The sequence below is a fragment of the Canis aureus genome, chromosome 24, assembly GCF_053574225.1.
Source record: "Canis aureus isolate CA01 chromosome 24, VMU_Caureus_v.1.0, whole genome shotgun sequence".
NCBI lineage: Eukaryota > Metazoa > Chordata > Mammalia > Carnivora > Canidae > Canis > Canis aureus.
The window spans coordinates 41565417-41622448 of record NC_135634.1 but is presented as its reverse complement, the minus strand read 5'-3'; the positions used below and the strand labels follow the sequence as shown (position 1 = coordinate 41622448).

At 39.4% G+C, this 57032-nt stretch overlaps 1 protein-coding gene and 1 long non-coding RNA gene across 3 annotated transcripts; one reads left to right on the top strand and one right to left on the bottom strand.

Annotated features, from left to right (window-relative positions):
• Nucleotides 1-25487: 25487 nt before the first annotated feature.
• Nucleotides 25488-29349, top strand: LOC144296142 (uncharacterized). The gene is made up of 3 exons (XR_013363300.1): nt 25488-25632; nt 27431-27625; nt 28635-29349. It is a non-coding gene; the product is annotated as an uncharacterized LOC144296142 (long non-coding RNA).
• Nucleotides 28563-31863, bottom strand: CCL20 (C-C motif chemokine ligand 20). Of its 2 annotated transcripts, none has more exons than XM_077869092.1 (4): nt 31690-31863; nt 30468-30582; nt 29676-29753; nt 28563-29054 (listed from the first exon to the last, which is right to left on the bottom strand). In XM_077869092.1, the coding sequence occupies exons 1-4, from the start codon at nt 31769-31771 to the stop codon at nt 29033-29035; spliced, it is 297 nt and encodes a 98-aa protein (XP_077725218.1). In that variant the 5' UTR covers nt 31772-31863; the 3' UTR covers nt 28563-29032. The 2 variants fall into 2 exon arrangements, with proteins under 2 accessions (XP_077725218.1, XP_077725219.1); XM_077869093.1 differs by having other exon boundaries at nt 30468-30579; nt 31690-31858.
• Between the last annotated feature and the right edge of the window lie 25169 nt (nt 31864-57032).

The following is a 57032-nucleotide window of genomic DNA, read 5'->3' as shown; positions in this document are numbered from 1 at the left end:
CGATCTATTTCACTCTCTAACACTCAATGTTTCAGGCCCACATTGCTGCCTCCAACTGGACCTATGTAACAGCATCCTTTTCCCAAACCAGCTCCCCTTCAGATACTTCCTAGGCCTCTTCTTCCTCACATCAAATCAGCTGATAAGTCTATTTCCCAAACCCTTATGTGGCCACTTTGGCAGGCCCGGCAGGAAGGCTGACCCAGCTCTGTTTCATCCCCCTGGTGGGTGGCCTCATGCCTGCTGGAGGCTGCAAATAATCCCCGAGCTGGTTTCTACATGGGGCCTGACTTCCACCCAACAGGTGGCACCTGTGCCATCTGGAAGCGGAATCAATGTCCCCCAGCGGATCCCAGGCTGCAGCTGGCAATCTCGGTCACTCAGTGGTGGAAGCAGCATAGATTTTCCTGCAGCAGCCTTAGCAGTTTTCCACATCTGGTGTCTATTTCATGGATGTTGAAAAGCAGAGTGCAGGCCATCCAGAATGCTCACAGTACTGTGGCCCCAATGGCCACCCTCTGTCTGCTGGTGTCCTGTTCACCTGCTTTGTGACCTTGGCAAAGCTGACCACAGACTTTCTTAACCGGCTCTGTAGCGCTGTTTTGGTCAACCTAACTGAAGTCACTACTAAAAATTTGTTCTTCTAGCCCCCCAGTGACTTGGAAAACTTCTTAATTCCCTGTTTTAATGACTGTTCAAAATAAAGTCCTGCCTCATCATTAATTGGTAAGAAAAGTGAGTGGAGGTGACAGTCCCTCAAAGATAGGCTTCTGGGAGTAGCCATCAACCTCGCTGGGTCAGTAACCATTGCAGGATGAAATATTGAGAGCCCGTAGCATGTGGAGACTTTGGCCATCTCACCAGCCGACAAGATCTGCTGGTTCACCAGGTAATGACACCACGCTGATAATATGGGGTGAGCAAGAAGTAGCAGGATACCCTGCTCAGACCCCTTGATGCAACTGGTTCAAAGATAAATTCTGCTAAATGAAAGGATCTGCCACCTAACACATGTTTGTGGGAGACCAGTATTCTCGAGCTTGTTGGGATACAAGCTTCAAAGAGAAAAATAAGATGTTCAGACGCCTGAGTGGCTCAGCCATTGGGCATCTGCCTTCGGCTCAGGGCGCGATCCCAGGATCTGGGATCGAGTCCCACATCAGGCTCCCTGTGAGGAGCCTGCTTCTCCCTCTGCCTATGTCTCTGCCTCTTTCTTTCTGTGTCTCGCATGGATAAATAAATAAATCTTTAAAAGAAAAAGAATATGTTGCACCCTGTTCCCACCCAATTAAAAGGCAAAAAGCCTGGTAGGAACAATAGGACACTTTGAGTTGAAAATCTCAACTCATTTCCTGAGTAACTTCTAAGGTTCCTAACTGAGTAGGACTGAGCAAAGGAGGGTCCTTGATGCCCCCTGGCTGCGCTGGAAACAGCTCCACTTCTTGGTTCTTAAGGGTTAAAGCATGTTCAGGATGAGGTATAGAGTCTATGGAGAGCCTTGAAGGAAAAACCACTGGGCTTTAAAGGTAACCATGTCCTCTTCTTTAAGGAAATCTTCTTTAGAAAAATGGTGTTTGGCATGCTGTGGAGCCCTAGTAGAGACTAAACCCTTTACCAAAAAACCACTTGGCCTTGTGAATGGAGGTGCCCATCCTGAAACTGGATGTTGTCTGGCTCATCAGGCTATAAATTCAGATGTAACGAGCACTTTGATATCAACAAGAAGGAGCACATTTATGGGATCCAGTTGGAACAGATCCTAAAGGCATAAATCATTGACAAAGTTTGTAACACTAGGGTGTCTATACTGCTACCCTGACACCTTTTCTTCTGTCCACACTTCCAGCCATTTAAGAAGCCCACCAGTAAACTGAGGAAGACACAAATTTAAACATAATTTAAACGTGGCTTCCTAAGTTAGAAGTGGATGGCTGCAAAGTTACAGTCCCAGTTAGAAGTTACTCACAAGGACAGTGGAGAATGAAAAACCATGCTTGGGGTGGAACTTGAAACAACACATCTCAAAGTCCACTTTGCATGGAGTGGGAAAGAGGGCCCGGTGTGTGAGCCATTGCTGTAACTTGGGACAATGTTGAAGGAATTGGAAAGAAAAAGTTGGAAATTTGGAAGTCAAGAGAAGAGGAAGGTGGAGGGGCATCTCAGAATGGGGCCAGAATATGAGAATGTTTGTCATGCCCACGTGAATGCTTACCAAAGACATCACCCATCCCCAGAGTGAAAGTTCTCGATAATCAAGATTAAAAAAAAAAAAAAAAAAGTAAACCCACCCATAACTGTTGGCCAGTCTCCTTCCTACCAATTCCTCTTTTTGGCATGAGTGAAGTGGCTGTAGAGGCGAAGATGAAGGTAAGGCATGGCCCTCACAGCATTTCATCTCATCACTGGGCTGGCCTGCCTATCACCAAGGCTGAGTGTCCAAATCATCTGCAGCAGCAACCTACCCTGAATCCCATTCCTGTGCCATATCCCGAGGACCAGGCTGACACCATCGGAAGGTTGATTATCTTGAGACTTCTTGTCCTGGAAGGGACAGAAAATTGTCCTCAATGGAAAAGACATTTAGGCTGGATAAGCATTCTTCTCTGCCTCCCATGCTCCTGCCTGCAACATAATCTATCTTATGCATTGCTATAGACCGAATAGGTGCCTCTCCCTCCACCAAAGAATTTGCTGAAATCCTAATGCCCAATGTGTTGGTATTAGGACAGGAGGCTTCTGGGAAGTGATTAGGTCATAAGGGTGGAGACCTCATGAATGAGATTAATGCACTTACAGAAAGAGGCCCAAGAGAGAGCATCTTAACCCGTTCCCCCCATGTGAGGGCACCCCAAATGGTCCTCTGTGACCTGTCAGAGGACCCTCCTCTGATCATGCTGGCACTCTGATCTCAGACTTCCAGCCTCCAAAAGTAAATAAATAAGAGAAATAAATGAGAAATTTTTACCATGTATAAGCTGCCCAGTTGTGGTATTTTGTTACATATAGTAGCCTGAACAGGCTAAGATATGATCATGATATCTCACAGTATTGCTTCTGAGCAAAAAATCATGTCTATGCACAACAATTATAGCAGTAAAGCATTCCCTGCTCTTACCACAACCTCGGCATCTTGAAGTGGCTTGTGGGGGCCTCTGTTCCGGCGCTGGGTAGAAAGCAACACTTGGTTAGATTAAGGTATGTTGTTCCCGATGCGGTTATTTGTTCTGAACCAACAAACATATTGGGTACTGATTCTCTCATAGTCAGATGTATTATTCTGAGACCCAAAAGATGGAAATCCCATCTAGAAACTCACTCAAAGCTAGGTCTCCATGGCTATGAACTACCCTTTGCCCCTTTTGGGTTCCTTGTGTCCCTGGATAAACAAGTAAAAGAGAAAGAAGATCACTGTATAGACTGAGGGGATTAGATCGGTTATCAAGGGGAAATGGAGTTCCTGTTAACTTAGGCAAACAATGGGAGAATATTCCTCAAACCAAGAAATCGTGTGGAAAGGCTCTATATCATGACTTGTCAAGAGGTAAAAGCCAATGAATGACCATAAGAACCCATATAGCAAGGACCTCCTGAAGACTCATGCCCTCCAAGAATGAAATTTCAGTTATCCCCTGAATAGAGAACCCTAACCTGCTTAGAGACTGGCTGAAGGCAAAGGGAACACAGAAGTGGCAGTGGAGGTAGGGAGATAGAAATAACAATGAATAAAGCCGCATGATCGGTTGCAGAAATGAACACTGTGGCAGCTCATATGCTCCTGCTCTCCATTCTGTGTCATGTCTTCCTCTTCCCTCCCTCCTCCTACTATCTTACACAGGGCTTGGTTATAATTTTGCCAGTAAGTTATAGTAAAACAACCAAGGTCGAGATTGAACGGAAGGAGAAAAGACACTCAGAGATGATTGTTGACATTGGGTCTCCACTTTGGGGGGGGAATGTTGAACATGTTATTTGCATCAGGAATGGTTTCATGGCAAAAATGAGGGTATTTTTTTTGTTGCTGTTATTGTGGTTCTAAAGTTTACGTGCAGGGAAAAGGGTATTCATGGGTGTCGAGGAGCCAAAGATGTGGTCTGTGGCAAGAATTGGATATCAGCTCCCTCTAGTCCATTCCAAACCCCTTGTGTTGGATCAGACCTTACTCCAAGGTAGAGGCTGTTCTAGAAACCAAGACTCTGTCTCCCAGACATCCTTTTAGTGCTCATTTCCCATGTGACCTCGCCACTCTAGCTCTGTCTCGAAAAGAATGGGCGAAGAGGTATTTAAACCCTGATGTGGGTTACGTTCTCAGCCACACTACAAAGCTCAGGGGTGTTAGAGGAATAGGAGCTTGAATCCCTGCTTGACTGCCTAATCCTGACCTTCCCAGAGCTGAGCCTCAGCCTCCCCCGTGTGTATAATGATAACCCCTCCACGGAAGGATTATCATGAGAGAGAAGTGAGATTATGAGTGTAAACCACCTAGTACAGTACCTGGCACACATCACCCACTGTTGGTTCCTCATCCCTTAACAATGGACAGATCTGTCTGGCAGTTTGGCAGCTGGTCATATCTTTTCCAGAAATATAATGAGCAAAAAAATGTGCAACATGGTAGGGACGGTAAGAAAAGAATTCATGATATTATCTAACAGGGCATGGAGCCAGGGGAAATATCACAGCAATCTGATTTCTTTTTAGAGGTAGAAAGTTATCTCTGCAAAAGTCCCCTTTAGAATGCAGGGCTGATATCCCATTAAAATTTCTGAACTACATCACTGCTTCAACCAGATATGTTCATTAAGTAGTTTACAGATGGTGGAACTGTGTTCTTGTGTAGCCCCTGCCTCCTTTACCATCTTGATTTATTTCTCTCTTGGAGCCAAAAGTGTTATTTAATACATAGCAATTGCCTAGAGTGATCTTTTTTTAGTACTTTCCAAGTGAAAGTTCCTAAAATATGTTGTTACGTGCTCTCCACTTTGATGTTAAAGCAGAACTATTTGAAATGCTCGTTCTCAAAATTCACTCACAATGTTAACCTCCAGAGGTGAAAAGGATAAAAATTTAAACTTCATTTCTTCACAGAGGAAACCACCACTTTTGAAACAATAAAGTGAAGTTAGCTTTCAAGGCTGGCTGTCCTACTAATGGTATTGTTCTAGAAGTGTTGGTACCTGATAAACCAGAGCAGAACAAGAACGCTATTCATTGTTGAGTAACAAAACATACAATATGTGACATATTGGTGGTATAACCTGTTCAGTACTTCCCATACCCAAGGTGGAGAGAGGAAGTTTACCTTTGAGAATTAGCTTAGAAGAGAGAAGAAATCTACTTTCTCTTTTATTTTAGTACTTCATAAGCCCAGTAAAAGTTATGTGTTAAATATTAGCAGATCGTATTCATTAGATTCTTCTAATTTAACCAAAAATATAAAAACAAAGAGCAGATTTTTTGATGTATGCCTATATAAGTATAGTACTTAGATATTGTTTAATATAAGTACTATATCCACCCATTTATTAGTGTGTGATAGGAAGGAGATAATGGGAAGAACAGGGGATAAAAGAGAGAGAAAAGTACCAGAGTCAGATGGTTAATGACAAGGAAAAGGGAGGCATTAAAAGCAGACAAAGGAGGAGGGAAATATATAGGGCATACAAACAAAGAAGAGACAGAAAGGAAAAGAGAGAATGAGGTTGTGTAAAGTATAAAGAGAAACATCGTGCTAAATAATGTGCATCCAAATTCTAGGTCTGTGAGCAAGTGACCATGAGTGTAGGAAAGAAGCTATCCCATCTCTTTCCTCCCTACTTGCCAAGTCTGTGGGTTCCCCACCATGTCCCTCATGCCTTGCCCAAAGACAATAAACCCTTGTTTATTGGATGAGGATCAGGAATCATCACAGAAGGTCACTTGCAAAGACCTTGAAAGGTACCTCCAACTATAGGCACGGTTCAGCCTATTTTGGTTCTTTCCAAGAATAAAGAATTCACTTCTCGAGGGAGTTAGAGATAGCTTTGTTCTAGTGGGACAAATCCTCAGGCTGTATCCACCAGTGGTCCAGCCCTGGAGACCAGACTCAGTGGGTCTAGTCTATCTTCTACAAGACAGCCCACTGAAGCCAGGTCTATGTGGCCTTCGAGGTCACCTTGAACCCCTTCTGGCTCCTCGTATCCTCTTCTTGTCTCCTCTTCCAAGTATGGCTCATTCTCTACATGTGGTCTCAACAACACAAAGGAAAGGAGCTACTACCTCTGTCATTCTAGAGACCACAAGTCTAATGCTATACTTTCAATTCAAATGATTTTCTTTGGGAAGAGCTCACTGTGGAAGAGCAGTACACAGTTTGCATGCCTCACACTACAAAACTGTTTCCTTCCCCTTCTGTGGGTATGACGCTCAGGGAAATTATTCAAACAGGGTAAGGACATTTGTCTTTGTCTCAGCCTCAGCTGCCTTCATGCCCCAATTCTCCTTCCCACTAGGGATGCTCCCAAGCGTTCTTTTCCTTCTACCTCTGCCCTTTCCAAGGGTCCCCCTGGACTCCTGCTAATTGCCGAGATGTTACAAGCCTCTATAATAGCTGCCCTCTTTAATGATCTTCCCCCCAAGCCATTTCCCAGCCAAACTTCCTCCTCCTGCAGAGCATTCTGGTGAAGAGGGCAAGTGTGGAACCACACTGCATCATGACTCAACTGCATGAATCCAGGCAACAAAATTAACCTTCATACGCCCTCTTGTAAAACAAGGATAATAATAGTGCCAACCTCCTGGCATCCTTGTGAGATATAGCAATATATGTAAATCCCTAGAACAGGACTGGGCACTCAGGAAGTGCTCAGAAAGCATTGGCTTCTATTACAAGGCTTATTCTGGTTCTGCCTCCTAAAAAAAGCCCACATGATTTATAAAGCCACACTAAGGAGTAGCTGACTATTGGCTACAAGTGCCACATGTGCGATTCCTTAATATTGGGCTTGTGAGATGGTATGCAAAGTTAACTGGATACAAGCATTTTCCCCCTTGTTATTCTCAACTCTGGCAGCACATTCGAATCATCTGGAAAGCTTTTAAAAACTATTGGTGCCCAGGCTCCCTCCTGCATCAGATATTCTGATATAAGTAGTCTGGGGTAGGGTTCAGGCATTGATCCCTAAGTAAGTATACTTATGGGCATCAGTGAGAACCAATGATGCATAGTTAGGTCCTTAACTGGAATGAGCACCAGATCATTTTTTGGTTTAAAAAAAAATCCATATGTCAAACATACCCCTTCTAAAAACTTTGATCCCATAGGTCTGAAGTGGGACCAAGTGCCTGAACATTTCTAAAACTGTAGAGTTGATTCTGATATGCTCTGGAGAACCACTGGCCAGTAAATTTTCATCAGATTTCCCAAGTAATAAAGAAAGGTTGGCTCCCAGGGCAGCCCAAGTGGCTCAGTGGTTTCGTGCTGCCTTTGGCCCAGGGTGTGATCCTGGAGACCTGGGATCGAGTCCCACATCGGGCTCCCTACATGGAGCCTGCTTCTCCCTCTGCCTGTGTCTCTGCCTCTCTCTCTCTCTGTGTGTCTCTCATGAATAAATAAAAATTTAGAAAAAAGAAAAAAGAAAAGAAAAGAAAGGTTGGCTCCCAAACAGAAGTCTGAGATATGGTTTCTGTCGGGGATGAGGTTTTCCCCTGTCCAGACCACTATCAGGACCCAGATGCTTGCATTCAGCTCCCTGGCCACCAGCCCTGAGTGGCAGTGGTCACCAGGAAGGGAGGGAAGCCTGGAGCCTCTGGTTTTTTCTCTCCCACTTGGGAAAATCACCAAGCAGAGCTGATTTCATCACTGAGAATGAAAAAAATCAGGAGAAATGGCTGGAGCCATGAAGTCCTTTCTTTATCTTTATCCAGGATATTTTAGATGGAAAGAAATAGCCTGAAGAAAGTTGTTTCTATTTCTGTCAACATATGCATCTGAGAACAGATTTTCAGCAATAACTGATAAACATTAAATTCAGGAAGAAGTAGGATATTGTCACTTCATTTCACACCACTTCAAATATAGATGTGCAAATCGACAAGCTTGTAGAAAAGAAAAATACCCTCAAATAAAGTAAAATAAACTGTTGTGTTGTTCTTCATTTTTATGTATCTACATGCTTTTATGTATTCCCCCTTTTCAAAAAGACATTTAGGTATCATAGCTCCACTTCCAGGAGCTTTCTTAAAATGAGTTTCCATTACCCTGAAATTATCCTTCCCATATTTATGATGTGAAAATGCCCTTTTTAAATGAAATGATGGTGTTTTCACTTGTTTATTAGTCTTTAATGATTTTGCTTTGAAAAATAAAAAATTGGAAAAAAGAAGAAAAATAAAAAATTGGTAACTCTGCGTTAGTCAATACCCCCTTCACTGTGAATCCCCCACATCCTTTTAAAAATCAATTTGTGAAATCCCAGAGTCTGAGAAATGAGTGGTTTCTACAAAGTGCTCTTCAAGGCACTTAAATGCTATTCAAATATACAAAGTATATAGGATACAAATAGGTGTGGGGTGGGGCTCTTCACAAGTGTCCCAGATGTTTTTTGTATATGGAAATCTGGCAACCAACTAGAGATATTGCATTTCTATTTTATTTTTTTAAGCTTTATTCACTTATTTTAGAGAGTGAGAACGTGCACAAGAGGGAATGGAGGCAGAGAGAGAGAAGAGAGGGAAGAGAGGAAATCTCAAGCAGACTCCCAATGAGCACAGAGCCTGACATGGGGCTCCATCTCAGAACCCTGAGATCATGACCTGAGCTGAAATCAAGAGTCAGACATTTAACCAACTGAGCCACCCAGGCACCCCATGATACTGCATTTTTTTAAAGGAGATTTCTTTGCCCAAATAGATCTGTAACTAGTGACAGGGCATAATGAAAGATGGGACAAAATGATTAAATTTGGCAGGTGGAGGGGGAAACTGAGGACTAGTGAATTTGAAAAGTGCTCCTTTGGAATAATTAATGAACAAAACAGGGAAGACTGGGTTGGATAAATGAGGGATGCAGGGATGGATGATGGCTGGCTGGCTGGATGGGATTGGTGGATGAATGGATGCATAGATGCATGGATGGGATGGGTGGATGAATGATGGATGGATGGATGATGGAGAAAAAATGGGGGCTAGAAACAGGAAGACTAGAAAGATTTTGGAAGAGGGAGACAATGAGATGAAGAGGAGGATAAAGAGGACAAGAAATATAAGAGTGTGTAGATCCGTGGAGGAAAGAACACAGAATTACCCTACAAGTGAATTAAATGGTATTCACGTCCTCAGTTTCCTCACCTGAAGACAAGTGAATTAGTTTCAATTATTGCTAATATCCTCTCTGGTGTTGGCATTCTCTTTGTCGAAGGGTTAGACGAGGAAGACAGAGAAAGAAGAAAAACAGAGGAAAAGAAGTTCAGTAGTTCCAAAATGCTAGGCTATGTATTAATTTCTGTAACAAATCACCACAACCCTAGTGACTTAAAACATAAATTTACTTCCCTACTGTTCTGGAAACCAGTGTCCTAAAATCATGGCAGCCTTCCTGTGCAGTTCTCATGCCAGCTTTGATTCAGAGACATGGGATCCTTTCATGTTTCGGCTCTGCCTTCTTCTATTTGTGCTCCCAAGACTGCCTTGGGGATACAGTTGTCAGATTTAGCAAATAAAAATACAAAATACTTCATTCATTTTGAATATCAGATAAATAGCATATAATATTTTCCATGTAAGTTTGCTCCAAATATTGCATGGAACATAATAATGCTTAAAAAAAATATATGTTGCAATCAAAATTGACTGGTTGTCCTCTATTTTATCTGGCAACTTCCCTTGGGCGATGATATCGTTTTAACCAGGCAGACCGGGAAATGAGCAGGGATAATCATGCTCCCAGGGGAGTTTACGGTCCAGGCCAAGATGAAAGTTTGGTCATCAATGAGCAGTTTCCCATGCTGAACTTCCAACTCAGACCAATTTCTTTCCCATCATCCTGCCGGAGGCTCTGGTCCCTTCTAACCTGCTTCTAATGTGAACCTGAGCACATTACCACACTTTATAATCCTCACAATCTCCTTCGTGTTGCCTGGGAGTCCCTGCCCCCAACCTATTCTGCAGCCTCAGTTAGGATTTACTACTCAATTCCCTAACTCCCACCACACTGTCTTCCTTCAGCCACGCCTTCAGAAATCTTTGAGCCAAAATAGGGTTCATCTGCACATCCATGATCACTCAGAGAAGAGGCAATGTCATGACCGAAATGAACTGAATGTCTTCCAAGTTAACCCCCAGGACCAAGCCAAGAGTGGCTGCCAGTAAATCCTCTTACTATCTTGAGAATTTTCAGTTTCTTTCCAGTTCTCTATGGATTCAGAGTCCAGGGTCTTTGACTCGTTCAACTAGTTTTCATGAGCGTCTCCCAAAAATTAGGAAAGAACCTGCATAGGAAAAATAGTGCAAAATATGAATTTGCTTAAGGGAGGGTGGTTTTTTTCAGGCTTCCGTTTTTTTAAAAAAAAAATGGTCTGACCCAGTTTTCAACTAGGTCAAGATGTGGTAGACTGAGTTAAATCATGAAAGGTACAAATTACCCTAGAGCAGAGGAAGATTTTTGTGAGGTCACTTCCTAGCTGCTCCTTTAGCTTGAGTGGAACTTGCCTTTCCAGTTGAGGGAGTGTCATGCCCCCAGGAAAAGTGAACTCATGGTTTTCCCACTCTCCTCCCAACTGTGACAAGGATCCCCATTCCTTCCTGTTTTAATGACTTGGAGTGACCCCAAAACGTTGGCATTGGGGTGTTTTTTCATCTTTCCTCTTTTTGTAGCAAAGTGAGAAGACATCAGAAACTTAAAAACATCTAACCCTTTTCATCCTTATTTCCATCTATATTTTCTCTAGTATCATAACTCAGAAATAATTTTTGACCCGTTCGCCTGATGGTTTCCCTCGGGATCTACAAATGAGTAAATTAATCGGACTTTCATGACCATTCTTGTTCGGGTTTTGTTTTGTTTTGTTTTGTTTTGTTTACCAAAGGCTTTTCCATTACTTGGTTTTGTTGATCTTTGAAATGTGAGCCCTCCTGAGTTCCTGTAAATGTTTGTTCTTTTAAAACATAAGCCTCATTTTATTCTTGCTTGGTGAACTTTTAATTTTCTCATTCCCATTAGACATGTCTGATCAAATCCTCTTTTTTTCTGTTAAAACTTTCTTTCTCAATTCTCATTCATGTTGCTTTCCTCTTCCTTCAGCTGAGATGAAAATGATCTTATCAACCCTCCTTTCCTTCATGATAGACCTTCCATATACTTTTAGTTTTTATTCTTTTCATATATTTTCCCTCCGATTTCCTTCTGACCCATTCTCTACTGTCTTTTCACCTTCGTATCTATGCCTCAGTTTTCTCTTCTAAGCCTTCCTTAGTTTCCCCCGTTTTTTCTTTAGATCTTTGTGTTCTTGGTTCATAACAGAATGCCCTCACTTTGGGATGCCTGGGAGGCTCAGTGGTTGTGCCTCTGCCTTTGGCTCAGGCCATGATCCCTCCCTCTACTTATATCTCTGCCTTTCTCTCTCTCTCTCTCTCTCTCTCTCTCTCTGTCTTTCATGAATAAATAAATAAAAATCTTAAATTGAAAAAAAAAAAAAAGAATGCCTTCCCTTCAAAAAGTCCTCCGCTAAATCTCCTAAACAGATGAGGGACAGGTGGCCCCTGACCTGCCTTGCCAGCAGCCCCTTTCTTATGCTCTCACACACAAACTGGAGTCCTGGCCATCACTTACTCTCGGGGAGCAGCCTTACCTCTGCCCAGAATGTTTTCCTCTTTTCTCTAAGTATCTCCTGCTGCTCTTCCAAGACAATTTCCCTGACCTTCCTGGCCTGGGTAGTCAAATGTCATCTCTGCTGCTATCACCCCATGGGTTTAACCTCCTTATCAATAAAAATTCAAGGTGGAATTATAAACTGACCTGTTTTTAAAAGTGTCAGATATAGCAACATATGAAAAGAGTACATAAAACAAATAAACAGTATGTTGAAAAATTATTTTTATTTTGTTTTATTTAGAAATGTATTTATTTATTTATTTATTTATTTGAGAGAGAGAGAGAGAGAGAGAGAGAGCAAGCAGGGGGGAGCAGCAGAGGGAGAGGGAGAAGCAGACTGAGAAGGGAGCCTGATGCAGGGCTCGATCTCAGGACCCTGGGATCATGACCTGAGCAGATGCTTCACTGACTGAGCCACCGAGGTGCCCCTGAAAAAGTATTTTTAAAATAATAATAACAATAATAATAATAACAACTTATTTTTTAAAATTCAGGTCAGCACTCCTCAAAACTTTGTGTATCCTTTTTTGTCACACACACACAGCTTCCTCCCTCCTGAAAATAATTACTATTCTTGCCCTGAATGCTCATCACTTCCTCACTCCTCGTTAGAGTTTTATGGTATTTGTATGCTTCCTTCCACAACAGAAGTTAAGTTTCCCTGATTTTGAATTTTATAGAAATGGGACCTTCTCATGGAGAAAGTGTGCAGATCACTCTCTTTTGTCTTCTTTCTTGCACTCAGTGCTGTTTAAGATTCCAGGCTGTGGCATTTAGATGTAGCTTGCTTATTTTCCCTTCTCTCCAGATTTCCATTACACGAGACATTCCACAATTTATTCATTCTGAAGTTGATAAACCAGTTTGGAGCTACTGTATTCATTGCTGGTGAAAACATTCTCGTACAAGAATCCTGGCACAGGTGTGTATGCATTTCTCCAGGTCAGGAATGAGAAAGAATTGCTGAGTCACAGAGAATGCTTGTGTTCAGTTTTAGTAGGAAATGTCAAACTATCTTCCAAAGAGGTGGTACAATTTACATTCGGACTGACAATCAATGGAAATTTATTTTGATTCAGAGCCTCACCTTCTTTGCCCATCTGATGGGCAGGGATAAGCATTTTCATCTCTAAATGCCGAGAGCTACCCAAATGACTGGTTTATAGAATGTGTTCTCATTGTTCTCATTGTTTATTAATTCATAAAACTCCCTTATGTTTATGATTCATTATAGATGTATTCTGTGTCTGAGAAATTTCCAAGGATATACCTTAAGAGAACTTAGGTCAAGTGTGCATAGAAGACACCTACTCTGAAATTTTCTTTTTTAACATTTAACAAGGTTTTCTCCACCACACTGGGGGTATCATGGGACAAAGTTTGTATAAGCTTTTGTACTGAGCAGGGTGAAAGAGACTGTGGTACATTCCATGCCAGTGCCTTCAGCCTTAAGATAAAAGATGGACAGCATTCACTGAGTCTCCACATTCCTGAGCTCAGGAGGGGCCTTTCCATTCCAGCAGTTCTGAGATCAAGAGATCTGGGCTTTCCAGGGACTTTCTGTGGAGTTCTCCTACCTCTTGAGGCAGGATGCAACCAGAATAGCTCATTTCTACCTATCTCACGGGTCCTCCCTAAAACTCACCCCTGTCAATTAATAGATGCCCACCAGTAAATCTTCTATAATTACAAGTCTTTATGTATTGATTTTTATTTTAATTAAAAGATGCAAAAGGAGATACTTCAGGCCAGACCTAACACTGTCTTCATACTTCTCTGGAAATTATTTACTGGAGAGATATCAAAAGTGAGATGGAATGAAGTTTAAAAATGTAAAAGAACTGCCACTGTAAATACATGTTCAGGGATTTTTTTTTAATGCCAGTGAAGTATTGCTAATAAAATGTCCCCATTTAAAAAACAAACGTCTTCCTTAATTTGGATGTTAATTGAATGTATGAGTTAATGCTCTATAATTTTTTTAATGACTTTTGTTTAGGGCCTCTATGAGAAGCCAGTCTAAAACTCTCATTTCCAAATCTCTCTCACTTTTAGTATTTTCTCCATTGGACAAAGAACAGTTTGAAAACTTTCTTCAAGTTGAATGTTAAGTACGTGCCAATCAAAGAAGTTATTTAAGAACTTCCTCAAAAGTTGATAGGAAAAGGGAATGCTTGTCATTAGAAAATTTTTGTGAATTATTATAACGCTCTCAGAAAATGATGTCTGAGATATGTGAGGGGAAAAAAAAAAGACTCTTCTCTCCAGGCTTCTACTTTTCCCATTATCAACCCCTCCACCTTCATCAAATTCCTTCCTAATGGATGAATGAATTCTTCTTGGTGAATTATAGTTATGAGTCAATGTAACAAGAAAGAGATTAAAACTTCACTCAAAATGATCACATTTGCCCTCAGCCAGCCATACTGGTTTTTTGTTTTTGTTTTTTTTTTAAGTCAAGATTAAGCAACCTTTTACAAGAAGGGAATTCATCACTGAGGGGGAAAAGCACATGATCAAGTGGCAAGGGCTTCATAGAAAAGAAAGAGCACTGGAATGGAAATCTCATAGTACACATTCTAGAATCTTTTTGGTATGTACTTGGAGCCTCATCTTCTATACTTGTAAAAAGTGTTAAATTAAATACTATCTGAAATCAAATGTAGGCTTTAATTTCTGTAATGGATTGATACTGAGATCCCAGAACTAATAAAGAAAATGTTTCTGAAAATCAGAAAGATCATAATATTTTACACACTCAAAGGATAAAACCACACAACAATAACAAAATCTTCTCCACACTTTTTGGAATAACTTTAAAAAAATTTTATGACAACATTTAATACTGGCAAGGTTGTGGAACTCTCCTACATGGTTGGTGGGAGTTTAAGATGTTATAATCATTTCAGAATAAAAGATATGGCACTGCCTTTTAAAACTAAATATGCATTTAGCTTCTAATCCAGAATTCCACCCCTACTTAATTTATTCAAGAGAAATGAAAATATATGTCCACAAAAGGACTCTTTACAAGAATATTCATAGCAGCTTTCTTTATAAGTTTCCAAACTAGAAACAGCTTAGATGTCCATCAATAGGTGAATGAATAAATATACTGTGGTAGATCTATACAGTGGAATATTACTCAGTATTTAAAAAATAAAGTATTAACATATTCTTCAATATGGATGAATCCCAAAACCTTTCTGAGTAACATAAAAGAGACTACATCTTGATGACAGTTTAAATTCTTCAAAAGTTTGTATTTGTCAAAACCCACAGAATCGTACATATGGGATTTGTGCATTTTGTTTCATGTAAATTCCCTTAAAAAAGAAAAAAGCTAGAGCACTGGAAACAAATATCAAGCCATAGTTTCTGATATGCAGGTTGAAATGGTTAGGAGTGGAGTGTACTAATCTCTTCAAGTTATATTAAATGCATCAAAAATATGTCAGATTAATGGGTGGAGATGGAGAAATAGGGTTAAATGTTAATCATAGTACCTGATTAGTGGGTATTTGGGCCTTCACTGTATAATTGCTTCAACTTTTCTATGTTTGAAGAACTTTCCAATAAAATGCTAGAGAAATCAATCAAAAAGAAAAAGGAAAACCATGTACCTGATCATTTGTCAAATTGATAACACAGAGAAAAATATTTATTTCAAGTGATTTTGAACATAGTAGTTTATATAAATTTAGTGGAATATATTCCATGTAGGCCTAAAAAGGTTTTATACTAACAAATTGCTACTATTTTCAAACTATTTCATATACACTGTAAGATAAAGCAATTAAGTATACTGTTGTCACAAGCCAAGATGGACAGTGTGGAAAGGGAGACCATAACTAAAATCCAGGAAGTTAAGTAAAAACTCTGCGATATTAGTTGCAATGGCAAAATGCAATATTGAACTGAAAATATCAATATGAAATCATATATTTTTTAGAAATATATTCCTTATTTCTTTTTCCCTGGAAGATGTTAGAAGCAGTACACCTACTTACAATTAGTACCTTACAACAAAGATCATGGTTTCTTCTATATACCTCCCACCCTTTTCCCCCCAGACATAACTATGATTTCTGGATGAAATAGCAGATTCCAGTTCTGAGGCAGAGAAAGTACAAAATAAGCCTTGGACATCTTGTTGCTGAAAGCAAGAAATGCTCAAAGATCAGTGGGTACACGTCAAACACATATAGCAGTCAAATTTTAGGATACTACGGACTTCATAAATACTAAGTGATTGTGACACATTGAATAAATAAAAATCCATACTACTGGCAGTATCTGTGATACCAAATCGTTACTCTGAAAATTAAAGCCTTTTTGAGAAAATCATCGCCAAGTGCTAAGGAAAAGCTCTTCTTTACAGAAGAATTTTAGCCAATAATATAGAAGGAACAATAGAAGATTTACAGCCACCAAAAAAATAATTGATCCATGCAAGGATCATCCATGGATGTAAAACTACTATGCAAATTACACAGGGGTTTCAACATGACATAATGTCAAAGTATCACCCCTGATTATTTACTATTTACAAAGAGAAATACCTCCTTTACAATAGAGAGATGTCTGTCACCATGTGAGTCTAAACTAAAGAAACTAATTTGAAAAAAAATAGCAAAAAATATATATGTGCAGCACAATTGGGGGGAAGTATAGGATGGATTAGGCACTATTACAAAATGATCGTTAATTTTATTTTATTTTTTTATCGTTAATTTTATTAGGTGTGATAATTGACCTACCGATTATGGAAGAGAATTTCATTGTTTTAGGAAATGCCTGCTAAAGTCTTACAATATGACTGCACAGTATCTGCAACTCACTTTGAATAATTCAGCTAAATAATTCAGAGAAAGAGACAGATATTGAAACAGAACAAGAGAACAACGTGGCATGATATTTGTAAGAGTTGAAACTAGTTATTTGATACATGATGTTCATACTAGCCTTTCAACCTTTCTACATATCCCAAAATTCTTATTTTTGTCATTTAGTTATAACAAAATATAAGAATTTTGTTATTATAACAAAATATAAGAATTTTGTTATAACATTCTTAAAGATGTCAACAAAAGGAAGGACTCTTAATGAATAAAATAATCTTTTAAACTCATGTAGAGAGATACCTGAGTGGATCAGTGGTTGAGGATCTGCCTTTGGCTCAGGTCGTGATCCCGAGGTCTTGGGATGGAGTTCCACATCAGGCTCCCCGCAAGGAGTCTGTTTCTCCCTCTGCCTATGTCTCTACCTCTCTCTCTGTGTCTCTCATGAATAAATAAATAAAATCTTTAAAAAATAAAAAATGAAACTGATAGAGTATAATTGAAAATAAGATAGTATCAAATCAAATATATTTAAAATGATATTAATTGAATATACTGAACAAAACCCATGATTCCATCCACAAGAGCCTACCTGGCTTCTAGTCCTGCTCTCCTCTACCCTATCCTATTCCTTGTAGCCCAAAAGATCAAATCAGACCTTCAGTGGTTCAGAGTCAAATCCCAAATTCTCATACATGCCTCCAGACATTCTCCTGTTTATATTCTGCACAATGGTCAGACAAGTGACTTTGCTCTACATTATAGAAATCGCCTTCCTACAAGGCCATCTGTTCTCCCAGTGTGCTGGATGTCAGAGATGGACCAACTCAGCCTCGCCTCTGCCTTCCTTTTGTAATCAGAGAGGTTGGAAAGCTAAAGCCACATTTTTCAAACCTCTTTCAGCCAGGATGCTGAGTGTGACTGGATCTGCCTAATAGATGTAGGAGTTCAAGATTTGGAATGTAGCAATAAGGCCATTCTCTGGTTTTTTACTCTCTGGCAAAGCCATGAAATCATGAGGTTTGCTAGCCTTTTCTAGCATTTCACATCCATCTCTAGCTTGAAGGGTAACAAGTAATCTGTGCCTCTTGATGAGGCTTTCTATTCCTTGGGTTGGAGCTGTAAGAGTCTATTTTTCAGTTTCTAGATAGTCGAGAGGTGGCTAAAGGGGTGACAGCAGAGCTACTACCAGCAGTGATTGATTTCAATCAATATTCTCAATTCCCATGGTGCGTCAGTTCCTTCTGGTTCTCAAATTATTTCTGGAGACTCAACTTTGAATGCCTTCTGTCAAACTTTCCAATAATTTTCTAAGACTAATTCCTCTATTAAAACATTTTTTTATCAAAATCCCTGTAGTGGTGTCTATCGTCTGCACTCTGATAAAGTTTTGTGAATCTGAGAAACATACATCTTAAAATAGAAGATATTTTGAAATAACAGGAATTTACATTTGGCAGGGATTCCAAAATCTGGAACATCAAACCACCCTGGACACTTGAGAGAAAATAATAGCTTACCAGACTCCACCCAAAACCCATAGAACAATCTCTGCAGGTGGAGCCTAACATGTATTTTTAAAATCTCTCCAGGTAATTATGATGCAATCTGCCAAACATGAAAATCCATGACCAGGTATGTGGGATCTTAAGGTGTAAAGGCTTAGGGATGTCATGAGGTCAACATTCCATCTGATGCAAGAATCTCCATGCTGACATTTTGATATTTCCAAACTTTCCTCTCCTACGGATGACATTATTGTCCTCAGTAGTTTATCAACCTAGCAGGAACTCTCTGATAGGAACAGCCAGCTTTGCAGAAAGAATGAAATAGCTTCTTTCAAAACCATTCGGTAATCGAAATGCCCACGTTAAACTGCGACTTAAAAATCTATATTTTTACTTTACAGAATGTGTATTAAGCTAATAATTGCATGTGATACACTACCAGCTCTTTTTTTAAGATTTTGTCTTATGAGAGACAGAGAGAGAGAGAGAGAGAGAGAGGCAGAGACACAGGCAGAGGGAGAATCAGGATCCCTGTGGGGATCCTTATGCAGGATTCGATACCAGGACCCTGGAATCACGACCTGAGCCAAAGAGAGATGCTCAACCACTGAGCCACCCAGATGTCCCAATACACAACCAGCTCTTAAAAAAAAATATTTTTGTTAGCTTGAAGCACATTCCTGTTATTGTTAATATACCAAAACAAGATCTTAAAGTAATACATCACAGATTCACAGCATTACGAGGTAAAAGATCAGAAGCAATCTGAAGGATGATTATTTTAAAACAGGGACTTAGAGTGAAAGGCACAATCTAAAACTAATGACATTTTTTAAAAGTGACCTCAGAGGCCTTTACTTTGGTCTTTTACTCACTTGTTGCCTTAAGCAAAGAGCAATGTATTTAATTCATTCGGGTCTTTTTTCAAATAAATGACAATTTCCGTTCACCTCCCTACTTACTCATTTTTATTCTTGCCTGGATCCTCACCTTGATATGCTCACTAACCTTACTTTTTCAATGGATCCAACTCCAACCAAGTAGTTGGAGAGTTGATTAAAGATGGACAAGAAAATAGAGCAAAACAATATGACAGAAACTTAGCAGACATCTGTAATTTTGAAAAAGACAAGTGACCATGGGTATGTGTACAGTGAACTTAAATCAGAAAGCAAAGTGGAGAGGCAAGTTTCTTCTAATGTCACCTTTGAGAGCCTGAAAAATAATTGAGAATGGAAGCCCATCTGCTTCCAGTATTCCAACTCTGCTAGTGACATGGGGGTGTTGCTTTCTACAGATGACATAGGTAGAACACAACTGTGCCCAAATTCCTTTTAATTTCTTATCCCTTTTTTGGGTATCAACTGCATTGATTTCTCTGAAAACTAAAGACTTGATGTTAAAGAAAGCCACAGGTTTATGGTGTTGTAAGGGAGCAGGCAAATTCATGATTATTTATTAACTTGGCAGGTATTTCCTGGGTACCTAGCATGTGACAGGTATTCTGTTGAGCTCTGGAATAGAGGGGCAAAAGGATCCTGAATATGATACATGTGCCTGGAATGCTACCAACATTCCATACCTGGATGGTTTCTTTCTCCTCAGTAGCTCTAAAGGTGTGGATTTGGGGACCAAGCTGACCTTGGCTCCATTCCCAGCCTCATCTCCTGCTGACCATGCTCCCATTGTGTAGGGAGAGAAAGATCACTCATTTCCTTTAGATGAAGAAGACCATCTGCTGGGGAAGAAAACAAATTTTTTCTTCCTTTCACCAGCCTTTCTTTAATCAACCTCCCAGTTTAGAGACCCTTTTAAGACAGGACTCTTCTAGGGGCACCCAGGTGGTACAGTCAGTTGAGCAACTGACTCTTGGTTTCAGCTCAAGTTGGGATCTCAGGGTCATGAGATCAAGGCCTTTGTCATACTCTATACTCATCACAGAGTCTGCCTGGGATTCTCTCTCCCTCTCCCTCTGCTCCTTCTCCCTGCACTGTCTTGCTCCTAAATAAATAAATACATAAATAAATAAATAATAGATAGGACTCTTCTAGGCTGATCCTAATCTCCACAGGGGATAAATAGGTCTCTTCCCTTACTCATGAACTTTTTCCAGGAACCAAATTCACTTGACCATGAGAATCCACTGGGCCCTTATAGAAATAGATTCTTGGACCTCACTCTAGACCTAATAAATCAGAATCTCTAGAAGTTTCTATTCTTAACAGATAAGAGATAAAATCAGGTAGCTATTTCTGTTCTAAGTAAGTCCAGATATTTCATCAAAACTTTAGATAATATTTTTAAAGATTTTTTTCTGATTATGAAATTAATATATGTACATGGTAGAGAATTTTTCAAAAAAGAAAAATAAATGTTAAAAAAATTACCCATTATTTCAAAGCCTGGAATTAAGAAAAATAATCAGACTTGGGTTTCTCTTTTCATTTTCCTCTGTGACTATTCTTATAGGTATTCTTCTATCCTCTTATATCCTCTATATGTTTTTATATCTTAAGATATCCTTATATCTTACATACCTCTTCTAGGTATTCTTATAACACATGCCCAATTAGTGTTTTACAGAAATAATTTCATTTAACTATTATTTATTGAGAATCCTCCCAAAGTAGTCACTGTTCTAGGTGTTGGGGATATAGAAGTGAGCAAGTCGAAAGAAATCTGTGAAACAATGAACTTATATTAACATATCAGAAGATAGTCAAGAAACCAGCCAACTGTGAATAAGTGAATAAATATTTACAGTTAGTGCAAGTGGCAGAAATGATAATATTTGGGTGTCTACAAGCTGCTGAGAATGGTCCCTAAATTAAGTTAATCCTTTTAACAATCCTATAGGGCAAGTGCCACAATTACCCTCACTTTATAAATGTGAAAACAGAGACACCAACTCCTTGCCAGCGTATCTAAGTATTTACAGGATGCTATGAAGTTAGTAACTAGGAAGACCAGCTTAGATCAGGTCACCAGAAAGGGGGCAACACATCATGAGGTCTGGGTTGGCCAAGCAAAGAATTGAAGCCTGCTGATTTATTGAAAGAAAAGGTAGGAATCAGGAAATCAAACAGGTATGTGAGATTAAAGCAAAGCGGATATGAGAAAATAAGATTAGGTACCAAGAAGGGAGGCAGCCAGGCTCAGGGAGGAGACAGCCCAACACTCTGTGTTGTTGGGGGTTTCTAGTTTGGCTTTTGGGAGAAATATTTTTACCTGCTTCGTTGTAAAGCAGAAAACACTCCTTCACCGTAAGTGACATTTCCACCTGGGCTGACTCATCAGCAGGCAGGTTTCACACCTGGAGATTGTCAGGCCGATCTGTACAGTGAAGGAGGGCGTGGGGCAGGCCAGGGCAGGGCCCAGCAGGGTGGCGTGGTGGCGACAGGAAGACACAGGTGGTGAGGCCAAACCCTGCCCGGGGAGCCCTGGGGCTGGAGACGGCGGACACGGAATACCTTCAAGCTGTGAAACACAGCTCCCGAGAGCCAGAGGACTCTGCACCCCCGAATCCAGGGGGCCACAGGAATGATGACAAACCACCTTCTAATGAAAAAGAAAAAGGACAATGTTGTGGCATGCGTCTGGCACGGCCCACATCACAACAGGAGCTTATTTCTTGAAGAAACAAACTTTTTAAGTCATTTTGATACCCCCTCAAAACATCTAAAATGTTACATAATGTAACACTTTGATACTTTCTAAAATAGCAGAACACATAGAGGACTATGAAGATGGCAAGGAACCAGAAAAAGAACCAACATTGAGAAGCGTCAAACACATAGGGGACCCCGGGTGGCTCAGTCAGTTGAGCGCTGGACTCTTGATTTCTGCTCAGGTAGTGATCTCAGGGTCTTGAGTTGGAGCCCCGGGTTGGGGGCTCAAGCGAGGAGTCTGCTTGAGATTCTCTCTCACTCTCCCTCTGCCCCTCCCACTGCTTTCTCTCCAAAGTAAATAAATAGAAAGAAAGAAAGAAAGAAAGAAAGAAAGAAAGAAAGAAAAAAGGAAAGGAGAGGAGAGGAGAGGAGAGGAGAGGAGAGGAGAGGAGAGGAGAGGAGAGGAGAGGAGAGGAGAGGAGAGGAGAGGAGAGGAGAGGAGAGGAAAAAAGAAAGGAGGAAAGGAAGGAAGAGGCATCAAACACCACAGGTACTGATGTCTTCATTGACAAAGTAACACCTCTATGTTAATGCCTGGGCACAATTGGTGTCCAACTAATTCCATCATATCTTACAAGACTGTATTGCATTGGGTAAATTCCTGAATTCCTCTGATCCTCAATTTCACTGTCTGTGAGATGGACACAAAAATCATACCTACGTCATGTTTAAATGACGTAATACATCAGCACACTTAGCAGGTGATATTAGCACCAAGACTTAATAATCTAGATCTTATTGATGACACAACTGCTACCCAAACCCAAACCCTTGCATTCATCTGTCCTTTCTCAGACTTCTTATGCTCCCACTCCAGTAACCGTCATGTGCCTCCAACTCATCTTCATGATGTCCCGCTCTGGCCTCTCCTGGCAACTCTTTCCTGTCCTTCCATCTTTCCTGAGCTCCTTCTCTCAGTTGAAGCCTGAGTCTATGGCAAGACTATCACTTCCCATATGGGAGTTTCAAGACAAGCACAGGGCCAGGAACAGATTGAGACCAGTCCTGTGCTTCCATGATGGCACTTTTCCATTCCCACAACCCTGCCCCATCACTTCCTTTGAAGTACATGCATGTCATTAGCTCATCCACTCACCCCACCTCCCAGCTGTCAGGTGAAGATCTTGATGAATTCTTTACATTCTTTGAAGACCTTGGCACAGGGCCACAGTCTCTCCTATCATACCTGTTGCTGACATCAATTCAGGCAACTTTATGTTGATGTGTCCCAGTGTCACTTATAAAACGTCCCCCTCCTCAAATCAAGTTTCAACTCAGCCTCTATTTGTCACTAAGAGTTAGGGAACATGCTAAATGATGGCATATGAACACAAATCAACAAAACCCAGAAGGTGAGAAATTACAGAACACATGACCTGTGTTCTCCAAAACATAAATCACAAAGGTCAGGACAGTAAGAAACATAGATTAAAAGTAAAAAGAAACAAAGCAAACAAATGCAGTGTGTGGACCTTATCTGGATTTTCATTCAAACAAATTCAATTGCAAATATATATATAAGCAAATAAATACAACTTTTGGGGGGAAACAAATAGGGTTTTTTTTCATGCAGTGATATTTAACACTGACAGGTTTATTTGGTGATTTTAGGGAATCAGTGTTGATCTTTAAATCTATGGTAAGGAAATTGTTCTTGCATTTTCATTATATATTTATAGAGTGAGTAATTTGGTATCTGGGAATTGCCAGTATCTAGGAAAGAAACTCAGGGAGGATATAATTGGGAAGATATGAGTTTGGTGTTATAGGTCTAACAGGACGGCCATTGGTTGGTTGAAGCTGTGTGAGGGAGGGCTCCTTGTAAGATTCTCTACTTTTGTTTGTTGGGATTTTTTTAAAGACGTATTTATTTCTTTAGAGAGAGTGTGTGCACGCAAGTGCTCAAGCAGGTGGTGGGGGGGTGGGCTGTGCAGAGAGAGAGGTAGAGAAGCAGTCTCTACCCCGAACCTGATTCAGAGTTCGATCTCAACACCCTGAGATCATGACCGGAGCCCAAACCAAGAGTCAGACACTAAACTGACAGAGCCACACAGGCGCCCCTGATTCAATGCTTTTGTACTTTCCCTAATATACAGTGGTAAGAAACATCCACGTGGGTGGCCCATCCAACCTGATCGCCTTTCAGTTCCACATTCCACTTGAGCCACACACCACAGTCATAATCCTGGACCTTGGCTCCTGGAGCCATGCCAGCCCCTCCAACCACCCCCCCTCCTACTTTTTCACCATGTTGAGGCCTTTTATTTGAGGGTCTCTCCATTTTCTCCAGTCTCTCAGATACCTTCGGGCTCCATCTTCTTTCCTCTGGTCCAGAGCCCACGGTTGAGCACTTCAACCACTCTCTTTCCCCTCATCATTGACTTTTGCCCTCTTGTCCTTACACTGTTTCTAGAGGCAAAGCCTAAATCTGGACCAGTCTAATTAGGTCTCTGTTCTTACACCCAAGCTACAACAGGCTGCCTGGCACACGCCAGTTGGAAGCACAGCACATTGATTATCTCTGGCCTCGATAAACCCTAACATTGTGGAGCAATCATTTGGTGTGTCTCGTGTCCTTCACTGGCTCCAAGCTTCCTCTTCCATCTCACAGCTCTCACCCTGACTCTTCACTCATCACTCTCAAAAAACTATGAATATTTCACAAAAAAAAAAAGCAGGATCATGAGATGCAAACTCTGTGAACTTTCTCTAACCTCAAATATAAACTTTCCACCTACTCCCACTCTTTCCTCCATGTCTCTTGTTCCAGAGGAAGAGATACCTCCATTGGCCTGTGTTCTAGAAACCACTTCTCCCACCTCCTGAGGAAAGTTAACCACCATTTATCCCCCTCTTGGCGTCTTCAACTCTAACATCCTCAATATCTTCTCAATCTCCCTTTCTCTTTCTGTTTGTCTTTCTTCTGGCTTTTTCAATGCTTTTCCATCTGAAGAAGAAAAATGTAAAAATCTGTCTTCCTGGCTTCTATTTCCTCTTGGTTTCACTGCCAAACTATTTTTCACTATTCCCTCTTCAGCCCTCTATTTCTAGAATCACCAATGAACTACAGAGGTGATTGCCAGAGTCAAAAGACATTTGCCCATCCTTTACCTTATGTGACCTCTGATTGACATCTACACGCATAGGAAGCACTAGTAAGGTAGTAAAGAACTTGGAGACAACCCTGAGAACACAAACCAAATCCACAATTGCATTATCAGGCTACACAGAGACATTTGGAAAACATATGATGGAAAAACTAGAAAGCATTCAAGTGTCAGAGATTAATTCCAGGGAGAGAGGATTAAACTCTACAAATTAGTGGTGGAGATCTACGTTCTCCAGAAGACCGCACAGACAGAAAGAGCCACTCAGACCAAAATAGAGCAAAACCCATCCCCTGGTGCTACCTCTAAAGAGGCAGGGGGCTTGATGGAGGTTTAAGAAGGCCTTTGCTTCTTCTTGATCACTTGAATCAAAGAATGAGAATTAATTCATATTAAATATATAATTAAAAAGAAGTTAAAAAAAACAGAAGATGCTAGTGAAAGTAGCCAAAAACGTTCTGTTTGGTTCTATTTCTATGAAACCAAGCCAGTACATTCTGTGTAGTTCTATTTCTATGAAACCAAGTAAAGACAAACTGATCTATTACAAAGTAGGTCAGAACAGCTGCTATTCTGGGGCTGTACAGACACGAGGGGGCATGAGGGAGCCTGCCAGGTGCTGAAAACATTTAATATCTTGAATGTCCCAGAGTTATCACACAGGTATGTACCTATGAAAAAACTCATCAAGCTACACGTCTTAAGATCCATGACTTTTATTGTGTGTAAATTATACCCAAATTAGAAGTTAAATAGAAGGAGATTTATTTTCTAAAGTGAAAAATAAGGAAGAAAAAGAAGAGCTGTTCATTGGGAGTGACCTCCCTAATCCCAGAACGCAGTTAGGGCAGGGAGACTAAGGAATTCCGACAGTATGGCCGGGACTCGGTTCTGTGCTGAGATCCCATGTTGAGCAATGGGGCTTTGTGATTCCTATTTGAGCTTGTGGGGGGAGGGGGATGCACTGATCCACCCATGTGCTTATGGGCATGCACTTGACACTGGAATGTTTTCACTGTGATCAGTAAGTTGACATTCTGACCTGGATAGATCAGTCTCTGGAAACTCAGCTAATAGTTATTAGTACTCCTGGTCTCAGAGGAGCCAGCGGCCCTCAGAGCACTCATAAATGTGCTACTTCTCTGGCTCTGCGAGGCTCCTCTCTTGCCCAGACCACCCAGGAGTCAGCCTGGTGCCTGGCCCCCTGACAGTGGCCTGCTTTCTCCGTGCTGTTCCAAGAGAGGGTAACAGGTGCAGGTGGATGGGTAACAGAGAGGGTGCAAGAGAAGGTAACAGGTACAGGATGATTCTTAGAAATCCCAAACTCAGCTCTCTGCACCTGTCTTTCCCCCTGCCTTTCATGGAGTTCTCGCCATTTCTCACCTTACTTACTGCTACCCCACCCCCCTGCCACTACTACTCCTCTGTTCCTTCCCACCTCCCATGTCCCCCTGCTTGGACCTTTTCAAAGGTTCCCCAGTTCAAGTTCCCATGTTCAAGTTCAAACCACTAGACGTGGTTGAGGTAACAGTTTCACTGAGCCTGCAGCTACTCCACCCCACCCCTAATCCTGGCATACTTCCCGCTTCATCCAGTTTGCCACATTCGTGAGACGGTTGACATTTTTGATGGGGCAACATTGTGGAGGACTATCCTGTGCATTCCAATTGGTTTAGCATCCCTGTTCTCCTGCCCACTAAATACCCATAGTACCCCGCCTTCAGACATTGTGAGGACTATAATATGCCCCCAGATATTTCCAAACACCTCCTACCTTTCCAACTGGGTGGCTCCTACTGGTCCCTCATACCTCAGCTTAAACATGGAACTATATACAATTGCCATCCTCATGGTTCAAGAACATCGAGTATTGGCTACTTAATATGATTCAATCAAGTAGTTATTCCTTCTGGAAGCCCGCGTTACAGATGCCCTACAGTACTCTGTGACTCTCTTTATCCAAGTGCTCATACCATGTGTGTAATAGCTGATTTTCTTGTCCCCTCCTTCTCACCCCCCTGCTCAGCCCTAATTACCTGGGAGCAAAGACCAAGTCCTAACTTTATCTCTTGGTATCACAAGCTTCACTTGGCTCAGTACTTGGCACATAATAGGTACTCTCCCCATATTCAATAAATAAACAAACAGGATATTAAGCATACTTTCCCTGATGACTTAGTGTTATTTCTTCTGGGCATAGAGATGACTTTCAGGCTATTTGGGTCATTGACAGCTCTTGGCTCTATGCCAATGACCCACCAATGCCTTGTTTTTTGCGTTTGTGTCTGAGTTTTGTATCCTATCATCAGTATGCCTGCCTCCAGAGATCTTCCGTGGCCTTTGGAATCTAAGGCAGATTGTCCCAGGTGCTGTATCAAGGCATGGACTTTGCTATGTAAACACTGTGATAGTAACTCCTCTGGTTCAGGAAACTTTCATCTTATTTCTGGATTCTTGCTAGGTTTCACACACCTCAAGTCTCTCCTCTGCTTAGTGAGGCAAGCAGTTTCTAGAACCCTCTGCTTGGTCACTTTCCTTTTGGAAACTGCTTAAAGATGAGGAGAAGGACTTTTGAAATAGAGAAATGTTTCTATGCCGAGATGCTCATTCCTGGGTCCCCCGCTGGTGACAAAGAGGGACAAAGAGATTTCTCAAGGTATTTTCTAAGTGGTTATTGTCACTGTAGTCACAAAGTATATGGGTACACTTTATTTTGAAAAGCTTTTTTTTAATTTTTTTCATGTTTTTTTATAATAAATTTATTTTTTATTTGTGTTCAATTTGCCAACATACAGAATAACACCCAGTGCTCATCCCGTCAAGTGTCCCCCTCAGTGCCCATCACCCATTCACCCCCACCCCCCGCCCTCCTCCGCTTCCACCACCCCTAGTTCGTTTCCCAGAGTTAGGAGTCTTCATGTTCTGTCTCCTTTTCTGATATTTCCTACCCATTTCTTCTCCCTTCCCTTCTATTCCCTTTCACTATTATTTATATTCCCCAAATGAATGAGACCATATAATGTTTATCCTTCTCCTATTGACTTACTTCACTCAGCATAATACCCTCCAGTTCCATCCACATTGAAGCAAATGGTGGGTATTTGTCATTTCTAATGGCTGAGGAATATTCCATTGTATACATAGACCACATCTTCTTTATCCATTCATCTTTCGATGGACACCGAGGCTCCTTCCACAGTTTGGCTATTGTGGACATTGCTGCTAGAAACATCGGGGTGCAGGTGTCCTGGCATTTCATTGCATCTGTATCTTTGGGGTAAATCCCCAGCAGTGCAATTGCTGGGTTGTAGGGCAGATCTATTTTTATATAAATAAACACTGAGCTATGGATCTCTAATGGAGCTATGGATTTTCTAATTTTTGTTTTGTATGACTTTGACTTAAAAAAAAGAAACCCTTTCCATTATAATTCATATAGAATGAAATCCAGGACCCTAGGAAACAGAGATAAGGGAAACAGCCAGGCAGAGGTGAATGGGGAAATATGATTTCCCCTCCAAGTTTTATATTTACAATACCTTTAAATATTTTAAAAATCTTTTAAATATATATCTTAATAAGTGCTATATAACTTGATCAACAAGCAATTTTTATTTTATTTTATTTTCAATATTTACTTTTACCATCACTTTTCTCTTTTACAGGATAATTACAACAGTGTAGGAAACAAAGGATATAGAAGAAGAATGTTAAATTGTTTTGGACAAAGAGCTCGCTGCTTACAAAAAGTCCATATAACCTCATTCCTCTGAACACAATATTATACATCATACTAAACATGAATAGCTTATAGGAAATTAGTATTAAATAGAAGAAACAAAAAAACATATATATATATATATATAAATAACATAAAATAGAGTTTGACTCTAATGTGATGCTTAACAAAGCAAACTATGATGCAATATGTATCAACTTCATTAATTGGACAAGTCCCCTGAAGCACAAATCAAGTATGTGCTAAACTCTCAACCACCAACTCCAGCTAGATTCTTTTTGTTCATGGGTTCTGTCCAATTCCATTCCAGAGAGCATCAGCTTTTTACATCTTCTTGACTCTATGGCTGTAGAGAAAAAAAAAAAAAAAGGAAAAAATAAGCAAAAACAGGGCAACCAGCTGGGAGGAATGGCTTTTGTGCCTGAAGGTTGCCCCTCACCCCCTAATCTCATCTCAGGATGCCAGCAGCTCAGAGTCCAGAGGAGATAATCGAGGTTCAGAGAGGAAGGGCCTTGCCCAATGTAACTCAGCTAGCTGATGACAGAAACAGGACCAGACACTTATATCTTTAAGTTCAGTGCCTGCTGCACCTTTGTGTTAGGTGACTTCTGTTCATATTGATAACATGTTATTCTCTATTATCATTGATATGGTTTGACTCAAATTTCCCGCCTTAAAATTCTACAGTACTGGGGTGCCTAAATGGCTCAGTCAGTTAAATGTCTGACTCATGATTCCGGCTCAGGTCATGATCTCAGGGTTGTGAGATCGAGCCCCGCATCAGCCTCCACACTCAGCAGGGAGTCTGCTTGAGATTCTCTCTCTCAAATAAATAAATCAATCCTTAAAAACAATAAAATAAATACAATTCTATAGTGTTTAGGCATAAGGGTCCCAGTGAGCCTGTGATCCAGCATGGCCCTTGCCCCAGACATTTGAAGAGGAGCCAATGGCAAATGTCCCATACCTGAGGAGACGCACAGTCTGTTTCACCCATTTCTTCTTTGGATCTGCACACACAGCCTTTTTTTTCTTTGTGTAAAAGCTAAACAAACAAACAAACAAACAAACAAACTCAGAAAATGTGATTCGTGCTTAAAGAGTTTTGAATGGCTATTTCATAGAGCATGCAATGGAAATTTTGTATTCCAATGGACTGCTCTACCCACTAAGAATTTTATTTCAGAGGTGAAACATCACACACAAAAAAAATTGTTTCTGATAAAGCTTGCTGCAATAAATGAAAGGATTCTCTCTTACATTCTCTGTATAAATAGATGTGCAATGACTGGAAAATAAGTCTCAGAACTGTAATTTAATTTTGTTGCTGGTGGTTACACAAAATATGTGTATATCCAACCAATGACTGATATCATTTCAAAGTATAACATCCTATATGAATCAAGAATAGTACATTTGAAAGTATAATAACTCTGAGTTTTTACATACAGCCCCAACCATTCTCTGGTAGAAGATGCTCATTTCAAAATTTGTCTCTCGTATTTTCCCGAGATGGCATGTTAGTAGCTAATAAGTATATCTTAAAAAGTGATTTTGCCCTCAACTCTGTTTTTTTTTAAGAACTAAGCTTTTACCTTATTCTAGTCCTATCTAAACTTTGAAATACATATGTACTATCAAAACAAGCATATCTTTGCCACATCAATTATTTCTGAAACTCCAGAAAGGTAAAAATTTTTATACTTGAAATTCTCACATATTCCTAACACAATTGAATGACAGTCAATTAATAACTTACATAACGGCATTGATGTCACAAGCTTCATTGGCCAGCTGTTGTGTGAAGCCCATGATAGATCTGGGAGGAACCATATGTTCTGTATATCGAAGACAGCAATCAAAGTTGCTTGCTGCTGAAAAGAAATTAAAAGGATTGAGTCCACATGGATGAATGTATCCTGTAATAGCTATCATGGAACTACTTGAAGTTGTGATTGTATATGGTAAAGAAACTACTTAGAGAAACAGTTCCAATGTCTTTGAGGCCTGATTTAATGTAGTTTCCAGCTCTCTTAAAAAAAAAAAAAAAGGCTTATGTGATGGGCGATTTGGGTTCAATAATATAGTTTAGAAGCCTATGACTTCTAACAAAAGGAATATCTTTAGTGAGAAACACAAACTGATAGTCTTTTATTTAAGATCATTATAACCACTCAAGAATAGGAGTATCTTCCACTTGGAGAAATACCTATAATCTTCCAAATTCAGAAAATGAATAAATATGGAGATTTCAGCCTATTACTTGGCTACCAAGTATTGAGAGGAGGGGAATGATAAGAAGTTACAAAGGAAAATGCAATTCATAGGAGCTGCAAAAGCACTTTGCAACTGTATTGGTGGAAATATTTTATTTTGGCCATAAAAATTCAATACATGCATTTTCAGGAATGCACCTGTCGCTAAAAGGGATGTACTCGCATAGTCAAAAAGCAATATTCAGACACTACCCCAGGTTAAATTATAACCTCCTGTAAGGTAAGGGATAAATACTATCTCTAAGTTGGCAAAAAATAGCCCAAAACCATGTAAGGATGGAGAAGTCAGATTCTATAATCTGCCCCTAAAGGATGAGTTTTGAACTCTACTAAAACTATTTAGGTGGAAAGTGAAAATGTTGGAAAAGTGGGACTGCTACCTGCATTTCAGAATGACCTCATTCACTGGTAACATTACACAACTTACATCACTCCCAGAAATAGCACTTAGGCCTTGTTTTGGACCTTGAGGGTCTCTAAGAGTCCAGCCTGCACCAAATATCTGCTGGGATTGACAGCAGAGAAAAAGCCTAATCACCAGCAATAACCGTTCCCTCCTTACTCACCAATGAGCTGACAACTCCCATTACTTCCGAAGACTTTCTAGCACCCTCCCATTCCTTGGGGACACCCACGTGAGCTCAAGGCTTAGAGGAGAATGAAAACAGTTCTTCTACCTGTGTTAGCAGAAAGAGTGATACTTACCTTCTGACTTGCTGCAGAGGTGGAGTAGCAGCACTGACATCATCAAAGCAGCCAAGAGCAAATTCTTGCTACTGCACATCATTTTCAGCTCAAAGAATAGATCTGCTCAGTGCTGGGTACCCAGTGCCCTGAGAGTGCTGCTAGGTTCTGATAGCAGCCTGGGTCTGGGATGGCCCTACTTATAGCAAATATTGGGAATGTACACAGAAGGCGTGTTCTAACATGGGTTTTCCCCCATTGATCAACCTGCCCCATCATGTCGTCACAAAGAAAAACCACAGGGAAAACTTCCTGCCTTTCCCTAATGTTGGGAAGCTGTGAAGGTCAGGGTGAGGGGGTGGTGTTTGAGAAGGGGAAAAGCCTGCTAAATCCTTTGGGTTTTCAAAGAGGAAAGCGGGAAAAGCAGCACTGCCCTGTGGCTCTGAAATGTTTTTCATGTAGTTTTAATTTAATCTTTTGTTTCTGAAAAGAGAGGACAAGGATTAACAAGGATACAAAGGTCAGCCCTACACAGAAACATTACAGGACTCTATTGTTACATTCTATTTGCTTTCAGAGTCAACTGGGAGCAGGAGGATGAGGTGGAATGCCAGGCATACTTGGGGATGCATTTATAATTGCATAGTTGGTGCTCAGCTGTCACCAAGACCTGGAATTTCTAGGCTACCATTCAGATTAGATAATATGGCAATGCTATAGTAGTGTTCCTAATTTTGGTGGAAAATACCAGCCTCAAATAAGACTCAATCCTCAGCTTCATCATGTCAATTCTAAGAATCTTCTACATTTGCATGACTCTAATCAATATTGCAGCCCAGAAAATAATCCCCACATGCCCTTAACTCTGCATGCTGAGGTAGTTACATAACTTAATACAAAGCCTCAGAAGGGTTGAAGAAAAAGAGACAATCAACAAAATCAATGTCAAATAATAATAATAATGATCATAATGTACTATGACTCCATAACCTATGGTGGTGTAATGAGAACTCTCCACAAAGGAGAATGAATATTAGTGTATGCTAAGGATTAGGTTTGTAGGAAGAGTTTTTGGAGGTAAGAGATTTTTTTATCCCATCACAGGCATGGGTTACACATATATACATATACTTTAAAATTCCTAGAATTGTACATCAAGAGAAAAAAATGACTTGTATTTCATGATTATTTAAAAAACACTGAAATCATTAAACAAAAACTCTCCACTACACACAAATATATTGAAAGTAAATGGGTCAAAAAAGATATACCATATAAACAATAAACAAAAGAAAACTGGAGTTTCTATGTCTATATCTGGAAAAATAGATTTTTTAAAAATGTGTTACCATAGGTAAAGAAGGAGTTCCATAATAATAAAGGATCAATCCATTGGGAAGATACAAGAATTATGACTATACATACACCTAATAACAGCACCCAAAAATACATGAATCTAACCTGACAAACTCAAAAGGAGGAATAAAAGTTCAACAGTAAAAGTCAAATATTTCAATACTATTTTTCAATAATGAATAGGAAAACCAGACAGAAAATCCACAAACAACACTGTAGACCAACTAGACCCAACAGACATCTGTAGAACACCCTACAACATAGTAGATATCCTTCTCAAGTGCACATAGAACATTCTCCAAGATAAATCCTATGCTAGGTCATAGAGCAAGTCTTAATAAGTTTAAAAGGATTGAAATCATACAAAGCATGCTTTCAAATCACAATGGGATTAAATTAAAATCAATAACAGAAGGAACTTTGGGAAATTTATAATCAGATGTGGATGTTAAATGACACCTTCCTATATAGCCAATGTGTCAGAGAAGAAATAATAAAGAAAGTAAAAAATACTTTGAAATGAATGAAAACAAAAACACAGCATACCAAAATTCACGTGGAACAGTGAAAGTACTGCTCAGAGGGAAACTTACAGCAAGGATACATGAAATAAGAAATAGCAAAACAACAGAGGAAATCAGTGGAACTAAAAGTTGGTTCTTTGAAGAGGTCAACAATATTAACAAGCATGAACTAGACTAAACAAGACAAAGCAGGTGTGGGGGTGCAGGGAGTGAGAGAACTCAAATTGCTAAACTCGGGAATGAAAGAGAGGTCATCACTACCAATTGTAAGAAATAAAAAGGACTATGAACAATTGTATTGCAACAAGTTAGATAGTAGAGATGAAAGGGACAAATTAGTAGAAAGATACAAATTCCTGAAACTAACTCACATCAGCATTAGAGTTTAAAAAGCTCCATAACAAATAAAGATATCACATCCGTAACTAAAAATATTTCCATAAAGAAAAAGCCCAGACCCATACAACTTCACTAGTAAATTCTACCAAACATTCAAAGAAAAATTAAAACCAATTCCTTCACAGGCTTTACCAGTAAGTAAAGGAAGAAGGAACAATGTCTAGCTCATTCTACAAGGACCAAAGTAAGATAACAACATCACAAGAAAGTAAAACTACCAGCCAGTATTCCTTGTCATTATAGACACACACAAAAATACTCAGCAAAACATTAGTAAACTGTATCCAGAAACATATAAAAAGGATCACACAAGCAAGAGGGATTTATCCTAAGAAATGTAATACATAATATTAACTGAATTTTTTAAAAGTATGAAATGTATTTGACAAAACCCAACACTCTATTATAATAAAAACACTCAACAAACTAGGAAGAGCATAGAACTTCCTCAACCTGATAAAGGTTATCTATGAACAATTCCACAGCTAATCTTATACTTACTGTTGAATGACTGAATGATTTCCTCCTGAGATCAAGCCCAAGACAAGGATGTCCATTCTCACCAGTTCTATTCAAAATTGTACTGGAGATTCCAGCCAGGACAACTAGACAAGAGAAGGAGAAGGCACCCAGACTGGAAAGGAAGTTTTAGCGATTTTATTTGCAGATGACATGATCTTATATATAGAAAATCCTGAAGAAACCACTAAAAAACAACTACTGGAACTAGTAGGTTCATCAAGGTTGCAAGATCTGAAATCAATATACAAAAATCAATTGTATTTCTAGACACTCTCAATGTTCATTGATAATAATGTTCACCTGAAAATAAAATTTAAAAACAGTCACTTTTGTAATTAAAAAAGAATTTAAAAAGAATAAATTAATTCTTTTTTAATTTGAATTAAAAAATAATAAAATATCTAGGCATAAATTTAACAAAAGATGTGGAAAATATAACTAAAACTACAAAATATTATTAAAGAAGACTTTTTTAGATCTTTAAAAATTTATTCATTAAGAGACATACGGAGAGAGGCAGAGACATAGGCAGAGGGAGAAGCAAGTTCCCTGAGGGGAGCCCAATGTGGGACTTGATCCCAGGACACCAGGATCACGACTTGAGCCGAAGGTAGATCCTCTCAACCCCTGAGCCACCCAGGTGTACCAAGACTTCTAAATAAATGAAAAGGCTTCCCAGGTTATAAACTGGAAAGATGACATTGTTAACATGGCACTACCCACCCCCTGCCCCCAATCTGCAGATTCAACACAATTCGTATCAAAATTCCAGCTGGCTTATCTGCAGAAATAGAAAAGCCAATACCCAAATTCATACGGAATTACTAGAGATCCCAAATGCCCAGAACAAACCCAACACAGAAAAGGAAGAATAAAGTCAGAGGACTTACAGTTCTTGATTCCAAAACTTACTGTAAAATTACAGTAATTAAGACATGTGGTACTGGCATAAGTGTACACATGTAGATCAATGGAAAAGAATTAAGAGTCCAGATATAAACACCCTTGTTTAGTCAACTTATTTTTCTTTAGTGGTGCCAAGATCCTTAAATGGAAGAAAAAAGGTCTTTTAACAATCATCACATGGTTTCCTTCATACGGGGAATATTATAAAAAATAGTGAAAGGGATCATAGGGGAAAAGAGAGAAAATGAGTGGGAAAAATCAGAGAGGGTGACAAAACATAAGGGACTCCTAACTCTGGGAAATGAACAAGATGCAGTGGGAAGAGAGGTGGGCAGGGGGATGGGGTGACTGGGTCATGGGCACTGAGGTGGGCACTTGATGGGATGAACACTGGGTCTTACACTATGTGTTGGCAAATCGAACTCCAATAAGAAATACAAAAGAAATCTATAAAGAACTTATCAAAATCAACCCAAGAAATAAACAATCCAGTCATGAAATGGGCAGAAGACATGAACAGACATTTCTCCAAAGGAGACCTATGCATGGCCAACAAGCCTATGAGAAAATGCTACGCATCACTTGTCATCAGGGAAATATAAGTCAAAACCACAATGAGATACCATCTCACACCAGTGAGAATGGCTAAAATTAACAAGACAGGAAACAACAAGTATTGACAAGGATGTGGAGAAAGGGGAACCCTCTTGCAATGTTTGTGGGAATGTAAGCTGGTGCAGCTACTCTAAAAACAGTGTAGAGGTTCCTCAAGAAGTTAAAAATAGAGCTACCCTATCACCAGTTATAGTACTATTGGGTATTTACCCTAAAGATAGAGATGTAGTGAAATGATGGGACAACTGCACCCCAATATTCATAGCAGCAATATCCGCAGTGGCCAAACTGTGGAAGGAGCCGCGATGTCCTTTGAGAGATGAATGTATAAAGAAGATATGACCTATATACACAATGGAATAGTACTCAGCCACCAGAAAGGATGAATACCCACCATTTACATCTATGTGAATGGAACTGGAGGGTATTATTCTGAGAGAAAGAAGTCAGTTGGGGAAAGACAATCATCATATTGTTTTACACACATGTGGAATATAAGAAATAGTGAAAGGGGCTATAAGGGAAAAGAGAGGGACTGAGTGGGGAAAAATTAGAGAGGAAGACAAACCATGAGAGACTCCTAACTGGGAAACGAACACAGGGTTGCAGAAGGGAGGTCGTTGGGGGGATGGGGTAAGCTCGGTGATGGGCACTAAGGAGGGCACTTGATGGGATGAACACTGGGTGTTATATACTATATGTTGGCAAACTGAATTTAAATAAAATATTTTTAAAAAACAACAACAAATGGTGCTGGGACAACTGGATATCCACATGTTGAAGAATGATGTTCACCCCTTACCTCACAACATGCACAAAAATTAACACAAAATGGATCATAGACCTAAATATAGGTGCTAAAATTATGAAATTTCTTCATAGCAGCAATATCCGCAGTGGGAGAAGAAAACTCAGGAGTAAATCCTCATGATTTACTCCAAACTTTGAAAAATAGTTTAACAGTGCCTCAAACAGTTAATCATAGAATTACCATATGATTCTGCAATTTTACTCCTAGGTATACATCCAAGATCAGTGATAACACATGCCCACACAAAAACTTGTACATGAGTGTTCATGGCAGCGTTATTCATAATGACCAAAAAAGTGGAAACAAACCAAATGTCATCAACTGATGAAAAGGTAAATAAAATATGGTAAATGTGTACCATGGAATACTATTTAGCAATAAAAATGAAGTACTGATGGATACAATAAGACGAATAAGTCTTAAAAACACTGTACTAAGTGAAAAAAAACTGAGCATAAAAGGCCTTGTATTATATGATTTCATTTGTATGAAATGTTCAAAAGTGGTAAGTCTATAGAGTCAGGAAGTAGAATAGTGATTGTCTGGGGTAGGGTGGAGTGTCAGGGGAAAGGGAGGGGATGGAGACAGATTGCTAAGGGGTATGTGGTTTCTTTTATAATCTAAAAATAGGTGGTAGTGAGGGTTGCATAACACTATGAGCATACTGAGACACAAATTGTGCACTTGGAAAGAGTGAATTTTATGGTATATGGTTAAGATATAATCCTAACAAGGCTCATAACAACAATAAAAAATTCTCCACCTACCTAGGTCTAACACCCGCACCAGTCCACAGATCCTCACTCCTTCTTTATGACTGCCTGCAGTCTGTCTACATTTTTACTTCTTCCTCCATTCCTGTTGTCTCTCCTTTTCTCTTCCCTCTCTCTCACCTCTGAATTACACTGGCTTTTTGAACAGGTTATTTGGGTACTTTTTTTACATTGATTGAAATTGCATTTCCCAATGCTTACTTTGATAGATGGGTCACTTAAAATTTTTTTTTTAATGTGACCTTCAACTGAGTTTTTTTTTTTTTTTTTGGTCATTGAACATGTTAATGAGAAATTTAACCTAAAATTATTTCAAACCTAATTTATTAGAAAGCTATTTATCACACTGGAATGTACTTTCTGGCTATTCTTTCCAAATATCTCAGACATATTCCTAAGTCCTAATTCCTATATGTAGTAGACTCTTGGTGTCTTTCTCTTCTTCCTTACCCACTGCCAAAATTGACAAGAGTCTTACGTGGCAAGTACTAAGTGGTATATACAGATGGCTAGAACATGACTAGCTTACAATAACAGAATTAAACACAACACAAGTAACTATAAAATGAGGCAATATGGTGTAAGTGTCATGTTCATATTACATAAAACATTCTCATAGAAATTGTTCACAAAATGTGATCACTTAAAAGTTACTTAAATGCCCCTCCATTTTTATGACAGATGAACATAAGACATGTCATCCTGATTAATGCGGTGCCCATCAAAAACTGGTTCCTTTATAATAGGATTCCATGAAAACTTTTTTAGAAGATAGTAGGAGTTCTTTTTAAAACAGCATTTATTGAGCACCTACCAGGTGCCAGATATTTTTAGTAGAGAATGTGCTGTGCAAGCAAAGAAGCATGAGGTTTGCTTCCAACAAGGAGGGGTGCACAAAAGACCACCATCCCTGAGCTCTCTGGTTTCCATACAGTGGGGCCTGTCACACAGCTGAGCTCCAGTGACAAAAATGAATCTTACCATGGTGTTTGAATTGTACAAATTATAGAACTTCTAAGCTGGAGAAGCACAGAGACCTTCTAGTTCAACATCTAATTTTAAAGATGAGGACACCAAAGCCAGAGAGACATTTGACTTCATCAGTGTGGAACCAGAAGAACCAGAGCTGGATCCAGAAATTACACCTTCTCTCTAAGTCAGTGAATTGTTCCTCATTTCCCCTTCAAAGATTTATTATCTGATTATCAGATGGATGGTATTACATATTATTATCTTTCACTTTCATTTCTTTCAGATAGTAATACAAGTTGTAGTTTCCATACAGGCTTAATCATACAGACCAAATACTAAGGTACTATAGAGATCACTAAAAATAAGAATAATAAACCACAACTTCCACGGAGGATAGCAACAATAAGAATTCCCACAATGGGTACTTAAAATGAACCAAATATCTTGTTTCTTGGCATCTTAGTTTGGATTCCCTGAAAACAAAACCTCAGGTGCAGATCATTTATTTGAGTGATAAGTCCAAGAAACAAGAGTGAAGCAGGAAGGTGGAGGGAGGAAAAAGCTTTCAGGGTCATTCTCTGGGCACTGGAGAATTGTTTCCACTAGAACCCCTGAAAAACAAACAGATGCCTTGGAATTATCCCCCTGAAAGATGGCAGACAGAGGATCTGTCAGCTGGCTCACATCCCTTGTTAGTTGAGGGCTGTCCCCAGGAGTATTAATCCCCCTATATATTTAAGCTTTCCTTGATAGGGGAAAGATGGGTCTAGCATTCTCCCTCAGCCCTGAGAACTTCCTAGAGCAGAAAGACAAGTAGAATTTAAGGTAAGTTATTGTCAGTGTGATGTGATCTCACCTCATTCCACCACAGCTGAGGCTGAAATCAACAGTGGCTGAAAAGATGTGATATAGGGTCCAGAGGTACCTGCTACCATTGGTTTAGTAAAGCTTTTTTAGAAACAGAAATTTTGGGTAGGTAATTGTGAAGAACTATCATCCGTGCTAAAGTCAGATGATTCCTCCATAGTCTCCAGGAACACAGCCTCGTTTTGTAAAAGTCTTCTCCTAAACATACTGCATATCCATAGCTCTGCTTTCTTTCATCCTGAGATAAATTCATTATAAATTTGGCTTATAAATTCATTATAAATTCATTACGCTGCAAAGATGTGTAGTCATTCTAGAAATACTTATTTACTGGATTCAGGAAAACCAAGGCCTAATGGTTCTGAGAGTCACAAAAAGGCCTCAGAAGATCACCATTACCACCAAAGGGATAGTCAAGAAAAGTGTAGCCAAGGAATGTCACTTTGACCTGTAGAGATAGCCAGAGACAAAGTGCTTGGGGTCAGTGCAAACATCACGAGGCAAAACATAAAGCTAAAGAAGGGCTTCTACTCTCAGCTTCAGTCCCAACATTAAATAGGATACACTCATCAAATATAATATTTTATCAAATTCTTACAGGGGATAGATTAGATACCGGTTTTCTAAAAATATATGATGTTATTCTATAATAGCCACCGAGAGACTCATGCATAAATTGCTTCTTTTCAAGAGCCAAAAGTGATACCACTGAGAGATCGTTAAAGCATTGGTTGCAGGTCAGTTAGACCAGGAAGCCAGTTCTTTTCTGAATTCCTGCAGGATTGTTTAAACCCAAGTAAAGAACCTCTGTAAATAGTCATATGATAAGTGGCACTATTATTTCAAGAGGGCAGCCTTGAGGGTCACCATGTAAATTTTTGAGGGAACATTTGGACACCCCCTTGAGTCAATGACCAAAGAAAGTGGTGTATGTTATGTGGTGCAAACAGTATACTCCTTTTTTAGCCTACTGAGAGTCCATCCAGTTGAGATTTAGTTTCTCTGTAGAAAGAGGAATTAACATAAACATCAGCTCATCCCTCTCTGTATTGTTTATCCTGACTGAGAAGCTCTTCAATTGCCTCCAGCTTCCTACATATTCAGTTTCTGTGTAGTCACAACAGAGGAGCCCCCAGTAATCACATGTGGGAAGAAATCAACAGGGTTGTTCTAGGACTCATACATGTAACCAGCAGATGCAAACCAAGACAAAGGTTCCCATGCAGGGCCATAGAACATCACCTTTCCCAAAGCCAGCCAATCAAATAGTACAAAGATGGAGTAATGAGGCTGGTCAAAGGAGAAGATGACATTCCTTCCCTGCCTTGACATCTTCTCCAGGAGAAAAAAAGCTGCATTTGATGGTCTGGCATCCAAGCCAGTGGTGGGCTCATCCAGAAACAGAGACAGTTGGATCTGTAATCACTTCCATTCCAATACTGGTCTTCTTTCTGTCTCCTCCAGACATACCCCAAATAAGCTGGTTTTCCATCTTGGGGTCCACCACTTTGAGTGCAGCTCTTGAATGATTTTGTTAAATGTGTTCCTTTTTTTGTCTGACTGCTGACATTTAACGAAAACATTGCTGAAAATCCCATTTTCTCTTACCACCAAAGTCCCCATTGTGTTATCATCTTAGACTACAGAACCTGTGGTATTTTTGAAGTTGGCATGTTGTGGGGTTCCATTTAGCAGAATATTTCCAGAGACACAACAGGGCTCCTTCTTTGCAGCAATGATGCCTCATAATGAAGATTTGCCCCCCAATAGAGGGTCTCAGGGTAACGTTATGATGAGGTTTCATCACTCCATGGACATTCTTCAATAAATTCTTCTCAACAGACTAGGAAGTCACACTTCCCTTTCACTCAATAGCAGATATTAGGAGAACATAACACAGACCAAACATCCCAAAGTCTTTGGAGGGCCCAGAAGGAGACCATTGGTGCTTGTTACTGACACCGGGAAATGGAAATGTTCTTTGCAGACATCCAAAAAATTAGTTTCTCCACTGTGCTTCCATGGGATGAAATGAATCTTTCCCATAGAATTCTCATAGAACTCTGTCTTATGGGAGTGCTGTCGTCATTTCTTTCCTGCTGTGGAAAATCATCTCTACTTAGTCTTGAATTAAAAAAAAAATATATATATATATATATATATATATATATATATACACACACACACACACACGCAAATACACACATACAGATACACACACACACAGATGCATGCACACACATATACAAAGGGCAAAATAAGAGGGAAGGGACAGAGAATGTGATCTATTATATCACTCAAAGGAAAGATCCAGAAAGGATGCCTCATTTACAAGGACCCTCTTGTGCACTGAAGAGGAAGTAGAGAAATCCATTCATTCATTCAACAAAGATTTATTGAGCATATCTAAGGAGAGTGGTTAGTGTATTTACCTACCTTGCTCCACCAAGAGCTGTGCCTTGGAATCCAGGTTGAAGAAGGATTAAAAGCAAAACATCATGAGATTAAAATTCCCATAAGAAACAAGATAAATGCCATATGACCCACCCAAATTTCCAGTATTGATGCTGGGTGTGTGTTTATATGTGTGTAACAATGAGAAGACATTTAAATTTTCTAGGTGTACACTTAAAATATGGGCACCAATGACAAGTTGTGCTACAAGAAATATTCTTGATTTTCTATATTTGCAACACGTATGTTAACTTAAATTTCATCAGGTTAATGTGAAGTTTTACTTCTTAAACATTCCAAAGCATTGATTATATTTTCCTTGAAGGACTTTTCCCTGTTGAAATGCTGTGCTTGGCTTAGTAGAGTTTTCTTATAACCGTATTCAATGGAAAATGCGATAAATACTACTCAACAGGTTTTATGATTGATTTTAGTATGATAGTTCCTATGTGACAAACAGAAGTTAGCCCTTTATAAGATGCATGAGAAGGATTCTGAGGCTGAGTGCAGGACACTGAGGTATCATGATGTAGTAGAAATAGCTGCTGTGAGCCTCAGGGATGTGGCATAAGGACCGTATTCTTGTGGTGCCCGGAGTCATAGTGGCTCCTGATTTGTTTGAGTGGTTTTAATAAGATGAACATTTAGTCTTTTCCTTGCAAAAAGATTTTATCATGAAGACCAAGTGTATATGCCAAGCTGAATACATAAATCTTCAAGTGCCTTTTCTTGAAAGTTGAAAAAATATCTATAAAGCATAATATAAAAAGAGCAGAGCTTTAAAAATTTTCTGGCACTTTTTAAAAAATAGCACCACTGGGGCCCCTGGGTGGCTCAGTCAGTTAAGTATCTGCCTTCTAGTTGGGCCCTGATCCCAGGGTACTGGGATCGAGCCCCGAGGTGGGCTCCCTGCTCAGCAGGGAGTCTGCTTCTCCTTCTGCCTCTGCCCCTCCCCACACCCTGCTTGCATTCTCTCTCTCTCTCTCTCTCTCTAAAATAAATAAATAAAATCATTTTTTAAAATTAAAAATTAAAAAATATTACCATAATGCATACTCTATTGAAAGAAAAAAGATATTAAAGAAGTCAAAAAAGAAACACAAAGATTAATTAGAAACTCACTATCCTAGAGATTTAAGTGTTAAAAAAAATTTTGTATAACCTTCTAGACTTATGTCTATTCATATATTTAACCTAAGTTGGAGCATAGCATACATGTGTTTAAAAGCCTATTCTTTTAGGCTTTTAATATTCTTTTAATTGGCTCTTTTAATAAAGATAGTCAAATATTCATATCAAAAAATGTACTCTATGTACCATCATCTTAAATAGTAGTATGGTATATAGATAACTCATTTCATGGTTATCTGTAATTTAATCCCCTAGGTTGTTTCTAACTTTTTGGTTGTTGTAAACAGTACTATGAAGAATGTTCTATGGATGAATCTTTGTACATATTCTTAATCACTTTCTTAGAATAAGCTCAAGAAATGGAATTTTAGGGTCAAGAAACATGTGTATACTTAACGGTTTTGAGATTGCAAAGCAACCTACAAGAAATCTAAGTGGATGGACCCATCCATTCTAAATTGTGGAAACAACTAGATCTAATTCTCCATTAAATATACATCTAAATGTGGCAAATGCCTGAATGCTATCAGCTACAGTAATATGTCCCAGCTTCTGCCTCATTAACTGTGGGGATTTTTTTTTTCTGGCACAAAAAGAATATGCTGTGAAATGTATATGCCATGCCCTGAAACCTTAAAGTAAATATTTTGCCAGGACATCGAAGAACCAGAAGAGAGCCAATGAAAAGGAAGAGGGCAGTCCCTATCAATCCCGTACTTTCCAAAGGAACCTCTGGGTACTGAGTGTATTTACTTAACTGATTAGAGGTTTTAAATATCTAACTGAGTTATTGCTCTGATGATGAAATCTTGGTTGCTCCCTATTGTAAACTTGAAAATTCCCCTGCATGCTTTCTCAAAGCTGACATGAAGGAGCCAGCTATAATAATCTGAGTAGGCAGAGAATAATTTGCTAAGGAATGCTGCTTAGTCAGGACATGGATGGGGACCGGGGCCACATGTTCCTTCAGAGGACACATTTTCCTTTTGTTTTTTATTTATTTATTTATTCATTTTATTATATATATATTTTTTATTAGAGTTCAATTTGCAAACATATAGCATAACACCCAGTTCTCATCCCGCCAAGTGCCCCCCTCAGTGCCCGTCACCCAGTCACCCCAACCCCTCACTCACCTCCCCTTTCACTACCCCTTGTTCATTTCCCAGAGTTAGGAGTCTCTCATGTTTTGTCACCCTCTCTAATTTTTCCCCATTCATTTTCCCTTCTTTCTCCTATAATCTCTTTCACTATTTCTTATATTCCCCATATGAGTGAAACCATATAATGATTGTCCTTCTCTGATTGACTTACTTCACTCAACATTATACCCTCCAGTTCCAACCACATCGAAGCAAATGGTGGGTATTTGTCGCTTCTAATGGCTGAGTAATATTCCATTGTGTATATACACCACATCTTCTTTATCCATTCTTCTTTCCGTGAACACCAAGGCTCCTTCCACAGTTTGGCTATTGTGGACATTGCTGCTATAAACATTGGGGTGCAGGTGTCTCGGCCTTTCACTGTGTCTGTATCTTTGGGGTAAACACCCAGTAGTGCAATTGCTGGGTCGTAGGGTAGCTCTAGTTTTAACTCTTAGAAGAACCTCCACACAGTTTTCCAGAGTGGCTGCACCAGTTCACATTCCCACCAACAATGCAAGAGGGTTCCCCTTTCTCCACATCCTGTCCAACATTTGTTGTTTCCTGTCTTGTTAATTTTCCCCATTCTCACTGGTGTGAGGTGGGATCTCATTGTGGTTTAGATTTGTATTTCCCTGATGGCAAGTGATGCGGAGCATTCTCTCACGTGCTTGTTGGCCATGTCTATGTCTTCTTTGGTGAAATTTCTGTTCATGTCATTTGCCGATTTCATGATTGGATTGTTTGCTTCTCGGATGTTGAGTTTAATAAGTTCTTTGTAGATCTTGGATACTAGCCCTTTATCTGATATGTCATTTGCAAATATCTTCCCCCATTCTGTAGGTTGTCTTTTGGTTTTGTTGACTGTTTCTTTTGCTGTGCAGAAGCTTTTTATCTTGATGAAGTCCTGATAGTTCATTTTTGCTTTTGTTTACCTTGCCTTCATAGATGTATCTTGCAAGAAGTTACTGTGGCTGAGTTCAAAAAGGGTGTTGCCTGTGTTCTCCTCTAGGATTTTGATTGGTTTTTGTCTCACATTTAGATCTTTCATCCATTTTGGGTTTATTTTTGTGTATGGTGCAAGAGAGTGGTCTAGTTTCATTCTTCTGCATGGGGATGTCCAATTTTTCCAGCACCATTTATTGAAGAGACTGTCCTTTTTCCAGTGGATATTCTTTCCTGCTTTGTCAAATATTAGTAGTCCATGAATATAGACCAATATCCCTGATGAACATGGATGCAAAAATTCTCATCAAGATACTAGCCAATAGGATCTAACAATACATTAAGAAGATTATTCACCATGACCAAGTGGGATTTATCCCCAGGATGCAAGGTTGGTTCAACAGTCATAAAACAATCAACATGATAGATCACATCAATAAGAGAAAAAACAAGAACCATATGATCCTCTCAGTAGATTCAGAGAAAGCATTTGACAAAATACAGCATCCATTCCTGATCAAAACTCTTCAAAGTGTAGGGATAGAGGGAACATTCTTCAGCATCTTAAAAGCCATCTATGAAAAGCCCACAGCAAATATCATTCTCAATGGGGAAAAACTGAGAGCCTTTTCCCTAAGATCAGGAACACGACAGGGATGTCCACTCTCATCACTGCTATTCAACATAGTTCTAGAAGTCTTAGCCTCAGCAATCAGACAACAAAAAGAAATAAAAGGCATTCAGATTGGCAAAGAAGTCAAACTCTCCCTCTTCGCAGATGACATGATACTGTACATAGAAAACCCAAAAGACTCCACCCCAAGATTGCTAGAACTCATACAGCAATTTGGCAGTGTGGCAGGATACAAAATCAATGCCCAGAAATCAGTGGCATTTCTATACACTAACAATGAGACTGAAGAAAGAGAAATTAAGGAGTCGATCCCATTTTCAATTGCACCCAAAAGCATAAGACCCTAGGAATAAACCTAACCAAAGAGGTAAAAGGTCTATACCCTAAAAACTACAGAACATTTATGAAAGAAATTGAGGGAGACACAAAGAGATGGAAAAATATTCCATGCTCATGAATTGGAAGAATTAATATTGTGAAAATGTCTATGCTACGCAGGGCAATTTACACATTGAATGCAAGTCCTATCAAAATATCATGGACTTTCTTCAGAGAGTTGGAACAAAAAAATCTTAAGATTTGTGTGGAATCAGAAAAGACCTGGAATAGCCAGGGAAATATTGAAAAATAAAACCAAAGCTAGGGGCATTACACTGCTGGATTTCAAGTTGTACTATAAAGCTGTGATCATCAAGACAATGTGGTACTGGCACAAAAACAGACCCATAGATCAAATGGAACATTTTCCTATTAGAGCCAGAAGTTCTCACTTGGTCCTTATAAATGACATCAGCTGGGATCCCTGGGTGGCTCAGCAGTTTAGTGCCTGCCTTCAGCCCAGGACGTGATCCTGGAGTCCCGGGATCGAGTCCCACGTCAGGCTCCCTGCATGGAGCCTGCTTCTCCCCCTGCCTGTGTCTCTGCCTCTCTCTCTCTCTCTCTCTCTCTCTCTCTCTCGGTCTATCATGAATAAATAAATAAAATCTTTAAAAAAATAAATGACATCAGCTAAATGACCAGCATGTCAACATGTTTCGAGTTCTATAATGTTTAGATACTTTAGTATTATGTAAGTTCAGACCCTCCTGCAGAGAAAGATTCAGTGTCCATTTGTTAGACATTTCTGGAGTTATTCTAGGAAAGACTGAACCTTGATCATTAATTTAAGACAATCTGTATATACGAAGAATACGATCATGAATGTTTGCAAAAATGACATGCAGAACTGTTGGTTGCAGCACTGTGTAGGACAGGAAAGAAAATGAAAATACCCAAATTGCTAATAATAAAGCAGTGATTAAATTAATTATAGGATTTCCATAGGATTGAAGAGCATGTTGCCATTTAAATAATTTTGAAATATTTTTTGCACTGGTGGGGGGTGGGAATACTAACAGAATAAAAATTAAAAGAGTAGTAGGAAACAAAACTGTAAATAGCATGCTAATCCATTATAGGAAATTGTGTAACTTATACTTATGAATTTAAAAAAAGAAAAAAGACTGGAAGGAAATTCACCAAATGAAAACATAAATTACCTCTACTAGTGGGAGGCTCTCTCCACTTATTTTTTTCTGTATTTATCAATTTTTATAGTGAACACATATTGTTTTTATAATCAAAGTTTATTCTTTGATTTTATATAAAAAATTCCTCATTTCCTAGTATAATTAACTTAGAAATATGATCATAAAGAGCTATTTTATTCATAGTTTTAATATTATTAGTAAAAATTGCCACTGGAAGAGAATGAATGGCCTTATTTTTTTAAATACCTTGTATTAGCCTTTTGTGACAATAGTACAATAAGTCTTGCAAAATTTTCACTGCCCTCTTAACTTCATGGATGGCCTTAGAAGAGACATAACTATTCCAGGAGTTCATTGATAATATATTTTATGTTGTAATTTGCAGGATAAAATAGGTGAAAGATAACTAGAAATAGTTTACATGAGCTGGTAGCTGTTTCAAAATTTAGTTGTGAAGTTACTTTCTTAGGTTAGGAAAATATGTCCATAAAACAGTTTCAGAAACAAAGATTACTTTGTTGATGGGGGCTAAAGAATAACTAACCATACCAAAAACTTGCTGTGTGATTGGGCAAGTCAGTGTACTTTCTGGGTCTTAGCATCTCTATCAGAAAATAAACAATGTGCAAATATCTGCTCTCTCAATTCTCTTTTGTAAGTGATGAACTATTCAATGTCATAAAATAATTATTGTATAGATCTTATTAATTAGCAAATTTATTTCCAGTAAATAAGAGATATCTATGAAGTCTTATAGTATTATAGCCTTATGATTTTTTTGTGGTAAGAATATTTAAGATTTAGTCTCTTGGCAACTTTGAAGTATATAATATAGTATCATTGACTATAGTCACAATCTGGGATTCATCTTCTAACCGCAACTTTGTACCCTTTGACCATCATCTCCCCCAGTTCCCCTGGCCCCTAGGCCCTGGTAACCACCACTTTCTCCCTCACCACCACCCTGTTTATACAAGTTCTGAATAACCTTATAAATTTAACTAGTTTATAGTAAGCCAGTTTAACCAGTAGGCTTATAAACACTTCTACATTTCCTTGAATTTCACCACGATTTGACCCTAAGCAAGCATCCATTTTGAATCTTGTTATATTTCTTGACTGTGTTACTTTCCTCCATCTTAATGATCCATCCTTTCATAGTAGAAGTTAGACAAATCCCAAGATATCTTGTCACCTTCAACTACATACATACCATTTATGGCACATTTCCTCAGAGCTCACAGGTGCCCATTGGGAGTGAACCCAAAGATAGAATCAAATAAGCAACTGGAATGTTCCATCATGCCCTCCAGCTCAAGCTATGAGCTACTGATTTGCCTGGAGTCTATATGTCAGTTCAGGAAGATTACATGAATCATTATCTTGATTCAAAGATGTTTCGATTACTACTAGAACTAGGTGGGGTGATATAGTAGTTGGCCAGGGAGTGAAACCAGGAAGGCCAAAGCTTTGGACTCATTACTGAACGTGCTCACTGATTTGCTTCTGTCCTAAGACTTTAATCCAAGCCCACCATATGTAAGAGGGCTCAGGCGATTGATGGTAGATGGGCAAGAACAAAATATAGTCTATTCTGAAATAACAATCAGTTCAGTATCTCCAAAATAAACCCCAAAACAATTATGAAGGTCAACTAAAAGGATATACCCTAATCAATATCATAATCATTGAGCTTTAGCACCCTCTGAAACGTTTCTACCATTTTTCAGGACTGCTGTGTTCCCTAGGTAGTGACTCACAAATGAAAACCATCAGGCTTTTTAAACATCCATGTTATAAAGTTTTGTAGTAAAGAACTTTCTCCCACAGATGAGTCAAGTGCCACAGATGATTTTCACCCAAGCTGAAAGATGAGCAGGACCGTGGGGAGAATAAAAAGTTGAGAACCACTATAATATGATTTTAAGAAATTGTGAATCACACTGTAAAAGTCACTGGAGACTTTCCCCCCAAAAAACACTATTTGTTATGAATTAATAAAGATACACATTCATTTTCAGAAAGATGATTATAAAAATAGGAATGGGGAACTCAAGTCAAAGCACCATTAACCCTGGAGGGTTATGAAGGCCTTCATACAGATTGCTGGTACACATTCCTCTTACTCTCTATTTATCTTATTTTAATATCACACCTGGTTTCTTTAGGGATTTGAGCTTATTTTCTCTCTCCTTTTCCCTCTTTCTTTTCTGTCTCCTTGTCTTCTTTCCTCATCCTTTCCATTCTCATTCCTTTTAAAATATAAAATAAAAGACGTACTTTTGCCCTCTCTATCTGCTTCTCTTTTCCTTTCTCACTTTCTGTGCCCAATAATGGTATCCAGGAGTATACTTTGCTCAACCAACTCTAGGAAACATGTTGAGTCTTTTACTCATTGACAAGTGTATATATGTATTTACTCCCACCTTTGTCCCCAGTAGAAAAATATATTATCTGATGCTACCACAGACTTTGAGGAGCTTAGAGTAAATTGGTAGCATGCACACCTTCATTTTGGCCATTACAAATGAAAAAGCTTTTGTTTTAGAGTGAAGGCAACTAAGAAAAGAATTCAGGCTTGATGTTCTTCTTCCTTCCAACTCCAAGGAATTTGAACCCTGTTGAATGTCCCAGTAAATGGGAGAATAATCACAGGGATATAAATAATTAGTTTAAATGCCTGGAAAACTAAGTTTAATGAGAGATTTCATTGAAGGAAGAGTTGAAGGGAGAAAGAGACTGAATGTCCTGCTCTATACAATTGTTAGCAATAAAACACATTAGAAAGATGGGAAAACCTCATCTTTTAGGAATTTCAATCATGCCAAAACACATAAATAAGAAATCAGCACCAAATGCCAGAAGTAGCCAAATTGTAGAACGTGAAAGAAGAAACATTTTAGAGACACATATAAACACACACAAGTAGGGGCGCCTGGGTGGCTCAGCTGGTTAAGCATCTGACTCTTGGCTTCAGCTGGGGTCATGATCTCTGGTCATGGGATCGAGGTGCCTGTCGAGCTCCATCCTCAGCACAGGGTCAGCTTGGGATTCTCTTTCTTCCCTCTCCCTCTGCCCCTCCCCCTGTTCTCTCTCTAAAATGAATAAGTAAATCTTTAAAACACACTCACACACACAAGTATTGGTTGAACACATGTGGTCAGGTTGTCTGGAGGAAGCAGCACTGGGCCAGAGTGAGAAGGACTAAGTTTTCATGTCACCTGGGTCACACCCTGCCATGTGGCCCTGACCAATCCACTGAGTTTTAACCTCAGTTCTGCCTCCACAAAGTGGGATAAATGGGATAAGTATCACTGAGGGGGCTGGTGAAGCAATGCAAGTGAAAGCACTTTGTACCCTGTACTCGGTCCTGGAACCAAGTCTCCTATGAGGCTCCCTGCTCCATGGGGAGCCTGCAAGCCTGCTTCTCTCTCTCTCTCTCTCTCTCTCTCTCTCTCATAAATAAATAACTTAAAAAAAGAAAAGATGCAAAAGAGAGAGTCCTGGCAGTTGAGAAGCTTATACTTCAGTTAGACAAAACATGAATCAGTACATTTACATAGAAACTTACTGGCAGGCATTTTCATAAATATTCTATGTGTATTTATTTGCTTAATCATTGCAATAAGCTCCTAAGGTAAATACTACTATTATAGATTTGTATTATATATAATAACAACCAATATCATTTCCATTTAACATCTAAGGAAACTACAACCAAGAAACACGAAGTAACTTTCCTAGAGTCACCAGTGATGATTGGTGACTAGTCAGTGATGGAAATGAGATTTGAATCCAGGAGTAGAGAAGACAGAAGGAGAGGGAGAGGAAAAGGAGAAGAAAGATAAATAGAAAGAGGAAAATGAGGTTCTCAGTTCAGTGTTTCAGATTCTATGCTACTAAAGGAGATTGATTATTTAGGCCCTATAACTCTGAGGAGCACTTTCAGGGAAGCAAAGATATCCAAGAACTCCTGTCCTTCGAGAACATGGCAAACTGTGAAGACATGAATAAGAAGGTGGTGAGATGGAAATCTAATGTGTGACCTTCCACAGAAAAGGAGAAATGAAGTTGCTCACTTTCTCCCTCACTATTATCTCAAAAGTTGTCTGAACCATTAGCCAATGCTAGCATTGCCTCAGCTAAGAGAGAAAATGGAAATGGGGAAGGGTGAGAGGGTAATGCTAAAAATTAAAAAAATAAAACATTCTCACTCAGTGTTGGTGTGAAAGACTTTTTAGAGTTCCTCGATGTGAAGAAATTGCCTCCTGGCATCCGTAAAAATTTCTCATGTGCAGCTTCTCAGAAAATAAAAAAGAAAAGCAAGCCTCAGCTCCACTCCTATCCCATCATTCCAAGAGCATTTGCAATCCACCCACAGTGTGCGTGACACCCTCTGACAGAATTTTCCCCAGCACGTGTGCCATTCTGCCAGAAGCTTTGGCAAAGACTCCACCAGCTTCCTCCTGGCTTCAACTCTCGCAGTGTAAAAGACTGCTGATCTTTTCACTTTTAGCCTTTCTTGTGACCTATTTACTATTTCCTGTATGCCAGGAAGAGACTTGATTTTGGAGCACAATTTCATTTGTCAGCAGCAAGTCACAGTAAATGCTTTAGAACTTGAACCGAACCCAGTTTCCCAGGAGTGAGTAAGGGCAGCTTAGCATGACCACACAGAAACTACCTGATTCCCCTTCTCCAGGCCGTGAGAATGATCCTCACAAACTTAAAAGAGAGATTAGAAATGAGCTTCTCAGGATCACGATGCAAGAGGGGAAGTTGGTATGGTTCCAAATGAGAATTTGGACATGAAAAGGGAGGGAAGACACTGCTTCAGAAAGTAAATGCAAAACCTCTTATCAGCCTCAGGCACAGACAGAGCCAAGAGTTGGGAGAACAGGACTGATGGTGCTTCTGGAATTGTCCCACCCTTCCTGGAGCCAGGCCTTTGGGGCTCCTGGCTAGGAAGATGGTGGCCACTAGACTGGACAATATTCATCATAAGATCTACAGTCTGGGAAAGACTCTCAGAAGGTGGGAGGGTCCTTACTTTCTGGAGCTCTGCCCACACCCCAAATGTACAACAAAGTCCCAAGAAGTCTTTAAGAAACATAAAAATCCTTCTGGTCTTGTCTCTCACCCAATAAATTGGCATATCGATTCAAGGGCCTTTCCCTGATATCTTCCCATTCCTGGAGTAATCCCTTTTCCTCCTTATCCCCCCACTGGCCCATCACTGTTGGTAGATGATCATATCCTATTTGTCTTTCACAACCTAATTCAAAGGCTACTTTTTAAGGACAGTTGTCATAATTGGATGAAATAATTCTTTACTTTGAACTCCCATGGGACTTTGCTTTCCACACTGGTAGAGTTTCAAGAATGTGTGCCAGATGAATGAACCAACTGAATTGTCTCCACTCTCATTTCCTGTTTCTATTAATTACTAATCATTTTACACACTTGGCTTCCAACCCATTTTCTTCTCTCACGGCAGTTGCCCTGACCTGTCATCTCAGAAATCCATGTCTGAATTAATACCATAGTTTCCTAAAGCAGTCTCCTCACCCATCACAGAATTAGAGTATTGTAGTAATGGCATGGAGACACTGGTTCTCCATTGTTCCAGTTCTTGCTCCCCAGGGAGAGAAAAAGGATGGTGGACCAGCCTACCTTTCCTATAGGACTGTTTTTAAAAGTAAGCAAACAAACAAAAACAAAAAAGATCATTTTATATGAGCTAGATCTTAAGAGAAGACATAAGTGAGAAAGAAGTATAATCATGGAGAGAAAATATAAAGAAAGTGAGATGAGATTTTTTTTAGCAACAACTATGAGTGTGAAATTTTAGAGAAAGAGGAAAATCAAAATAGGTCTTTAATATTTATAATTTGGAATTATATGGGGATCCCTGGGTGGCTCAGTGGCTTAGCGCCTGCCTTCAGCCCAGGACGTAATCCTGGAGTCCCGGGATCAAGTCCCACATCGTGCTCCCGGAATGGAGCCTGCTTCTCCCTCTGCCTGTGTCTCTGCCTCTCTCTCTCTTTCTGTGTCTCTAATGAATATATAAATAAAATCTTTAAAAAATAATAATGATTTGGAATCATGTCCTTCATAGATCTGCCACTTCTTCTCAAGCTGGGATTTGAACCCAGATCAGTCCAGATCTACAGTCCATGCTGCTTCTCCATCACTTGTCTCTTTCACATTGGCCAGAGAAAGAGAAAAATGGGGATTATCACTGCATACCTTACTGTCAAGCATCATGCTAAGCCACATTTGCCCAATTTCACATACCTGGACCACAGTAGATTTGAAATTTCAACTCTGATCAACTTTATTCCAAAACCCACACTTCTCCAGCTATTCTGCTTTGATTTCCATCATAGTGACCTTGCTCTTCTCTGTTGCCCTATATCCTTTCCCAATCTCCCATGGCATCACTAGAGGTAATTCTTTTTTCATGAAGCCTTTCCTCCTATCCTCCTTTCATAATTATTTGTTACTTACTGAAGTTTGTTACAGTACTTCTAAACCTAAGGGTTATTAACCTCAATTTTGTGGATTCCTGAGACCCATGGATGGTCTTTAAGATATTTAGCACACCCCAGAAATGGTATGTAAAATATTAGATCTAGCCAACTCAATGTTGAAGGAGAAGAACAAAGTTGGATGAATGACAGCATCAGATGCTAAGACTTACTCTAAAACTACAGTAATCAAGAGAGTATGGCTGTGGTGAAAGAATAGACAAACAGATCAATAGAACAAAATAGAGAGTCCAGAAATAGATTCACATAAATATAGTGAACTGATCTTTGACAAAGAGGAAAAGGCAATCCAATGGAACAAAGATAATCTTTTCAACAAATGGTGTTCAAACAACTAGATATCTATATGAAAAAAAAAAAAAAAAAGAATCCAGGAAGACACCTTACACTCTTCATAAAAATTAACTCAAAACGTATCATAGACCTAAATGCAAGACTACAAAACTTCTAGAAGGTGACATAGGAGAAAATTTAGATGACTTTAGGTGTGTCAATGACTTTTAGAGACAGCATCAGACAAAATCCATGAAAGAAATAATTGATGAGCTGCACTTCATTAAAATTAAAAACATCTGCTCTGTGAAAGACAAGGTCAAAAAAGTGAAAAGACAAGCCATAGACTGGAAGAAATTATTTGCAAAAAATATATCTGATAAAAAATCCAAAACATACATAGATCTCTTAAAACTCAACAATGAGAACACAAACAATCCAACCAAAAAATGGGTCAAAGACTAATAGATACCTCACCAAAGAGGATATGCATACGGCAAATCGGCATATGAAAAGATATGTCATCAGGAAAATGCAAAGTAAAACAATATTAAAATACCGCTCCACACCTACTAGAATGGCCAAAATCCAGAACTCTGACAACCCAAATGTCAGAAAGGATGTGAAGCAACAAAGACTCTCATTCACTGCTGGTAGGAATCCAGAATGGTAAAGCCAGTTTGGAAGACATTTAGGGTGGTTTCTTATGAAACTAAACATACTCTTACTACATAATCCGGCAATCATACTCCTTTAACATCTATCCAAATGAGTTGAAAACTTCCACCAAACAAAAACTTGCACACAGATATGTATAGCAGCTTGATTCATAATTGCCTAAACTTGGAAGCAACCAAGATGTCTTTCAACGAACTGTGGGCTACACTCAGACAATGGACTATTATTCAGTGCTAAAAAGAAATGAGCTAACAACTCATACAGACACACAGAAGAATCTTAAATACATAGTACTAAGAGAAAGAAACCAATGGGAAAAGACTATATACTGTATGATTCCAACTATATGACTTTCTAGAAAAGATGAAACTATGGAAACAGTAAAAAAATCAGTAGTTACCAGCGGCTGGAGGTGGTGACAAGAGCTAAATAGGTAAAGTACAGAGGATTTTCAGAGCAGTGAAATTACTCTATATGATATTATGGTAGATACATGTCATTATATGTTTATTCAAGCCCATAGAAAGAACAATACCAAGAATGAGTCCTATTGTAAACTATGGCCTTTGGATGGTAAAAAGTATCAATGCAGGCTCACCAGTAATAACAGACATCACTGTAGTGCCAATGTTGATGGTGGGGGAGGCTGTGGTTGTGTGAAGACAGGGAGTATGTGGAAAATTTCTGTACCTTCCTCTCAATTCTGTTATGAGTCTAAGACTGCTCTAAAAAAATTGTCTAAAAAAAAAAAAAAGTTGGGTCTATATGTGTAGGTGCGTATTTCTGCGGAGGCAGACCACAGTTTCCACCAGTCTTCAAGGAATTTAAAATTTGAAAAAGTTAAAGAATCACTGCCTTGGAGCATTTCTGCAAATGTTTGGATTTGCTCCAAAGAAACTTGCATGTTTATTCCCTTTTTCATTCATTTCCCTGAGCCTTGTACGTGAAGGACTTTCAACCAGCCTGAGTCTTTTCTTGAACACAAAATAGGCTCCAGATCGCTTGTTCTTATTTCCTATGGGCAGAATTCCAGGATTCCTCTTATTGGAGATGGTACTTTCCCGGCCTTGGCATTGCTCTCTTTCTTTCCTTTATCCTCTTCAGATAATCACGCGGTGTTTCTTGCATGCTATTTGATTCCCCTTCCTTAGAAAATCTAACTGATATACTGTTCCCAGGCTCTTTATCTCAAGTTTTCCCCACTGTGCCTGGCTGAGCAGGTAGTTTCCTGGTGCTGGGACCAAAGCCAATCAGTTCTGGTGGTTTTTCTCCCTCTCTCTTATTTTTTTAATTCCCCCAAAGGAAAACTCAGACTTATTGGAAAATGTGATAAATGTGAACCAATTTTCTTTCTGTCATCTATTTTCAACAATTCAGAGCTCCAAGTCAAAATATACACTTGATTTGGAGGGAAGAAAGGTATGTTCAAATCCACAGTAAGATTGCAGTGTTGTGCGTGAGTTTAGAATTCACTCACTCACCTCAACAAAGAAGTCAGCTACACACCCAAGAGTTTTATACAAGTCTTAAAACTAGGCTATTGTGGAGTCAAGAGATTTTTTTCCAAACTATTCTGCACCACCAACTCCAAGATACACACATGGCTCTTGTCTTGCTTAAAGTAGCATTTTTCAAATTCTATCTACCAAAGCTGCTTAGTCATAAAACCAGGAACATGTGGACACATTGCACTGGAGAAATTTTCCTGGCTATATGCCTAAGCTGAAGAATACAGATTAGATATGCAGATGGTGGTGGTAGCACCCACTCTGAAAAGATTTATGAGGAAGAAAGGAAGGAAGGAAGGAAGGAAGGAAGGAAGGAAGGAAGGAAGGAAGGAAGGAAGGAAGGAAGAGAACAGAAGGGAGGAAGAGAGGGGAAGGTGGGAGGGAAGGAAGGAGGGAGAAAGGAAAGAAGGAAATAAAGATTAAAGTTGTGGGCACATCTAAACAGTGTACAAGTGAAGATTTGCAAACTGGTTTCATGATTCATAGTCTAGCAACTATTTGTGGGCTTAGAAGTAGGACCCCAGCCCCTCACTAAAGTATTAAATCTGCAAAGACACCTGTAGCTGAAGGCTGGCAGCAGCGTCTGCTGGTTATGTGGCTCAGCAGCCCTCCAAGGCAAGGGATCTTCATTCCGCAGCTCTTTATCCTCAGCGTTCTTCCACTAGGAACTGAAGCACCCCCAAAAAATTCTACCAATTGTGCCAAAACACCTCTCTCTCCCAAATGCAGCTGCCCCAGGAGAGATTAAAAGGAGAAATCCCTGGCTAGTTT

Bases quoted from the DNA above. Each gene is read 5' to 3' on its own strand.
- CCL20 (XM_077869092.1), bottom strand. From the start codon at position 31,771: ATGATGTGCAGTAGCAAGAATTTGCTCTTGGCTGCTTTGATGATGTCA. The intron at 30,583-31,689 runs GTAAGTATCACT...ATTTCTTTTCAG, and splicing joins CCTCTGCAGCAAGTCAGAAG to CAGCAAGCAACTTTGATTGC. The intron at 29,055-29,675 runs GTATGGGACATT...TTTTCTCTACAG, and splicing joins CAGACTGTGCGTCTCCTCAG to CCATAGAGTCAAGAAGATGT.